At 41.0% G+C, this 72,089-nt stretch overlaps 1 protein-coding gene across 2 annotated transcripts; it reads right to left on the bottom strand.

The window, feature by feature from the left end:
• Window positions 1-12,562: 12,562 nt before the first annotated feature.
• On the bottom strand, window positions 12,563-70,653 carry si:dkey-24p1.6 (protein sel-1 homolog 3). Of its 2 annotated transcripts, none has more exons than XM_060897770.1 (23): window positions 70,396-70,653; window positions 66,132-66,624; window positions 62,552-62,678; window positions 62,345-62,466; window positions 62,154-62,269; window positions 61,991-62,055; window positions 49,993-50,125; window positions 49,768-49,903; window positions 49,535-49,678; window positions 41,929-42,128; window positions 41,675-41,854; window positions 38,022-38,141; window positions 37,778-37,918; window positions 37,553-37,615; window positions 37,114-37,287; window positions 33,702-33,829; window positions 27,049-27,132; window positions 26,843-26,933; window positions 23,959-24,046; window positions 23,743-23,852; window positions 21,533-21,660; window positions 16,999-17,101; window positions 12,563-16,807 (listed from the first exon to the last, which is right to left on the bottom strand). In XM_060897770.1, the coding sequence occupies exons 1-23, from the start codon at window positions 70,447-70,449 to the stop codon at window positions 16,655-16,657; spliced, it is 3,153 nt and encodes a 1,050-aa protein (XP_060753753.1). In that variant the 5' UTR covers window positions 70,450-70,653; the 3' UTR covers window positions 12,563-16,654. The 2 variants fall into 2 exon arrangements, with proteins under 2 accessions (XP_060753753.1, XP_060753754.1); XM_060897771.1 differs by lacking the exon at window positions 70,396-70,653 and adding an exon at window positions 70,031-70,096.
• Window positions 70,654-72,089: the final 1,436 nt, after the last annotated feature.

The raw sequence follows: 72,089 nt of genomic DNA, 5'->3' as shown, positions 1-72,089 counted from the left end.
GGGTGTCTATGACATCTATCAGCCACCTACAATGCAGCCATCAGCATTCTGATTCAGATTCTATGATGATCCATGAGAGGATAAATACTTGATACTCCCTATTAGACAGACAGAACTGAGGATGCCTTTCGGACGAGAGGCGAAATGTCTTCAAGACTTTTCAAGCAAGTCCAGTTGCTCTCTTCTACCAACCACAGATTACTATGTACCTGGATGACTGAGTATCTTCACAGATATGTTTCTACGCACTTTGGGATGAGATCCCTTCGACTAGTGCGGGAGTATGAGAGGACTTCCAGAAAACTGGCGGACATCTTAGCCAGAGAGGATCGTTCATTTTTGTCAACCTGGAACGACCATCACTGAACAGATGTGGGTGTCTATGACATCTATCAGCCACCTACAATGCAGCCATCAGCATTCTGATTCGGATTCTATGATGATCCATGAGAGGATAAATACGTGATACTCCCTATTAGACAGACAGAACTGAGGATGCCTTTCGGACGAGAGGCGAAACGTCTTCAAGACTTTTCAAGCAAGTCCAGTTGCTCTCGTCTACCAACCACAGATTACTATGTACCTGGATGACTGAGTATCTTCACAGATATCCTCAAGTTAGCTCAAATAGGTCAGGGTTTGAGAATCCCATAAGGCTAAAACCCTTCGAGAGTGGCATTAGTGCGAGTTGGTACAGCTATGGATCCCGAGTACAAGCTGAGGGTGTTTCTGTGTGTAGAATCAGTGGTAGCTTCAGTGCTTAGTGAAGAGGTGAGACTTCAGAGTCAGGGACAGCCAGGGGAAGAAGTTCATTCCACCACCTGGAAAAGTCAGGACAGGAAAAGTGTTGATGTATGTCGTCCTTGTACCTTGTACGATGGGGGGTCGAGTCAAACTGTGCTCATCGTTTCAAGGGAATGTTTCACAGAGTGTGGTTTGATTAGTGTCCTCACAGGGGATCTGGCCTGTTTTGTTTTGTTTTTTGGGTGGTGGTGTTTTACATCTGATGTGAGCAGCTTACAGGAAGCCAGTGGATTGAAGACAGCAGTGACTTGATATGAATGAATAAAAGGGATAGGACAAGATTACTAAGGACTGAATTCTTAAATGGCCCTGGAAAAGCCTGAACACTCCAACTTATAGTGGTGCTTGAAAGTTTATGAACCCTTTAGAATTTTCTATATTTCTGCATAAATATGACCTAAAACATCATCAGATTTTCACACAAGTCCTAAAAGTAGATAAAAGAGAACCCAGTTAAACAAATGAGACAAAAATATTATACTTGGCCATTTATTTATTGAGGAAAATGATCCAATATTACAGATCTGTGAGTGGCAAAAGTATGTGAACCTCTAAGATTAACAGTTAATTTGAAGGTGAAATTAGAGTCAGCTGTTTTCAATCAGTGGGATGACAATCAGGTGTGAGTGGGCACCCTGTTTTATTTAAAAAACAGGGATCTATCAAAGTCTGATCTTCACAACACATGTTTGTGGAAGTGTATCATGGCACAAACAAAGGAGATTTCTGAGGACCTCAGAAAAAGCGTTGTTGATGCTCATCAGGCTGGAAAAGGTTACAAAACCATCTCTAAAGAGTTTGGACTCCACCAATCCACAGACAGACAGATTGTGTACAAATGGAGGAAATTCAAGACCATTGTTACCCTCCCCAGGAGTGGTCGACCAACAAAGATCACTCCAAGAGCAAGGTATGTAATAGTCGGCGAGGTCACAAAGGACCCCAGGGTAACTTCTAAGCAACTGAAGGCCTCTCTCACATTGGCTAATGTTAACGTTCATGAGTCCACCATCAGGAGAACACTGAACAACAATGGTGTGCATGGCAGGGTTGCAAGGAGAAAGCCACTGCTCTCCAAAAAGAACATTGCTGCTCATCTGCAGTTTGCTAAAGATCACATGGACAAGCCAGAAGGCTATTGGAAAAATGTTTTGTGGACGGATGAGACCAAAATAGAACTTTTTGGTTTAAATGAGAAGCGTTATGTTTGGAGAAAGGAAAACACTGCATTCCAGCATAAGAACCTTATCCCATCTGTGAAACATGGTGGTGGTAGTATTGTGGTTTGGGCCCGTTTTGCCGCATCTGGGCCAGGACGGCTTGCCATCATTGATGGAACAATGAATTCTGAATTATACCAGCAAATTCTAAAGGAAAATGTCAGGACATCTGTCCATGAACTGAATCTCAACAGAAGGTGGGTCATGCAGCAAGACAACAACCCTAAGCACATAATTTGTTCTACAAAGAATGGTTAAAGAAGAATAAAGTTAATGTTTTGGAATGGACAAGTCAAAGTCCTGACCTTAATCCAATCGAAATGTTGTAGAAGGACCTGAAGCAAGGAGTCCATATGAGGAAACCCACCAACATCCCAGAGTTGAAGCTGTTCTGTACAGAGGAATGGGCTAAAATCCCTCCAAGACGGTGTGCAGGACTGATCAACAGTTAACGGAAACATTTAGTTGCAGTTATTGCTGTGCAAGGGGGTCACACCAGATACTGAAAGCAAAGGTTTACATACTTTTGCCACTCACAGATATGTAATATTGGATCATTTTCCTCAATAAATAAATGACCAAGTATAATATTTTTGTCTCATTTGTTTAACTGGGTTCTCTTTATCTACTTTTAGGACTTGTGTGAAAATCTGATGATGTTTTTGGTCATATTTACACAGAAATATAGAAAATTCTAAAGGGTTCACAAACTTTCAAGCACCACTGCAAGTCTGAAATTTTGACTAAAGTGTAATTTCACCTCGCGCTCTGAGTCTAACTCACTACACCATGGCATAATTTTGAAAAATGTTCAAAAGTGGGCAAGGGACTGAGAGGGGGCACAAGCACCTGATCAGCATATATTTGAAAATGAACACAATTTCATAGACTCCCACTCCAGAGTGAGGGCTGGTGCTGCCCACCTCTGGTTAGAGGGCATTAAAGGTGACATATTACACCCCTTTTCGACAAGTTGACAGTTCTCGGAGTTCTTAAGGAAATGACTGACATGCTTTGATCAAAATACCACAAGGATAAAAACACTACAGCTCCTTCTCCCCCTGTCTAAACAGCTCTGTTCAAAATGGCTGATTTGAGGAACAGCCTGTTCCTTTAAATGATAATGAGACACTGCTCACTCCACCCCCTCTCCTGCAAGCCAATCAGGTAGCACTTTCCTCATGAATATTCATTCACAAGCCATGAGTGGAGATTCTTGGGTTTCACGTAATGTCACATCCGCCTCATTAGTTATTCAAAACTTTAGCTGGTGGTCTGCCAAAGCTCAGTTAACAAAGCGTTTGTATGAAGAAGGTGCATTGGTTTGGAACCGTGAAACTGATAAAAGTTTCTGCAGGGTTCCCTGTGAACTAATAAAAAAGGATGAACGAACACAGGATTTCACAAAAAGACATCGAGAAAGGTGGCTTCTGAACCGCTCACTGAAATCGAAGGAAGCCGAGTCGAAGCATGCTCGGGTTTGCAGTGATCACTTTGTGAAAGGTTTGTATTTCCCTCTCAGCTCTGGCCTTAGTGTTTTCCAAGTAGTTTTCTTGCTTTGTGCATATGCATGAAGGTCATGACAAAATTCTTCCCCAGCCGTACAGTTACAATGCGCCGTGATCATGTTTCCGTCTTGTTTAACTAAAGCTGGGCATACACTGTGCGATTTTTGGCCCGATTTTTACACGATTTTCACTCGTGCGACTATTTTGGAGATCGGGCCGAGTTTTGGCTCAATCGTGCGTCTCGGATCGTGTAGTATACATGGGGTAACGACAAGCGATTAACACCTCACGACCTCCTCCCGATCGATCGGATGAAAATCAAACCTGTTTGAAATCCTGGTCGCCCATCGTGAGGCTATCGCACTGTTGAAGCAGTGTCACGAGCCGATTTACCTCAACCTGTTACACTACACATGCGCGAACACAGATACGGAAGAGAAAACAAACACTGAGCAGCACTTCTGGTCTCTTCTTCTTTTTCACGTTGCAGTTCCGGATACAAGAATCCGACGAGTCGTGTATGGTGAGCAGTCAGATCGCATCCGAGCATCGGATCGTATAGTGCGAGAACAGGAATCGTAAGCTGCGTGCTGTTTACCCCTGCGATTCACTCGTACAGTGTGAGCAGCAGCTGAATACCGCTATTGAAAAAAATTGCACAGTGTATGCCCAGCTTAAGATCCAGGTCTTTAAAGGGGTTTCTGAGAATCTTTGTGAATGATTTAGCTGAGAGATAAGAGCCAATACAAGTGAGACTCAAGCCAACTGGTGTTGTTTACACTTCAGCTTGCAGCGCTTCATTGTAAAGATGTGAACGAAAAGCTTAAAAAAACCCAACATCATACTAACACGGGCAAAAACAATCCAGGATTCATTGGGCAGCGACTTGATCCCGAGGTCCTTTACCCAACCACATACAAAAAAGTTGTAAGCCTCCATACTCTTCCACGCTTTCATCTGTTTTGCGGTGTAGAAGGACGTCTGTAACACCAGATAGTTCGAGATGTCGGGGAACTCGACTGAAGGGTAGTTTTCAAGATTGTATGACAAATCCTTCTTTCCCAGACTGTAGGGGTCGATTCCATTGCACATAGCAATCTTCTGAATATTTCTAACACGAGCAGTGGCTTCTAGATTACGAGCGTACTCTGATAACTTATCGCTAGTTGTTTGCACTACGGCAGCCATTTTGGTTTGCTTGACCACCAGCTGTTTTACCAGAAGTGAAATTGCTAAGAAAAGTCATGTGACTGAAACCCAAGAATACTCTGATGAGGGGAGCTCATCATTCTAATGAGCTCTGCTTGTGACATAGAAAGGGAAGCCAAGTATGAAAAAGTGAGGTTTTTCCCATAATATGTCCCCTGTAACATTTTTAAGTAAAAATTTCATGATGTACAGAAGTACCAAATGGTCAACTCTTCTTCAGCATCACTCTTGCAAGGTTCAGGATGATTTTAACCAATAGATGGTGTTTTGAGTCAGCCCATTAAACTGCAGATTCTTATAAAAATGGTTATTTTGTCAATATTAACACCTACATTGATGTGTTTTAATCACAGTACAGTCATACTTAGCTTCATCTCATTATCCTTCTACAGGGTCGCAGGCAAGCTGGAGCCTATCCCAGCTGACTACGGGCGAAAGGCGGGGTACACCCTGGACAAGTCGCCAGGTCATCACAGGGCCGACACATAGACACAGACAACCATTCACATTCACACCTACGGTCAATTTAGAGTCACCAGTTAACCTAACTTGCATGTCTTTGGACTGTGGGGGAAACCGGAGCACCCGGAGGAAACCCACGCGGACACGGGGAGAACATGCAAACTCCACACAGAATGGCCCTCGCCGGCCCCGGGGCTCGAACCCGGACCTTCTTGCTGTGAGGCGACAGCGCTAACCACTACACCACCGTGCCGCCCCTATACTTAGCTTACAGTTGAAAAACACAATTAAGCACATAGTATCTCTTTAAGAAGACCGCAAGTTGGCCTAGTGGTTAGCGTGTCCGTCTCTTGATCGGGAGATTATGAGTTCTACTCGTGGTTAGGTCGTACCAAAGAACATCATAAAAACAGTACCTACTGCCATCTGGCAAGGCACCGCAATACAGATGTGAGTGGGGAGTCAAACTCTGGCAGTTAGCAGAAGACTAGCCCCCCACTGTAACTCTTGCTGTATAGGCGAGAGGCCAAGGGCTACGGAAACGGAGATCGGTGCCACCCAAATGTGCCTTAAGGGCCTAGTTAGTACTGGGACGGAAGACTGCCAGGGAAGACCAGATTCTGGCATGGGAGGGACTTTGAACAATTCAAAATATATGTTCTTCCACAAATTAATTTGCATTTCAATATTTTGCATAAAAATAAACACTTATTAAATAATACTGCATGCATGCTGCTATTTGACTGTGACATCATGCCTTATGCCACAAACTGGAAATTCCATCTTATGTCCCTGTTGTGCATTTCATAATCTGAGATTTGGAGTATAATGGAACAAAGAACCGTTATATAAGCCAAGTGAGGTAATTGATGCAATTTGCTTCACAGACAGATGTCTCAGATGAATCTATTCAATACGTCACCTTAGCCAGGATAAAGTTATAAATACAAGCTTCACTTGATGCTGTAATTGAGCACAGTGAGAGTCAGGGTATGTGTTTCATTCATTTTAAGCTCTCGCTCTTCATAGCAAAGTCACAAGTATCTGTAAATCATTTGCAATCCTTTACCCTTATTGCTATTTACAGGCAGCCTAGGACCCTGTACTAAGATTCTCAAGGATTTTGAAGATTATTTGTAAAACTGTAGTGGTCAGCACAGATAAAGCACAGAATATCGGTGACTTCAACAGTGATACAGAGAATTGGAATGGTTTACGGAGATCCTGACTCAATTGTTGTTAGACTTGGTTTTGTCTAGTGTGTGGACCACTGTCTTCTCTCATACTAACCTGATAATCATCTGTTTAGCTATTTTCTATAGCAACACAAAGAAAGTATTCCAAAGCTATGTTCACGGATAAATTTCCATAACGATCCTTGGTAATACATACCCAGCCACTGAGCACAAGCCAGCATATACTTAGTGCCAGTCCGAAGCCTGGATAGATTGGGGAGGGTTGCATCAGGAAGGGCATATGGTGTAAAAATAAATAAATAATAAAATAAAAAAAACTATACCATAGTCAGGGCGGCACGGTGGTGTAGTGGTTAGCGCTGTCGCCTCACAGCAAGAAGGTCCGGGTTCGAGCCCCGTGGCTGACAAGGGCCTTTCTGTGCGGAGTTTGCATGTTCTCCCTGTGGGTTTCTTCCGGGTGCTCCGGTTTCCCCCACAGTCCAAAGACATGCAGGTTAGGTTAACTGGTGACTCTAAATTGAGCGTAGGTGTGAATGCGAGTGTGAATGGTTGTCTGTGTCTATGTGTCAGCCCTGTGATGACCTGGCGACTTGTCCAGGGTGTACCCCGCCTTTCGCCCGTAGTCAGCTGGGATAGGCTCCAGCTTGCCTGCGACCCTGTAGAACAGGATAAAGCGGCTAGAGATAATGAGATGAATGAGAACTGTACCATATCAAATATGCAGAACAGACCCGCTGTGGCGACCCCAAACAGGAGCAGCTGAAAGATGATCATCCTTGATATACATAAAGGTGTGGTGATGGATTTTCAAATCCAAGGACTTTGTAAAGTTCTCCTTACATTCCATTCAAATAATCTTCTGTATGTCAGCCATAGTTGACTGTTTACTGTAGATTTGTTAGCTAACTCAGGAAAGCTACCCAGAGTGGATGTAGAGCAGGCTCCCACCCAACCATTCACACCTATGGTCACCAGTTAACCTAACCACATGTCTTTGGACTGTGGGGGAAACCGGAGCACCCAGAAGAAACCCATAGACACAGAAAGAACGTGCATACTCCGCACAGAAAGGCCCCCATCGGCCATAAGGTTCAAGCCCAGAACCTCCTCGCTGTGAGGCGACAGCGCTAATGACTGCACCACTGTGCCACCCCTTCTATTCAAATAAAATATCTGGTCAGAGAAGGAATCCTGGACACTGTGGAACCCCAGACTCTAAATGCATTTCAAGTAAAATGCATGAGCATCCAATTATCAATGTGTGATGCATCAGCTTCAAGTAGGAACACTAATGCATTCGAATTAGACATGAACATGGCGTCCTTATGTATCAGCTGAAAAGCTTACTCTATTGCAATGCAAAGCACTTCATTTCAACTCCCACACTCTTACCCTGCCATTTCATTTAAGGGGTAATGGAGAGCCTATCCAATTATCCTTCCCTGAGGTGCTACGTAAATCAAAACATAAAGTAATTACATATAGTTAAGATGACGGTGAGGCTACTGAACCCATTCTTCAATAGAGTTATCACTAAAAATATAATTCATGGATCATACACAGGACTGACAAGTAACTGTGTTTTTTTTTTTTTTAAATCATTAATAATAATTTGCCTTCACTCAAAGCAAATATAAATTAAATCAGTGACTGCATTTACGGATGGAAATCATTGACAGGACAAACAATTTACAGCACATATAGGCTACAGTTGTGAAAAATCCACAAATAAGTGAAAATCAATAAATCCACCTGTTATAGCTGGACGCTGTGCAGCATGTTTGCACTTTAATAACTATTTCGCCATGATGGACAGTTAAACCATGCTCAGCAGAAGCACATTATAGTGAACACATGTTTCTGATATTATCAGCAGATTTATACAGTGAGTGAAACGTCCAGCCATCAGGTCCTGATGAATGGCCACTCATTAGAATTGCAAAGGCAAAGCAGTGTGGCAGCACCATATTCCAGACGGAGACCAACAGGGCCACAAAACTCCATCTGCGAAATGGATTCGCCACATTGTAAAGGACACAAAATGTACTTCTCAAAATGAAGATGATAAAATGTGCCAAAGGGTCGTCATCAATGGTTTAACAGGACAACTGATGTGTGGGAAAAACTGTGGCTTTCTGCTTTCGCTTTTTTTGCCATTGTACAAACAATTAGTCTCAAACGCTGGTCATGGACTAGCATATAAAGTGAAATTAAATGCAATAAGCTCACTGGTATAACGAGAGAGACTCCAGAGAAGCATTAGGCTCCATCTGAGTGATTAATTATTCAACATCCAAACTCTGAGTCAGTAAAAATTCCAATGGTCAATACCAGTAAACATTCACAAATACAAAAACCACCAGGGACAATCTAATAGCGTAACTCCAGGCAGGAAAAGCAGGGTCAAAACACGGGCATTTTGTGTCTGTAAAATGCTTATATAGTCCATGAACAAGAAGTGCAAACTTAACAGGAACAGGACCCTGGCTTGTTAGGGCATAGGGTTGGGTCAGGAACACTTTAAAGTCTGGCGAACCATGAGGGAAGACTACTGATAACCACAAAATATCAGACAACACAACAGCTTGGGGGACAGTGAAGAAAAGAGAAAATGTGAAAGAACATACAAACAACTCTATATAGGTGTTTACAGCCACCATAACCATAAAAGAAAAAAACAATGAAAACAGAGGAAGGAAAATGGGTGGTACTAAAGGAAAACATAAGCTCAACTGTCCTGCCCCTACATGGTAAACTATGATGGGAACAAAAGGAACGTAAAGAGAAATTATACCAACTCCATCCATCCATTATCCGTGACCGCTTATCCTGTGCAGGGTCGCGGGCAAGCTGGAGCCTATCCCAGCTGACTATGAGCGAGAGGCGGGGTACACCCTGGACAAGTCGCCAAATCATCACAGGGCTGACACAGAGACAGACAACAATTCACACTCACATTCACACCTGCAGTCAATTTAGAGCCACCAATTAACCTAACCTGCATGTCTTTGGACTGTGAGGGAAACCGGAGCACCTGGAGGAAACCCACGCAGACACGGGGAGAACATGCAAACTGCATACAGAAAGGCCCCCGTTGGCCGCTGGGCTCAAACTCAGAAGCTACTTGCTGTGAGGCGACAGGGCTGACCACTGCACCACCCACAATACCAACTCCCCTAGCCCAAAACAAAAGTACATGGGATGGCACCCACTTAGGGTGTCAAAACAGAAAAACATGCCTATGTGGTAGGGAAGTACGGGCGTGCCCTTTCTTACCTCTCCCAACCTCGGAGTACACGAACAGCTGAAAAGCAGTTCTCGCTGCTTTAGTACAGTACATCAGAGAAAAAGACAAGCCAGTAACATCTAAGACAAACTGGGCTAGCTTAAACCAGACATGAACAGAACTCAATACAACTCTCTCTGCTACACAAGCTCAGCGTGGCTTGCGTGATAACCTTATTCTTGACCTTCCTTGTTCTGCTTCTGGGTTTTTAAGCTTGTATCACCTCTCCTTGGGCACAGTGATTGGATGGGAGCACAACAAGCTGTCATCAGGTGGAGTATCAGTGAATTGGTGTCCTGCAAACAAACAAGTACAGCACAGCAAATACACATACGGGCTTTGCACGTAGCAAAGTGATTAAACAGAACTAAAACTCTGGCAAGAGCATACCTCTGTTGATAGGGAAGGGTATTGTCCTGGGCAAGTGTGACAACTAGCAGCTTAATGCTCCCAGTAGGGCCACAGCTGTTGAACAGAATTGAGGGTAGAGTTCAGACAAAGAGTCACCCCAAAGATTTTGTGATAAATGGACAAGAAAGAGAAGTGTACTCTTATTAAGGTTACCAGGACCTACTCCTGGAGTGGTGTCTCCAGGCCACCTATAGAATGGGCCATCTACGTACCCTGCCAAGTGGAACCATCTTGGGTTACTGACAAAGAAAAGATAAAGGATATGTGTCAGGTCCAATTGCTTACCAAATGGTAGGAATCTGATGGCTGGTCTTAAAAACAGACCAGACCCTTGCATTAGAAACTGGCTTTGGGAGCATAGAATGTCACTTTGCTGGCAAAGCAACAGCCAAGAGTTTTAGTGTGATGGAAATGTATGAACTAGACATCATATACGTCCATTCATAGTATGGGCTCTTGTACCAAACTTCTTGATGAAAACCAATTCTCTCCTATTCTGGAGTTCCCACTGGAGCTATGCCTCAGGTGGGTTTCGGAAAACTCACCAGTCCCACCCTGAGTATCTTGCAGTTAGAATTTTTCCAAGTGGACACAAAGGTTGCCTGTTTGACATTTCAAATCTTCATATAAAAAGCTTCAAATAGCAACTCAGATTATTCAGTATTCTTATAGATGGTGGGGCAGGACTTGAAGAGGATATTTCCTACTGATTCCACAGTGTTACTGTAGGAGTTTGCTGCTCGTGTTGGGAATCACTGAGATACTTAGAGGGGAGTGACTGGGAGGAGTAGCTTCCTGGATCTGAACCACAGCAGTAAAATATCACACTCTGATGCAATCCACAGATTGTCAGTCACAAATACTTTGCTTGAACATAAGGTTGCTTCTTAGTGTACTTGGTACCAAATGGAAGTTAAACACCTTGGGATCTTATTCACGAGTACTGGAAAAAAGTAAATGCGATGTTGACAAATGGATCCCTGTTACAGTAGCTGTACTGGTCTGCAGTGGTGAAGCACATGCTCAGGTCTCTATCCATCAATCTATATTCCTACCCTTATCTATGGTCACAAACTATAGGTCGTGACTGAAATAATAAGGTCACAAGTACAGGTGGCAGAAATGTGGTTCCTCCACAGGGCTGCTTGGCAATCCAAGAGAGCCTTGCTGTAAAGCAGCTGCTCTTCTAAACCCAGAGTTTAGAGAGAGCGGAGGTAGATAGCCCCTGGATGGCTCCCTCTAGAACTGTCCTTCTAGGCAAGCCCCACTGGAGGGAGACCCCAGGGAAGACCCAGGACCTACTGGAGAGATTAGATCACTTATAGTTGGCATGGGAATGCCCATGGATCCCCCAGAAGGAGCTGGACTCTATGGTCAGGAATGAAGAAGTCTGGACTGAACTTATCCCATTGCCACTGTGACCCATACCAGGAGACCTGGAGCAACAGCCTGAGTTAGTGAGTGAATCAATGAATGAATAAGCTTTTTGGTTCTAAAGTAATTCTGCAGAAATTGTGCCTGGAAATTCCATGAATGCCGAATGAAAGAAGTTCCTTAAAGATCGTAACTGTTTTGAACTGTTGAATTGGAACTACATGACTGCTTACACTTCTTGTTCATCAACAGATTAAACCACACTTTCCAGTGATGCAGAGAAAACTGAGGAATACAGTATCTGATCCATGGCAGAAAAATTTAACATTGCCAATATGCAAATAGCCTGACTGACAGTTGGCATCAGTGCTCAAGTGTTGTCTTTCACACTTCGAGGCTGTGATTCATCTCATCTGCTACCAAGTTTGTGTCCTTTATTTGGAGACTGCTGGCATCACTTCAAATTAAATTAACATCACTTGATTTAACTCTTCACACCATTCATGTATCTTATTTGAGGTTTTATCTAACTGGATCTTGCTATAACCTGCTTGTTCACCTTTTCTGGAAGCAGGGACACTATGGTGCTCCAAGGCCTAGATGGTGTTACACTCTGAATCTTCACAAATCAAGGGATCTATTAAAACAAACAGTGGTATTAAAAGATGGTACCAGGACTGGGCCGGCATGGTGGTGCCTCACAGCAAGAAGGTTCTGGGTTCGAGCCCAGTAGCCGACAGGGGCCTACTCACTGGTTATTACTGTTGCTTCACAGCAAGAAGGTTCTGGGCTTGAACTTTGCAGCTGACCAGGGCCTTTTAATGTAGAGTTTGCCTGTTCTCCTCATGTCTGCATGGGTTTCCTCTGGTTGCTCTGGTTTCCCCCACAGTCCAAAGACATGCAGTTAGGTTAACTGGCTACCCAAAATTGTGTGAATGTGTGTGTGCGCAGAAAGGAACTGGCCACCCTACATCTGGCCAAGTCCAGGGATGCAAACACAACCATGGTCAAAAAAGAGTGAGGTAGCGCAGCGACGTGGACCCCCCCCACCACCACCACACACACACACACAAAATATCAGTCAGACAACAGTTTCAACAAAACAGAACATTTATTAATTACTATTATTTATTAATTCAGTTCCCCACCCCAAAGTCAGTCCATCTTTACTCCTTTTTCTTCCTTTTCTTTGCCACTTCCTGAAGTTTGTGTAGTGCCTTGGATGTATGCACCACGAACTCATAACACACACATGGGTTACACATTACCATTTGATCACTCGATGTTCTACAATAGCAGCTAGTCGGGTGCTAACGATTAGCATTTTAACTAACCCAGACAGCCACAAGCTTTAATAAGGCCAATTCTTGCACGTATAGAACGGTATTACGGCACTTAAATATTATCTAGGAACAAAAAAACAATAGTCATTAACCCATGTAGACACTACGTTGAGAACATATACAGTCATCATGCAACTCCTCAAATAACATTACGTTTTTCGGGCGTTTTTTACCCCAAGGATAGGTCATGGCTAATATGGTTAGATGAAGGAGGCTAGGTTACGAGAGACAAAGTTAATATATATATATATATATATATATATATATATATATATATATGCACAATTATTTTAACACTTATGCTTTGATTGTAGACGAGTAAATGACTTCCACTTCAACGCTGATCGTTTACTCCCAGTCACCGAGGCTCCAAAGAAATACACACTAGTAGATGAAATTCAGCAAGTTGATAAATGAACAAACCTATCTGAGGAAAAGCCCGGGAGTCACGGTCCTTAGCAACCAGATTGCCCAGCCATCGGTTCCGTCCACTGACAGTGTAGCAGCTAGCAGTTTGTAACGGAACGCTGTTGAATATTATAATAGCAGCCAGCAGCTACACTGTCAATCTTACTATCTCTGCTGTCAATGGTTCCATATATCCACCAGGGGGAACCAAACGTTGTATGGTCTGCACAGTACTCAGGTCTATCATTACTACCAGAGTGGATTACCGGAGAGCAACCCCCCCCAAAAAAAAAAAACTCTTCGGATCTGCACGAATTACACAAGTTGCCCAAAATGCCAGGGAAAAAGCGGAATGCGCCGAAAAGCGCGCCGTTTGCACGCCTGCGAAGTCAACCAAACATGGCTCGCCTCAAGCCTGGATCGGGTTCGGCAGTGACGACGATGAGGAGAATAGACATTAATTATGTGTGATACTGTTTAAAATGCTTCTGTTAAAAATGTAAAGTGTTCTAATCATTTTCAGAATAGATTGCAAATCAAGGACAATTTTTATTGATCATAGACACTTTTATATTAAACAAAACAGGCATTCAACATTAAGCAGCATTAAAAAAATTATGTTTAGATGTATGTTGGGTATAAACAGAAGAGTGATAGATACATTTCTGGTAAGTACTAGAAAAAATTCTGATTCACTTTATTGTTTTGCCCTTTTTTGTTTCCATCTCTGCGGAACGAGCCATTTGTAATTTTATTATTATTATCATCATCAACGGGGCGGCACGGTGGTGTAGTGGTTAGCACTGTCGCCTCACAGCAAGAAGGTCCGGGTTCGAGCCCCGTGGCCGGCGAGGGCCTTTCTGTATGGAGTTTGCATGTTCTCCCCGTCTCCGCGTGGGTTTCCTCCGGGTGCTCCGGTTTCCCCCACAGTCCAAAGACATGCAGGTTAGGTTAACTGGTGACTCTAAATTGACCGTAGGTGTGAATGTGAGTGTGAATGGTTGTCTGTGTCTGTGTGTCAGCCCTGTGATGACCTGGCGACTTGTCCAGGGTGTACCCCGCCTTTCGCCCGTAGTCAGCTGGGATAGGCTCCAGCTTGCCTGCGACCCTGTAGAACAGGATAAAGCGGCTAGAGATAATGAGATGAGATTCTTATCAACAGTGAGAGCAATTAGTAGCTGTCAGACTGCCAGTGAAAAGCCAAAATGGTATCATTTACAAAATTTGTTTTAATTGAAAGACTCAAATTGTATAAAATGACTGCGTTTAAGTTTAAGTTTAGATTAAGGGACGGGGTTAGTGATCATATGTTTTCTATACATCATTAGCATGCAAAAAAAAAAAAACCTAAGGTACAGCCAGAGAGAGCTTTCAGACACTTCTGAAGATATATCCTGTCAAGTCACGTTCTTACGAATTTGTTCAAAGGCATCAAAAATTAGCCACAAAATAAAGAGTCTCTTTTCTGTGGACTCTTTTTTTCAGTGTGCTGAGACGTCCTGCTTGAATGTCCTTCAGTTTTCTGTTTTTTTTTTCATGTTTACTCAATGCTAGAGATTCAGCTCATATGCAGTTAATCCCACCAGCAGATCAGAAAGCACACACTCCTTAAACATTCAGTGCATGAGCAAATCTAAACCCTAATAACAAACATCAGTGAAAAATCCTCCCATCCACCTGCATGTTTACTGATGAGATGATGTGTGCAAATGGGGGTTTATATTGTGCAGGTTGTATTCATTAGGTAAAAGTGCAGCTGTGTTTATTTCTTTGCAAATCACTGTAATTAGCTCTTTTCTTTAGTAAATATGGTCTGGATGCGTGAGATTCTGTAAAATCGACCCTGCAAAAGTAGATATAGGAAAGAAGAGATTTCTTGGTGATTAAAGCTAGACGGCCTTTCGATTTCATAAAATCGGTGAAATTTAGTTCCATCTGAAATGTGGTCATTGTGATGCATGTTTATTTCTGTAATATCTGACAAAATATCAGGCCATTCTGTGGCTGGGAAGTTATTTAATTTGAGGGGATTAAAGCAAATAACATGCATGAAATCACTCGCTTTGCGCAGTCAAGCAGACAGAGGAAGCCCGTGTGCGCATGCGCAGGTTTACCTTTGAGCGTGCGCTGACAGTTACATCATTCTGTCGCTAAACAAACAGCTGATCACACCAATGTGACCGCCAATATTTATTAGTTTGGTCCTGCATTTCCTTTCCTCCATATATAACATAACGTCTTTTCTTCTTCTCGCTTTACGTTACTGTAGTCGGCCTTTCAAATTTCATTCACACACTCGCGTCCTCCATTTTTCTCTCCCGTTTCAAATTTGTATCCCATAATGCCTTGTGCGAATGGGGAAAGCCCACCATGTGATGCATGACGTAGTATCTTGAATTGGGTCATGGTGAAGCTGAAAAAGTAGCGAAGAATTTAGGGTCATGTGGCTCTAAATTCATTAATTGTTCTATTTTAAAAAAAACAACTAATAAAATTGGAAGTCTGCGATTCAAATTCAGTTGCTTTCGGTCCACTGAACAAAAATAATTGGGTGTCGGGGAAAATTCTTTTTATGACCTACACTTGAAAAATCTGAAAGGCGGTATAGCTTTAAAATACAAATCTCTTGTCAGCACCTCCTTACTTTTTTTCCCTGTTTAAATTGGAAGAATTAATTGGTTAGAATAAGAGTTTATAGCTGCTATAATGTAAGTGATAACAGGAACTACTTTGTTTAATGGACTACATCTATGAATGCAACTATTAATAGGTATAAAAACATAGCATGTCCTTAAACGTAAGAAATGTACTTGTTGGTGGACTGTTGTGGTATCAGAGGAATAAAACATTTCAGAATTTCAAAAGGAATCAGTTGAGGTGGTTCGGGCACCTTGTGATGCCTCCCAAGGGAGGTTTTCTGGGCGTGCCCCACCGGGAGGAGACCCCGGGGCAGACCCAGGACACGCTGGAGAGATTACATCTCTCGGCTGGCCTGGGAACGCCTCGGTATTCCCCCGGAAGAGCTGGTGGAGGTGGCCGGGGAGAGGGAAGTCTGGGCTGCTCTGCTTAGGCTGCTACCCCCGCGTCCCGGATCCGGATAAGCGATAGAAGATGGATAGATGGAGAATTTGCAGTTTCTGGAAGATATTCAAACTCTTTCCCCTTTTAATTTTTTCCTCCAACACCACATCCAGAAATGTTTTATGTCTGAACTTTATGACATAACATATTGGTTATGACATAAAAAAAACTATATGTTAAAACCAAAAAAAAAAAAAGTATAGATGTAAAGACGTAACAGTGAGGATTAAAAAAAAAATGATAAACTCAAACATCTTTCAAAGCATGATGAAATGGTTTTCCTCTTCTTTTTCCTCCCTCCGTGTTCGTTGGTCAGTTTCTCAAGTGGTTTATCACTAATGCTGAATGCCACTCAGACCACTGGAGTCTCATCTTGTTCTGGTGCTTCACTGCTCTCGGATGACGGCGATCTCTGCTGTCCTGGTACGGATCTCTGACGAAGGATCACAGGGACGAGTTTGATAAAGGACAGAGTAGCGACAGCAACCGCTACAGCGCTCAGGAGCTGGAACGATAAAGAGACATGTAGAAACAGGTCCGTTTTTCAGAATGAGGCTGCACGACTGTCAGAGCTGCTGTTATAGAAAAATAATCAACACCTGCTGACCAATCAGAATCGAGAATTCAGCAGGGCTGCAGTATAAAAATGGATAATGGACGTTAAAGGTTTCCTTTGTAAAAGTGTAACGTACAGACCTTCACAGTAGCAGGTCCAAGTGTTTGTATGGAGTCTAAGTGTGCAGCAAGCAGAGCCAGAGTACAGGGGAAGTACGCCTCATCACTGTTCGAGTTTCGACACCTGTAAAAGAAAAATAAGGAACAATGAACCATACATTTCGACAAGAAGTATTTACTGACCTCAAAAAAAAAAAAAAGGCAAGTGTGCATCAATGAAATGCAACACAGATGCAATTTGCACAATTGAAAAGAGCTGCATTCAAAGCCTGCCAAAAAAATGTACAGTAGAAGTCAAAAGTTTGGACACACCTTCTAATTTCATGTTTTTACTTTATTTAGTCACTTCATGTCTTAAAGCAATGATGGATGTCGTTTTTCTTTACTTAGTTGAGCAGTTCTTGACAGAATATGGATTATTACTAGCCTGGCAAGCCAGACTAAATGTGAATATTTAGTCTGGCCTCGCTCGTAGACATTTCCGAAGGGTGTGGGAGGAACAACCCGCTGTCTTTCAAACTGTCTCTGTGCGTATAGGCCAACGCTCTGACCAATCAGCGCAACAGTGACTGTGACATAGTCAGAGCGACAGAAAGCAGTGGGGGAGGCCTTGAAATAAATAATTTTTCAAAATGCGTATTAATTAATAAACAGGTTCTAGATATTAAGAAGTTTGGAGATAATGACCACAAGTTTGGAGTCTGTACCACATACTTAACATCCACTTATTTTTTTTAAGTGTTTTTCAAGGGTTTGCTTAAACTGTTTTTGAGAGTTTTTATTTAGTGGTGTTTGGTGAAATAATTTCCCTTAAATTTAAAATAACGGGAAAATAAGAAACAATCAAAAAGTAATGTTTCAAAGCTGTTTATTAATTCTTCATACTGCACAAACTAGCCCCGTCCTTTTGGCTACGAGCGGAGCCAGCTGGTAGATCAGACTTTTAACCTGTGTTTTCTTTCTCTCTCTCTCCCCCCCCAATCTGTCCCTCTGAGTTACATGTTGGTCCTGGGATTGAGATGCTGGCCCCTTCTGCCCCTCGGACCTGCTTGATCCATCCTGTGTCTGGTCAGAGTTTTATCGCACCGCTCCTGTGAAGGACGGCCCCATGAGGACAGTTGAGGGTTATACCTGTTAAAACTGTTAATATTATAGTCAGGCTGTCTGTTGTTGCCCAAATGAGGATGGGTTCCCTTTTGAGTCTGGTTCCTCTCAAGGTTTCTTCCTCATGTCGTCTGAGGGAGTTTTTCCTTGCCACCGTTGCCACAGGCTTGCTCATTGGGGATAGATTAGGGATAAAATTAGCTCATGTTTTAAGTCGCTCAAATTCTGTAAAGCTGCTTTGCGACAATGTTTATTGTTAAAAGCGCTATACAAATAAACTTGATTTGATTTTATTTTGCCATAGCCGGTCGGCAAAACAGCAAAAACGTCCTTCTTGAAAAGGAATGAGCGGAGAGCCTCTTCCTGCTCATGTTTCAACGAAAACTCCAAGTCTAATTCTTCTAAAACTGATTCCAAAGTGGAGTCAAACTAGCGCTGTTCACTAGCCCGTAGCCATCTTTCCTGCTGCGCTTTCTCCAGCGTCGCGCAGCTTTGTCGTCACTCCTGCAAAAGCCCGCCCAAAGAATCCAAACAAAAACCTTGTGTTGTGATTGGCGGGCACGATTTCATGCCCGGGGTGTTTTGTTGATATGGTGCGAGGCTAGACCCACTCGCTAGGCAAAAATATTTTTGGCCGCTAGGCGGGTGGGTCTAGTTTACTAGGCTAGATTATTACAGTTGTAGAATAGGGCAATCTTCTTTTATTCTATCCACATTCACCGGATATGAGCAATCATGCGCTCTGATTGGCTACTCTATGATGAGGCTATCAGCTCATATACTGTGAGTAGAGAAAAACAAAATGGCGGAGCGTGTTGCTGAACCAACTGAGGACAAAATAAAAACTACTTGAAAACAAAACCCCCAAAAATACAAAAAAAAAAGCAACAAAATATGGAATAAATCTTTATTTCAAGATTTATTATCGCATTTTTCACAAATTGCTCCTGTCATTTCACCGGTTTGTTTACATTCTAAGTGGAAATGATTTTGTCAGACGCTTTGTATAAAGTTTTTATTTATCGAATTTGCAAGAAATAAAAATAAAAATGCCATGTTTCTCAAAATCCAGTGAATGTGGATAGAATAAAACAGTTATTCCACTCAATCTCGTCATACGTGGCTTATAACCGACTCGGCGCTATCAGCTCATGTACGACTCGATTTAATGGGATAACTGTTAAATGGTATTATTATTTACTATTTGATCTCAAATGCATTAAGGCAGCAAGAAACTCATCCACTAACTAACTTTTGATGAGACACACCTGTTAACTGAAACACATTCCGGGTGACGACCTCATGAAGCTGGTTAAGATAACGCCAATAGTGTGCAAAGCGTCAAGGTAAACGCTGGATCGTTTTGAAGACTCTAAAATATCAAACACTTTGCTTTTTAACCCTTTTTTGTTAACGACATGATTCCATGTATGTTCCAGATGTCATTTCATAGTTCTGATGTCTTCAGTATGGTTCTACAATGTAGAAAAAGTCAAAATACAGAAAAACGTATGAACGAGTAGGGGTGTACAAACTTTTGACTGGTACTGTACACACAGGGAAAGTTATTTATATTCAGACTTGGATTATACAGCAGCTGCAGTCCATTTTATAGGTAAACCATCCAGGTTATGGAAATCCGCTGAATCTATTGGTTTAGATTTTTTTCCCCCACAAATAAATTCTCTGAATATTTAAGTCGAGTGACTAAGGCTACGTTCACACTGCAGGCTGAAGTGACTCAAATCTGATCTTTTCGCCCATATGTGACCTGTATCCGATCTTTTATTGACAATATGAACGACACAGATCCGATTTTTTCAACTCCGACCCAGGCCGTTTGGATATGTGGTCCTAATTCCGATTCCTATCTGATCTTTTCATATGCGACTTCAGTCTGAACCGCCAGGTCGCATTCATCCGACTTACACGTCATCAACAAGCCACAAACGTCACTATTCTGCGCTGAAGTAGGCGGTGGGTCTCTCAAAAAAAGTTACAACAACATGGCGCATAATCACGGGCGCAGATAGAGGGTGGGACTCGTCCCACCCAGATTTAAATTCACCTCGTTCGGTCCCCCGCACTTATAGGGAGGAAAAAACGTCTATGCTGTCTTTCTTTGCATAAGGCAAACCTCACGGAAAAATCAAAAGACTAATTACCATTCGGTTTATTGAGGTGCACAGCAGTACATACATAGTTGCAACAACTCACATAAAACAAAACAAAGACTGATATTCGGTTGGTTGAGCTGCGCAGACTGCACAGGTTGCGAGCTCGAGCTTGGTTGCTATGGTAACCCACAACAAGTTTGACAGGCATATTGGGGTTGGTTTGCTGGCAGCTTTGTCCCCCCCAGTTTTTTGTCCCCCCCCAGTTCAAAAAACGTATCTGCACCCCTGCGCATGACATCAATGCGAGGGACGCTTCGGGCTGTGAAGGTTCTGAATCTTCTCAATGGAAGGACGCAGAGGTTAGGGAGCTGATTTCCATTTGGGGGGATGCAGCTATTCAAGCCAGATTGGATGGGTCATACCGCAACCAGGCGGTTTTACTTCCGTAAACACTGGCCATGCTCACTGCGTGTGACGTCGTCGTATCCCGCAATGCGCATGCGGAACACTTTTAGGTCGCTTTTCATTCATACTGAGGATCACATACAAGTCGCATATATTTGTTAATGTGAACGACCTCACAAAAAAATCGGATTTCACAAAAAAATCGGAATTGAGCATTAAGCCTTGCAGTGTGAACGTAGCGTAAATTGTTCTCTGAAAACTGCACTGGGTCACTGGCTTCAGAAAGCACATATAGACGTAAACCCAGAGAGCCAATCAGATTTGAGATTCTGTAGGTTGTGACCAGAAAAGTGTGCAAATGATATCAGATGGTCTATAGCCCCTGGTCTGAGCTTAGTCTGGTGAACACCAGACCATATTACAAGTGAAATATGGTCTGGAATCCGCCTACTGAATTTCTCGTAGGGGACGTGTGGTTTACGATTGTCAACGGCCGTTTATTGGACGTTGCGAATGTCTATCATTTGGCGTATACGTAGCCCATGGCCAATCATGGCAGTTGTACCCGGTGACATAGTTAGAGCAACGAAGAAAGACTGTAACGCCAAACGCTGTTCTTTTTTTTAAAACAAACTTTCGCTCTAAACTATTCAGAACAGTGTCTAAAGCTTGATCGAAAGTTTGGTTCGTATCGCTCGCCGCCATGTTAAATGTGATCCGTAAACAGTCCCAAATAAACTACAAGCTTCCGTTTGTCGAGTAGTACGCGTCACCGTCTTTCCACCCCTCCCCACTCTCTGATTGGCTCCCTAACTCAGGCGAGCCTTTAGACCATAGTTTCCATGCTGTCTTTTCAGATCGGAACGATTGTGCAAAGCAGCATGGGATTTCCCAGGCTAGTCTGAGCTGAGACGAGAATATAAACCTACCTTTGGTACAGGCTGGTAAGAAGAGTGTATTTGTCTGAAAAATAATGTTGCAGCAGCTTCAGTTCAGACAGTACCAAGGCTGGTAATCTGTGATCTTCCTGAACAAGCAGCCCCAGACTGTACCAGCCCTGCAGAGAACGTGAACAAGCAAACGCACACAAATACAAACTGATAATTCAGGCACAGACGAAATGAAAACACTTCAGAACATCTGGAGGAGGTTTAGGATTCCACTACGCAGTCTTATGTCGCGTCAGTAAACCAGAGGTGGACAGTAACGAAGTACATTTGCTTGAGTACTGTACTTAAATATACTTTGAGTATCTGTACTTTACTTGAGGGTTTTTTTTGGCAACTTGTCAATTCTGAGATCGAGATGCTGACCTCTTCTGCTCCTCAGACCTGCCTGATCCATCCTGGTGCCCTGTGTCTGGTTGGAGTCTCATCGCATCGCTCCTGTAGAGGACGGCCCCATGTGGACAGTTGAAAGTCATACTTGGAGGACGCTCTGGACTCTTACAGTAATGCTTTTATGGTTGAGGACTACAGTTGACTTGCTAACTTTAGGACTGCAGTCGTCATGAACAGTTTTGCACTCAAGTTTCCATCGATGAAGAGTTTATAACAGCAACGAAACAGACTTCATGTTAAAACTGTTAATGTTATAGTCATGCTGTCTGTTGTTGCCCAAATGAGGATGGGTTCCCTTTTGAGTCTGGTTCCTCTCGAGGTTTCTTCCTCATGTCGTCTGAGGGAGTTTTTCCTTGCCACCGTCACCACAGGCTTGCTCGTTGGGGATAGATTAGGGGTAAAATTAGCTCATGTTTAAAGTCATTCAATTTCTGTAAAGCTGCTTTGCAACAATGTTTATTGTTAAAAGTGCTATACGAATAAACTTGACTTGACCTTATGACTTAAACTTCATTACATTTGAAAGACAAATATCGTACTTTTCACTCCACGACATTTCTATCAAGGTCCTCGTTACTATGAAGCAGCTTTGAAAGTGGATGTTTTTTTTTTCTTTTCTAAAATGTGATTGGTTTTTTCGCAGGTGACCCTGAGAGCCCATCAGTAATCATTCGGGTCACATCATGTCCATAGACTGGATAAAGTCAAGTTCAATGATTTCTCAGCAACATTATTTGACCACGATCAGTCGATGGCAGAATGGAAGGAGGCAGTTCTTCTGGGGAATACACACGCCCACGGTTCTATAGCTAGAACCCATATTTCAGTTTTCTGAAAGGATTAAAGATTAATTTTCTTTTAAATGTTTGCTTTGTTTGCCTAAAACGAACCACATCACGGCCTACAAAAACTCGCCATCCAACCTGCGGAAGCATATTGAGGTCTGTAAACATTTTATTCCAAGAGAAAGCTTGCAATGAAGTTGTCCGTGCTTTTAGAGCTAGCGATAATGTTGCAATAGCTATGCAGTCTGGTTAGTCAAATGACTTTCTATGGATTTTCCCGCCAAGTTGCCGTAGCCTTGTCCACGGCTAACATTTACACATAGCTAGTTAACTTGGACACTGTTAGTTAGCATGTAAAAATGGAGTTACGCTAACATGAATAATGTTAACTTATCTGAAGTCCTTTCAGAAATGCATGTTTTAGCATAATCTTGCCAAATAAACAGAATGTAGAAATCTTTCTTTTCTAGTAGCGTTAGCTACCCAATATGATTACGAGTTTGAAAAGAGTTTGCTAGCATGTCAGGTGGCGTTTCACTGACCAACTAGCTTAACATTAAACCACCATGACGGCACAGCATGCGTTCATTTTGTGAATTCACATTTCTGTCTTTGGTAACGGCATTAGGTTTTGTAAATGTTGTGGCAATAATACATGTTTGCATGTTCTCCCCGTGTCCGCGTGGGTTTCCTCCGGGTGCTCCGGTTTCCCCCACAGTCCAAAGACATGCAGGTTAGGTTAACTGGTGACTCTAAATTGACCGTAGGTGTGAATGTGAGTGTGAATGGTTGTCTGTGTCTATGTGTCAGCCCTGTGATGACCTGGCGACTTGTCCAGGGTGTACCCCGCCTTTCACCCATAGTCAGCTGGGATAGGCTCCAGCTTGCCTGCGACCCTGTAGAACAGGATAAAGCGGCTACAGATAATGAGAATGAATGAATGAATGAATGAATGAATGAATGAATCTCAACAGGACTAATACAATTTGATTGTTTTGGCCAAGTGTGCATTACCTGTGGGTCATTTTTGAGCGCCGCTTTTTTATACATCTCAGCTACATCTGAAAGATCTCTTTTGCCCAGTGCGTGCTCTTCATAGAACAGGTCTCCCATTTTAATCCAAGCTGAATCATTTGGAAAATAAAGATAACCAAATTAGCCATAACGTAATACTACAATGCAAAAGTCATAGATATCTTTGCAAATGTTAAATAAAATCTCATGAATTACCATAAGATGAAGGATCTTGGCTTTGAATGGAGAGATTGTAGTATCGTAGCATACACTGTGCCATAAATGGTGGATTCAATAATCCATGCTAATAGGGGAATATCATTTAAGAAGGAAAAAAAATACAGGTAGCACTTTTAACATAATGTTGCACAACGTGGCTCAAAAGACAATACATTGAGGATATTACAAGGTCACGTGAAGATATGAAGTTTATCTTTGGTGGACATATTCACGAGGAGATAAACTTCATATCTTCGCACCACCACGTTATGTTGTTTTTATATTATATGGACACATCTACAAAAAAAAAAAAAAACACGCAAGTTAATCAAAAATAATTTAAAAATTTGAACCAGTTCACCACTTTGACAACGCGCATCTCGTCAGCGGGAAAACACTGGGAGTTACTTCATCGGAGTGAAATATTGGGAATTATTATCCATACGGACAATTTTCCATGGAATAAAAGCACGTGTTCTATTCCCTTCTAGCGGGTTTCGTTCATTCGGTTTGATAGCATGCAATATTGTTAGCATATCGCTTATCCTGCGTGTATTACATCACTCTACCCAATGGAGAATGAGTGTTGAATATGGATTACAATACTGCATGGTTGTCAAGACAACACAACATCACACAGAGCTGATGCAAATATTAGGGTGCATCAGTTGCCCCCTAAAAATGAAAAGTTCCTCTGATCATGATGCATTTTTGTTTTTATGTTCCTTTTGGTAAGAAAACACACTGGGTGAAATATTTTGACAAAATTCAAAAGTTTAATGGTGGCACCAGGAGCTCAAAGTTATGGAAAAAGCTGCTATTTTATGACTTTTATGACAAAATTTCTATCACTTTTCATGAAACATTATGGCACCTTATAGAGTATACCAAATATCTTAGATACACATTTTTAGTCCATATTCTAAATATATTATCAAGCACAGTTTGAGTTTTAGCTGTTCATTGAATCATTGTTCAACTACTTTTAAACAATATAAATGTATTATGAATCACATTAATGCTTCTCAATCCCTTGCAAAGGTTCTTAACATGATCTCTGGGTCACAAGAAATCAATAAATGGAGTCCAGCATTGTGATTCAAACCTTACGCGGAAACATAAAATAAGCGGTTTTTGGCAAAAAAAAAAAAAAAAAGAACCTCATGGTGCCACCATTAGACTTTTGAATATGGTCAAAAAATTCTACAGGATGTCTTTATTGGTGAAAAGGAACACCCAAACAAAAATGCATCAGATTTTATGAAAGTGAGGGCAACTGATGCACCCTAGCAAATATGCAATGAGAAAGTTTTCTGCTGCGCATGTGCAGAACCATTTCTTTGTCTGCCAGGAAAGAGAAAGATGACACTAGTCCAGTGCTACTGCTAGGATTAAGCATTAAATAAACTAAAACTGAAGACACGCTGAGCACCCAAAAGGCTACCAAAACTTCATTAGATATTCTTCACGCATATTTACAAGAGAAAAACATACCAATGGTCAAAAACTGGAAGAGAGATGTAAAACTTCCACGCTAGCAAGTGACTAACAACTGGTAAACAAACATGGCTGCCAAATTTGGTTGCTCCGTTGTGCGTAGCTGTCAATATTGATTTTAAAAGTAACTCAATAAATTACACAGGGAAACGAATACTTAAGTCTGAGTGAAAAATACTGTAGCGAGCGTGCAGCGTGGAAGAAGAGTCTGGAGACAGAAGTCTTATTTTCTCGGTCGTTAGCCTGTGCTACTTGCTCTCTATAGCGCTGGCTTGACCGCTTTATTAGCATTCGCTAACACTACTGATGAACGCTACACCGGCTGGAAGGTGACTTCACTGCTGCGCTGACGGCACTGACTCGTGGGTAAACATGCGCTGGTCTTCGAGAATGCTGATATGAAGAGTGTGTGTATGGATAATAATAATAATAATAATAATAATAATAATAATAATGTTGGCTGGCTTTTTTTCATGGCCTATCAGATATATTCCATTCAGCTACTCATCTTTGACTCATTCAGTATCATGCTAGCTGAATTGAATATATCTGATAGACCACGAAAAAAAGCCAGCCAATATTATTTAAATATGTCACTCAGATCCGTGATGTATTTTGTTTGAAAAATGTGAGTTTTTCAACATGAGAAGATAAAATTCATATCTTCAAGCCAACATGTGATTTTCTTTCTCTTATCTCGACACATTCACAAGCAAAAAGTACCCAAATTTATCAAAACAATTCATTATTTTATGGGCGGCACGGTGGTGTAGTGGTCAGCGCTGTCACCTCACAGCAAGAAGGTCCGGGTCCGAGCCCCGTGGCCAGCGAGGGCCTTTCTGTGCGGAGTTTGCATGTTCTCCCCGTGGGTTTCCTCCGGGTGCTCCGGTTTCCCCCACAGTCCAAAGACATGCAGGTTAGGTTAACTGGTGACTCTAAATTGAGCGTAGGTGTGAATGTGAGTGTGAATGGTTGTCTGTGTCTATGTGTCAGCCCTGTGATGACCTGGCGACTTGTCCAGGGTGTACCCCGCCTTTCGCCCGTAGTCAGCTGGGATAGGCTCCAGCTTGCCTGCGACCCTGTAGAACAGGATAAAGCGGCTAGAGATAATGAGATGAGATGAGATGAATTCATTATTTTCCTCACGACTGATGTACAGAGATTTGTCACGGTTTTGGTTCTCCATGTCCCAGATGGAGCTCGTATGAAAAACACAGGTGGCGTATTCCCCAGTAAAACACTTGTTTCCATATAATATAACACTATGAGAACATTTTCCTACAAGACATATAAATATATTACATAAACCTAGAAACACTTTGAATTAACAAAACCTAATGCCTTTGATGTTAATGTAAATGACCCTGATGGTCGTGAGACTCACAGGACTGTGTTCACACAGGTACGCCATGTTAAACTGAGCCGCTTCAAATCCACACTCGGCACACATCAGGTAATGAACCAATGCCATGAACCTGTCAAAGACAACAAGGTGCAAAATTACATGTTCCTCTCCATGAATCTGAACATTTCAAAATGTAGAAAATAAAGCAGTACTAATATTAAGTGCACTGGTCTGTAAATGTTTACCAGTTGCCCTTAAGATAGGCATTCAGGCCTTTCCTCAAGGCTGTACCAAGATATCCATTGTGTTCAGATGCCCACTTCACCCACCTACAGATCAAGGACAAAACAACAAATTATACTTTCTCAACATTCATTCAAAAAATTGCATGACAGTAATAAACTATTTACTCCTTGCTGCTCATAAACGAAGAGTTTGGTTCCAAAATGCGATAAAGCCACTGTGATAAACTTTAGGGGGGGGGGGGTATTTTCTTTACCAAGAAATCAGTAGTATGAAAGCTGCAATTTTCTGTTTGAAACTTTAATATAAACACCATGAGGTTGTACTAACATTGAAAATGCAAATGTAGATTTTGATTTTTAAAATTTTATTTCAAAATCCAATTTATTTAAACCCACCCCCCCAAAAAAATGGGGTACATCCATCCATGACACGGGTTCCCTCCCCAAATGTGATAAACCCATTCATTACATCAATAAAAAAATATTTTGTGTGTGTGTGAACTATAACTAGAAACAAGAAGTGAAGTTGATCTACACATATGACAGCCTCTGAACTTGGACCATCTCTGATACTGGCCCACAGATTTTCCCAAATTACATTCATCTTGTCGTCGACAACAACAATCTGTTTAACTCACAAAGCTCTGAGGAATGTTAATAGGCCGAGTCAGATGTTTACATGGAAACTATTTTATTTTATTTTTTTTAAGGACAAACTTTTTTTTGATTCTAAACAATAAATTTAGAAGTTTGGACACCATGTACAGTTAAATTCATATTGGAGCTCCATACTGAAGAGAATATAGTAAAGCACTGAGCTGATTTTTGATGGCTTTTGCGATCACAGGGAACCCGATCGTAAGTGCAAGGCAACGTATCTCAAACACTTGACCACTGGACAATGAAATTTGTATCTTTATTTACATAAGATAGATGTTTTTTTTTTTTTTAATCCAGCGCTGATTTTAATTTGCCTTTTAACACATTTTACACTCATCAGGAACGCCACTTTTAGGCAGTGCCTATATCATCAGCCTCCTTCAGTCTGTGCAGACTATGGAATGCATTTAGGTCAATTTGGGGTTAAGAGTTGCAACGAGGAACGGCACGGTGGTGTAGTGGTTAGCGCTGTCGCCTCACAGCAAGAAGGTCCGGGTTCGAGCCCCGTGGCCGGCGAGGGCCTTTCTGTGCGGAGTTTGCATGTTCTCCCCGTGTCCGCGTGGGTTTCCTCTGGGTGCTCCGGTTTCCCCCACAGTCCAAAGACATGCAGGTTAGGTTAACTGGTGACTCTAAATTGACCGTAGGTGTGAATGTGAGTGTGAATGGTTGTCTGTGCCTATGTGTCAGCCTTGTGATGACCTAGCAACTTGTCCAGGGTGTACCCCGCCTTTCGCCCATAGTCAGCTGGGATAGGCTCCAGCTTGCCTGCGACCCTGTAGAACGGGATAAAGCGGCTAGAGATAATGAGATGAGTTGCAACGACGACTGTGGCTATAAAGCCCAATACAGGATGAGCAGGTTCTCCCACAGCTGGTGCAGGCAAAGCTAGGTATTGGGTCTCTTCTCTGTGTCTGGAGTTTTCTGCACCCCCTCTTTGCATCGGCCAGCTGCCTGATCTTGTTTTCTACTGCTTTGGCACCATGGTGGAGGACTGATCTCCAGACTTTCCTGTCATTAACCTTAAGATCCCATGATTGAGGATCGGTGTCGTAGGCGTTTAGGTTTTGTTTGACTACGTCCTTAAAGTGTAGAAGTGGACAGCTGGTTTTACAACTTCCAGTGGTGAGATCCCCATCGAGAATGTCTTTGGGAATTCTACCCTCTGCCATCCTATGTACTGTACGTGTCCAAGCCAGCGTAATCTGCGATGTTTTAGGATGGCAAGCATGGCAGGAACTTTGACCTTCTCTAGGAGGTCATTGTTGGTAATTTTGTCCTTCCAAGTAAGGCCCAGAATTTGACATAGGCAGCACATGTGGAAGGTGTTGAGCTTCTTCTCTTGGCAGGAGTAGGTGGTCCAAGACTCACTGCTGTACAGAAGCATGCTGAGGATGCAGGCACAATATATTTGGATTTTGGTAGAAGTTTGCTGTTGTCCCAAGCATGTTGTTTCATGTTGGACATCATCATGGCAGCTTTTCCAATCCACTTGTTGATTTCACTATCCAGGGTAAGGTTGTTGGTGATGATAAAACATAGATACAGTGGGGAAAACAAGTATTTGATCCCTTGCTGATTTTGTTGGTTTGGCCACTAATAAAGACTCGATCAGTCTGTAATATTAATGGTAGGTGTAGTCTAACATGCTGAGACAGAATATCACAAAGAAAATCAAGAAATCGACTTTAAAGAATTTGTATTAATTTATTTGCATTTTATTGAGGAAAATAAGTATTTGAACCCTCTTGCCAAAAGGACTTAGTACTTTGTGGCAAACCCCTTATTAGCAAGCACAGAGGTCAGACGTTTTTTGTAGTTGATGACCAGGTTTCTGCACATATTAGGAGGAATTTTGGTCCACTCTTCTTTGCAAATGACCTCTAAATCATCAAGATTCCGTGGCCGTCGCTTGGCAACTCTGAGCTTCAGCTCTCTCCATAGATTTTCTATAGGATTCAGGTCCGGAGACTGGCTGGGCCACTCCATGACCTTGATATGTTTCTTCTTCAGCCATTCCTTGGTTGCCTTGGCTGTATGCTTTGGGTCATTATCCTGCTGGAAGACCCATCCACGACCCATTTTAAGCTTCCTGGCAGAGGGAAGGAGGTTTTCACTTAGGATTTTACGGTACATGACTCCGTCCATCTTCCCATTGATACGGTGAAGTAGCCCTGTGCCCTGTGCAGAAAAACACCCCCAAAGCATAATGTTACCACCTCCATGCTTGACAGTGGGGATGGTGTTCTTGGGGTCATAAGCAGCATGTCTCTCCCTCCAGACACGACGGGTTGAATTGATGCCAAAGAGCTCAATTTTGGTCTCATCTGACCATAACACCTTCTCCCAGTCACTCTCCAAGTCATTCAGATGTTCACTGGCAAAGCTCAGGCGGGCCTGCACATGTGCTTTCTTAAGCAGGGGTACTTTGCGAGCACTGCAAGATGTTAGACCATTGCGGTGTAAAGTGTTACCAACTGTTTGCTTGGTGACTGTGATCCCAGCTGCTTTAAGATCATCCACTAACTCTGCCCGTGTTGTATTAGGTCTATTTCTCACCGTTCTCATGATCCTGGAAACCCCACGAGGTGAGATCTTGTTTGGAGCCCCAGACCTAGGTCTATTGATGATAATGTTGTGAGTCTTGTACTTGCGCACAATTGCACCAACAGTTGTCACCTTAACGCCCAGCTTCTTGCTAATGGTTTTGTAGCCCATACCGGTCTTGTGCAGGTCTACAATCTTCTCCCTTAAATCCACAGAAAGCTCTTTAGTCTTTCCCATGTTGGAGAGTTTGGAGTCTGACAAACTGATTGATTCTGTGGCCAGGTGGCTTTTATACAAGTCATTAGTGATATCAGGTGTCTTCAATTTAGGTGACAAGGTAATTTGGAGAGTCTAACTTGTCTGTATTAACAAGAACTCTTGATGGTTACTAGGGGATCAAATACTTCTTTTTCTCAATAAAATGCAAATAAATTAATATAGATATTTACAAGTTATTTTCTGGATTTTCTTTTTGATATTCTGTCTCCACATGTTAGAATACACCTACCATTAAAATTACAGACTGATCAAGTCTTTCTTAGTGGGTAAACCAACAAAATCAGCAAGGGATCAAATACTTGTTTTCCCCACTGTACATAAAATGGGATCATCGATTTTTATTTGTGGCTTGTCTGTGCTTCCTTGGGTGACAACTTGGGTCTTTTTAGGCTGATTGTAAGCCGAAAAGCAATACAGGCCTGGTGGAATTGGCTTACTAGAGTCTGGAGGCCACCAGCAGTATGAGAGATCAGGGCTGCATCATCATTATGTTCACTTGTGCAAATCGACACGGCTGGACACACATACTCCCTACTCTGCACATGGATTGGGGACACCCCAGAGGGGCCCAAGACAACATTTCTGATTTTCCAAACCATGCAATTAGTGCTAATCCAATACACTATTCATTTCCCGTAGGCCACATGTTCACGCTAACACACTGTGCTAATCCAAGATACTATTCATTTCCTGTAGGCTACATGCTCATGCTAACACACTGTGCATAGCCTTGGCGGAGAATCCTCTCCCCGACTCACCTGAAAGTTTTGATTGTATGGGACCACACAATCAGCGCTCCTCACAGGAGACTTCCGCTCGGGCTGAGTCAACATCACTGAGGAGACGCGGTGAGTCATTTACGTCATTTTGACAAAACACAGTGAAAATATATATACAGTGGGGCAAAAAAGTATTTAGTCAGCCACCAATTGTGCAAGTTCTCCCACTTAAAAAGATGAGAGAGGCCTGTAATTTTCATCAGAGGTACACTTCAACTATGAGAGACAGAATGGGGGGAAAGAATCCAGGAAATCACATTGTAGGATTTTTAATGAATTAATTGGTAAATTCCTCGGTAAAATAAGTATTTGGTCACCTACAATCAAGCAAGATTTCTGGCTCTCACAGACCTGTAACAACTTCTTTAAGAGGCTCCTCTGTCCTCCACTCGTTACCTGTATTAATGGCACCTGTTTGAACTCGTTATCAGTATAAAAGACACCTGTCCACAACCTCAAACAGTCACACTCCAAACTCCACTATGGCCAAGACCAAAGAGCTGTCAAAGGACACCAGAAACAAAATTGTAGACCTGCACCAGGCTGGGAAGACTGAATCTGCAATAGGTAAGCAGCTTTGTGTGAAGAAATCAACTGTGGGAGCAATTATTAGAAAATGGAAGACATACAAGACCACTGATAATCTCCCTCGATCTGGGGTTTCACGCAAGATCTCACCCCGTGGGGTCAAAATGATCACAAGAACGGTGAGCAAAAATCCCAGAACCACACGGGGGGACCTAGTGAATGACCTGCAGAGAGCTGGGACCAAAGTAACAAAGGCTACTATCAGTAACACACTACGCCGCCAGGGACTCAAATCCTGCAGTGCCAGACGTGTCCCCCTGCTTAAGCCAGTACATGTCCAGGCCCGTCTGAAGTTTGCTAGAGAGCATTTGGATGATCCAGAAGAGGATTGGGAGAATGTCATATGGTCAGATGAAACCAAAATAGAACTTTTTGGTAAAAACTCAACTTGTCGTGTTTGGAGGAGAAAGAATGCCGAGTTGCATCCAAAGAACACCATACCTACTGTGAAGCATGGGGGTGGAAACATCATGCTTTGGGGCTGTTTTTCTGCAAAGGGACCAGGACGACTGATCCGTGTAAAGGAAAGAATGAATGGGGCCATGTATCGTGAGATTTTGAGTGAAAACCTCCTTCCATCAGCAAGGGCATTGAAGATGAAACGTGGCTGGGTCTTTCAGCATGACAATGATCCCAAACACACCGCCCGGGCAACGAAGGAGTGGCTTCGTAAGAAGCATTTCAAGGTCCTGGAGTGGCCTAGCCAGTCTCCAGATCTCAACCCCATAGAAAATCTTTGGAGGGAGTTGAAAGTCCGTGTTGCCCAGCGACAGCCCCAAAACATCACTGCTCTAGAGGAGATCTGCATGGAGGAATGGGCCAAAATACCAGCAACAGTGTGTGAAAACCTTGTGAAGACTTGCAGAAAACGTTTGACCTCTGTCATTGCCAACAAAGGGTATATAACAAAGTATTGAGATTAACTTTTGTTATTGACCAAATACTTATTTTCCACCATAATTTGCAAATAAATTCTTTAAAAATCAGACAATGTGATTTTCTGGATTTTTTTTCTCATTCTGTCTCTCATAGTTGAAGTGTACCTATGATGAAAATTACAGGCCTCTCTCATCTTTTTAAGTGGGAGAACTTGCACAATTGGTGACTGACTAAATACTTTTTTGCCCCACTGTATGTATGTACAGTATATATATCACATGCGATATCTGACCAAACCCTAGGACCAATAAAGCCCCTGTGAAGAGCACCATTCAGAGGAAGTCAGGTTCACAGGCAATAACTAATATTATATATAAAGTGGCATATCTAGATCCCAGGAGGAACCAGATGGCTCAAAGTAGAAAATAACCCTGGACCACATTCCTTACTGGAAGAATAATATAAAATGTTAAGATAAAAATGTTTGATTCCATCAGAGTTATTCATTTATTTTGTTCAACATCTCACGAAAAGACGGTAATTCTTCGCAATTTTGACAGTCAGTGGGAACGGCTGTTATTGATTCTGTATTTGAATGGTGCGCTGTGATTGGTTGAGCGGAGATAACACATTCTGTGGAAAATAAGGTAGTGGCATGTGTCGGGTTTTGGAAAGAAAGGGGATATACCATGCAGAGAAATGTGGCGGATATCGTGTTTTGCATAAAATTGATGATAGAACTATGCATCGCAATCAAATGCCAAACTTCTTTTGGTGCGACCTTGATTTTATTCTTTGAAAATGACACTTATTGCATTCCGGAACCACTCTCTTCATATGTAGAAACACTTATTTGTATTATTTTAAAGGTATCTTGGCTTCCTGGTAATCAGAATACTTTGTCCAGGTTGCCCTTCAACTTACAGAACAGCATCTGATGGCTGTCGCACCACATAGCCAGGAATACCTCGACTCCAAATCTCAGCCAGCTCAATGCCTCCATCGATGTGGCCTCTCTGGGCTGATTTCAGAAAGTACTGATATGCCTTAACCTGAAGACAAAGCAAAGCAATAACATGTTTACCCACTGCTTTTGTTGTTGTTCTTGTTTGTGTACTCATGTGTAGCGTACACCATTCGTGCTCTCTGTGCTGTCCCTGTGTCCCCAAGTCCAAGTCATTTGTTACAATATTTCTGTGTGAAAGAGCTTATTCAAGCAGAAAATAATAAATAGATGGACTTTGGTTTAATCCATCAGTATTTAATTTGAGACATGGTAATTTCAAAGCAAGCTTTTGCTGTATAACAGTATAATTGGTTGATGTTTTAAATCAGAAGTTTTCGATGCATTGCATTTTCAGCCTAAGATTACAGGAACACAATTTCATCTTTTATTAGAACATTTTATTTTAGATAGTCTGATTTAGATGCTCAAAATATAGACTGCCATGAAAGACTGTCAACTGATTATCAAAATATCAAATAATATTGCAGCACATCAGAAAATACAGGGTGTCTGGAACCAATGAGAATAAAACTACATGTATGTAATTTTGTATTTATTATTTAAGCATATGCTGTACGTGTTCACCTTTACGCACTATGCATTAATTAATTCACCCGTTGTATTTTTTTTTCCAGATTTTGCTCAACATATTCTCCATTTGTTTCTGACTTTTTGGACACCCTGTCAATCGTCAGAATCCATATGGAGTGGAAATGAGTGATGGCAGTAGGGACACGTTGATGGTTTGTGGATGATCTACTAATCATCTAGAGCCATAATGTTGACTGTTCAAACAAAGAGAAAGTAAAAAGGATAAGTTGATAGTCTACAGACTGTGTGCTAAAATGTAATAATTATAAGCCATTCACATATTTTTGGGAATTAGCTAGTAAACTTCTTTATGATAGTGATCAGACAGGTTGTCTATACTGTAGATGGTTTGCTTACAGTTTGTACAGTGCCTAAAATAGACTATCCAAAAAATAAAGTACTATCAAAAACTTTCATACAAATCATATGCTCATTTCTGCAAATTCAGTTTGAAAGCAGGACTTGCCAGGAGACACTGGGATAGTTACAATTCAAACTGTAAATCACTTAATAACACAACCAGCCAACCAATTAACCAACCATTCACTCAATCAACCAACCGACTGAATGAAAAACCAAACAACTGAACATTCACCCAACTAACCAATTAACCAACCAATCAATTAACAAAACACTCACCTACCTAAGCAATTAGCCAATCAATTAACATTCACTCAACCAACCAATTAATCAACCAATCACTCACCCAAGAAGCCTTTGTCACATGTACACTCAATCACAGACTGAAGCACACAGTGAAATTTAACCTCCGCATTTAACCCATCTGAAGCAGTGAAAAAACACACACACACACACACACACACAGGGCGGCACGGTGGTGTAGTGGTTAGCGCTGTCGCCTCGCAGCAAGAAGGTCCTGGGTTCGAGCCCCGGGGCCGGCGAGGGCCTTTCTGTGCAGAGTTTGCATGTTCTCCCCGTGTCCGCGTGGGTTTCCTCCGGGTGCTCCGGTTTCCCCCACAGTCCAAAGACATGCAGGTTAGGTTAACTGGTGACTCTAAATTGACCGTAGGTGTGAATGTGAGTGTGAATGGTTGTCTGTGTCTATGTGTCAGCCCTGTGATGACCTGGCGACTTGTCCAGGGTGTACCCCGCCTTTCACCCGTAGTCAGCTGGGATAGGCTCCAGCTTGCCTGCAACCCTGTAGAACAGGATAAAGCGGCTACAGATAATGAGATGAGATGAGACACACACACACACACACATATATACAAGGGCAATGAGCACACACACATACCCAGAGCAGTGGGCAGCTATGCTACAGTGCCTGGGGAGCAGGTAGGGGTTACATGCCTTGCTCAAGGGCACTTCAGCCCAACCTCAGCCCAAGGCTGCCCCATGTTAACCCTTTGGTGACTGACCCCTTGAAAATGGTTCCTCCAGGAACTATGATGTTTTAGTTGTCAAGACAATGGAAAACTAAAATACAAAAACAGAAAGATACGTCACAATGCTCTTGTGCACAAAACAAAATGCTCTTGTATTTTAGTTTTTCCATTGTCTTGACAACTGAAACGTCATCGTTCCTGGAGGAACCATTTTCAAGGGGTCAGTCACCAAAGGGTTTTAACCTAACCGCATGTCTTTGAACTGTGTGGGGGGGAAACCAGAGCACCCAGAGGAAGCCCACGCAGACACAGGGAGAACATACAAACTCCACACAGAAAAGCCCCCATTGGCCACTAGGCTCAAACCCAGAACCTTCTTGTTTCGAGACGACAGTGTTAACTACTACACCACCATGCAGCCCAATCAATCAATGAACCAACCAACCCACTAAATAAAAAAAAAAAAACAACCAATTAAACAATCACTCACTCAACTAACCAATTAACCAACCAATCAACCAAACATTCACTCAACCAACCAATTAACCAAACTACTAATGAAACAATCACTCACCTGCCTAAGCAATTAGCCAACCAATCAACCAAACATTCACTCAACCAACCAATTAGTCAATCACTCACCCAACCAAACAATTAGCCAAACACCTAATTAAAGCAAATCAACAAAAGTATTGTTTTAATTAGTTGTTTGGTTAATTGTTTGGTACAGTTTATATAGTGTATCAAATGGACAATTAACAAAACAATCGATCAACAAAACAAGAATTCGGGTGGTACAGTGGTGTAGCGATTAGCGCCATTGCCTCACAGCAAGAAGGTTCTGGGTTTGAACCTCACAGCCTTTCTGTGTGGGAGTTTCCATGTTCTCCCCATGTCTGTGTGGGTTTCCTCCGGGTGTTCCGGTTTCCTCCACAGTTCATAGACATGCAGATTAGGTGAAATACCCAGCTACTGGCGTTCCAAAAGCCAGTACATACTTAGTGCCAGTCCCAAGCCCAAATAGATTGGGGAGGGTTGTATCAGGAAGAGCATCTGGTGTATAAATAAAAAATTAAAAATAAAAAAAAAATATGCCAAATCAAATATGTGGAACAAATTTGCTGTGGTGACCCTTAACAGGCACACCCAAAAGAAGAAAAACAACAAAACAAGTATTCAGTTACCCACTCAAACAACCAACCAACCAATTATCCAACCACCCTGGCCACCCAGCAATCAACCAACCAATTAATGAACCAATCACTCAGCCAACCTGCCAAGCAACCAACCAAGTAATCAGTCAAGCAACCAATTAACAAAACATCACTAAACCAACCCACTAATTAACCAGTCAGTTTATCCAGTAGATCAGTAAATGTTTGCATAAACAGACTTTGTCAGGTGGTTGTCCAGGATAAAGGCCTTGTGAGTGAAGGACCCCGAGATTCATTGCAGCATCTGGATTCTCCAGCTGATCAGCCAGTTCCCAGAGCTCCACTGCTTGCTCATAGTTCTTCTCAAACTGCTCGTAGTACCAACCCAAAGCTGTGATGGCTGGAGCATAGCCCTGTGGTGCACAGCAAAGCACATTTATCAACCATTCAACACATACTTTACATACTTCATAACCAGATAAGAAGGGAACGGGGCTTGGTTTAACACTGAGCCAAAAATTCAGCAATGAGGAAATGACAAATGTTATCTGTTCTTCTGGTCAGGCTCGCTAATAACCCAGAATCGGGAAAAATTATTGAATGACCGTTAGCTCTTTATATTATCAGACAATATATGGAACGGAGAAGTATTGATTGTGACTTGTTTACAGTTTGTACCTGTTTCATTGCTTTTTCCAGGAAAGTGACAGCTTTTGGCACGTCTTTTGGAACTCCTTGGCCCTGGAAAGCATATGGAAATGAGTAGAATTTACCTCTCACCCTTTTTCCACACAGTCCATTAAAACTCTGTACTCATATTCTTAAGTATATCTGAAGGTTCACAGTCATGCAGCAGTGTCACAGATTGTAATGACTTATAATTGACACATAATTAGGACTGACCATGAGCAGAACAATGGCGTAGTCGTACATGGACACAGGGTCCTGCAGCCTGGTGGCTCCTCTCTCATAGTGTCTCACTGCCGTCTGGATATCTGAACTTACGCCTTGCTGACCCCAGAACAACATCCGAGCTACTGCCCGCTGGACAGTCAAACACACGTGTTCATACACACGTACACTTCAAGGAAAACTTACTGTACATTCCGGGAGTAAATTTACTGTGGACAGTCTTGATGTTCATTACCTCCGCATCTGCGACACCATTGCGTGCCTGGAGTTTGAGCCACTGAAAGATGTCATCATTCTCATTGGTTTGGGCTTTCAGTTGTTCCTCGTCATTGAGGTGTATTGACTCGACAAACGTCTACATGATGTCCAAAAAATATTTAATCAGTTTATTTTAATGCTGTTTGGGATACATGTCTTGGCTCCGCACCCAATTTTATGTAATGTAAAGCCCAGACCATTATGAATTTGTCCATTTGAAGTCAACAAACAAATGGTACCTTAATATATCCTTTGGCCAAAAATAATTCTGAATAAATTATACATAGTATAATTTATATAAATAAGTAAAAATATTGGGCGGCACGGTGGTGTAGTGGTTAGCGCTGTCGCCTCACAGCAAGAAGGTCCTGGGTTCGAGCCCCGGGGCCGGCGAGGGCCTTTCTGTGTGGAGTTTGCATGTTCTCCCCGTGTCCGCGTGGGTTTCCTCCGGGTGCTCCGGTTTCCCCCACAGTCCAAAGACATGCAGGTTAGGTTAACTGGTGACTCTAAATTGAGCGTAGGTGTGAATGTGAGTGTGAATGATTGTCTGTGTCTATGTGTCAGCCCTGTAATGACCTGGCGACTTGTCCAGGGTGTACCCCGCCTTTCGCCCGTAGTCAGCTGGGATAGGCTCCAGCTTGCCTGCGACCCTGCAGAAGGATAAAGCAGCTAGAGATAATGAGATGAGAAGTAAAAATATTCATTTAATAAATTATACATATCTGAATAAATTCATTCTGATCATATATTTTGGATAATCTGTTTATTGATATCCAAAACTGCCCAATCTGTAGGCAATCTCCATTTATATGCACCCGAGATGTAATCCAATCTAAAAGTTATGCAAATGTGAGGAGAAGGGTTTAGTGTCCTCTGTAACAAGGAGCACGCGAGTCCAATCAAAGAGCTCAGCCCTTTACCCAAGTGTCTTACACAGGGACATGTGGCCTCATGATCTACGTACTCTAAGACTAATGCACTGCAATAAATAAACGGATAGATAGATAGACAGATAAACAAAAAAAAACTTGGCAAGTGAAAAGCCTACTGCGAGACATTTTTTACTAGAGCAGCGGCTACAATTATCGACACCTTAACGATCTTTTGGCCGTTGCAAAAGTAGAAAAGACTTTCAATATGTGAATTGTGCATGAATAATTACTCAAACTTCCACTGGAAAAAAAAAAAAAGTTGATTCCCAATTACTTAACCTATCAGATCACGTGACACCATTCCACAAGTATTGACACATATGTCCACAGTTATCGACACCATTCCATAATTATCGACATCCAGATGATTAGTTATAAAAAATAATAAATCAGTATGTGGTATTAACAAAACAGTTTTTATTTAAAATTTGTTTTACACAGACTTATATTTAGTACAAAATATATTTTATATAAATATCGGTGTTTACGTAAATGAGGAAGTAATTCTAATGTTTGTAAACAAATGAACTGATAATATTTAACCTGCATCAGAAAATCTTTTTGTTCCACTTTCTACCCACTTTCTAAGTATTTTCGTAGATCACATTTTGTTCATCATTCGTTGTTGTTTGTATTAATTTCTAGTTTTGTAGTTTACCAATAAATGTCAACAGGCAACTGACATTATAACCACATGAACATCCAGGTCAAAAGTCGCATATCATTCCTCGAACCAAAATATAATGTCTACTGATATTGTAATATGTGGTCGATATTTACAACAAACTAAAAAAAAAAAAAAATCTGAATGGAATAGAAAAATCTGAATATTTCAAGCATGTAATTTTTTTTTTATATGCTAGGAATTTAATTCTGGTTTAATTCTATTTATTGCAATCGGATTCCAAATACTCTATAAACATTCCATTCTGCTATGAATCAGGAAAAAAAAAAATCATTTAAAAAAAAATTGTCATTTTAAATTTTATATATATATATATATATATATATATATATATATATATATATATATAAATAAATCACAGCACTTTTTTTTTTTAAAGTACTTCATCTACTACAACAATGTTACATAAAGATGGATCCATAACAGTTGTAAAATGTCCCTTAATTCCACAGCGTGTCGATAACGGTGGACACCGGTGAAAGTGATCACTATTATCGACACCTCACGTGACTTCTCAAATGCGCGTTTAGATACAAAATGGCGACTGTCAAATGAAAGAGTCAGAAACAAAGTAGGTTTCGACAAGGAGATCATGAAATATTGGTGAATTTGATCAGTAAAAACATGTCCATGATCTTTCCACCATGCTCACCTGCGATGAGAACGTCCGGGTTTTCATCAACTTGCTGATCGTGCTAAAAAAATTCCATCTCCGGTAACAAGCTGCGTCATCAGGCAACAAGATCAAAGGGTGAGGCGGGTCTTCTGGTTGATTAATTAACCAATAATAATAACTGTTGTAACTGAAACTCAGCTTTGTAAAATTGTTTTTTATTGGTAAATCTGAAAAGGTGTCGATAATTATGGACTGTCGATAATTGTAGTCGCTGCTCTAATTTCATTTTAAATTTTCTTATTCTATTGGCAGATCATTTTCATGATTTTAAGTATTTATTTTTAGAAAGAAGCAAAATTATTAGCGGATGCCATGGCCTAATGGTTAGTGAAGCAGCTTTGGGACCAAAAGGTCACTGGCTTGATTCCCTGGACCAGCAGGAATGTCTGAAGTGCCCTTGAGCAAGGCACTTAACCCCCTACTGTTCCCCAGGCTGCTCTGGGTATGTTGTACGTCGCTCTGGATAAGAGCGTCTGCTAAATACCTGGAATGTAAATGTTGTAATGAAATGTAATTTGCCAACAAAGAAAATTAAAACTTAAAATTATCTTAATCTTATATCTGGTTTATTGTAATCTTATTACAGGAAACACTAGATCAATTTGATTAAAGATGTTTTCACTTGCTAGGATTTTATATTTTTTCTTCAGTGTAGCGGTGATGCAGGGAAATTTTCTCAAAGGTGACACGTTTAATATTTATTTCTTACTAAGTTTCCTGACTTTTTTTAAAATTAACTTTAAGAGAGCGAGAGAAAAAAAACGAGCGGTAGTGAAGGAACAATTTTATATCTGTAACAACGTAAGTGATAAAGGGAACTGACTTATTTTGCAGATATTCCACAACAGGTAAATTTTATGACGTCATAATTTAATGAGTAAAAAATTTAACCAAACGCAAAATGTCGTGATATCAGCGTAATATAATATAGGGCTACCATAGATCACACTACTCCGTCATTGATTATGTTTCTGAAGTTATTTTAATTCCACATATTAAAAAGCCAGTAAAAAGAAGAGTTTTTATTTGATATTTGCCTGACATTTGAAAGGATAACCAAAAAAACCAAACAATAATATCAAAAATGCACACATTAGCCATTGTTAAAGCAGATATTTTGCCTTTCTTATCTTCTAGTGTTCCTCAAGAACATTAAAATCCAGTATCTGGGAATAACAGTGGAAGAAATATCCATGCCCATGAGTATTACATATAATTTACTGCATATTAGAAATGACAAAAAGCAGAAGGTCCAGTAATATACACACTGAGATAATGTAGGATAATGGAGTAAGGAACAATACCTCGAGTGTTAGATGCTAGATTAAATGCTGTACCTGCTGTGAGGAAGGTTTGAGACGGTCAGCTGAGGTTTGCTTGGCGATGTTGGAATAGTAGGCATAGGAGAGGTCTGGGTCTGCTGCCACGCCCTGATCACCTACATGGTGCAGGTGCCCCAGCCGGAGAAGAGCCAGTCTCGAGTCCTTCTGAGCTCCCAACGCTGATAGCAGCCAGGCCTGAGACAAGACGACACAATTTTTATTTTGTATTTTTTTTTTAATGTACTATATCTTTTCTACATAGAACACACCTTGTAGGGCTGTTTCTTCACACCGAGCCCACTGCTGTATAGAACAGACGCGAGATGGAGAGCCCAGTTGTCTCCTAAACACCCTGCTTGTAATAGAGAAGGCATCAGCCTTCTTACTGCCTTCACACTTTTTTCTGCCTCCATCATACGCACCACGGACGCATACAAAGCTCGGCCAATGGCTGCTGGACTCACAGAGCCTGAGGAACAACCAAGATGGTATTCATAACTCTCTGGTTGTATACTGATAAGAAAATGTGAAATAAGACACTATATTGTGTGCCGGAATTATGGATACTAACCTGAAGTTGATTATTTTCCTCTAATAGCAATGGTTTATTCCTTTTATACCACAGCTATTTGTCGACTAGTACAGTTTTCATTGTGTTGAAGTACAACAACGTTGTGGAACATCTGCAGAACTAGTTAGTTCAGGTTCTCACTGACATTACAGCTATGAATTAGTTGTTCCTTCACCCACCTTCGTTTTACTCTCTTGAAGTTGTTAATAATAATAATAATAATAATAATAATAATAATAATAATAATAATAATGATTCTCCCGAAGACTTTCCAATATTGAAAAAGTAAGTTAGAGATTTACATCTGACTGATACAAAACTGACACCGGAGACTCCTTCCACAAATGTTAAATAAAACTTGATTATATGATTGGGTTTTTTTTGTTTGTTTGTTTTTTTAATTGTTACTTCTGCCAGCTTTGTGAGAGGTTATGTTTTCAGCTCCATTTGTTTTTTTTTTTTTCCTCAACGTAACTCAAAACGTAGTGAACGGATTTGGATTAAATTTGGTGGAAAGGTGAGCCATGGGCCAAGGAACTATTGATTAGATTTTGATGCAAATCTGAATATGTATGTGGATCCAGAATCCAGATCCAGGATTTTTCAGTCTGTTCCCAAGGTTACTCAAAAAGTAGTGAACGGATTTGGATGAAATTTGGTAGAAAGGAGAGCCATGGGCCAAAGAACAATCGATGAGATTTTGTGCAGATCTGAATATATATGTGGATCCAGAATCCAGGTATATGTATTCAGATCCAGGATTTTTCAGTCTGTTCCCAACGCAACTCAAAAAGTAGTGAACGGATTTGGATGAAATTTGGTGGAAGGGAGAGCTATGGGCCAAGAAACAATTGATTAGATTTTGATGCAAATCCGAATACGTTTGTTGATCCAGAATCTAGATATGTATGTGAATTCAGGATTTTTTTTTTTTTTTTGCCTGTTCCCAATGTAACTCAAAAAGTTGCGAACATATTTGGATGAAATTTGGTAGACAGCTTTAGTATTATCCTAGGTTCAAGTGATTTGATTTTGATGTTGATAACATGTGGCTTGGTGGAGTTGCCCTTCTAGTTAAATTTGTTATTAGGTGAGCATTCACAATACAAGTCCTTGTGCAAGCTGTTAGTGCAGAAACAGAAATGTAACAGAAAGAGTGCATTAAAATAAATCTGTAATTTGTAGCTTTACTACTATTAGAGCTGATCTTATAGAAAATTAACCAATAGCTTCTGACCAATCAGAATTAACAATTTGGCAGCACTATTGTACTGTATGATGCTATTCTGGATGAAAGTGCTTCCCTTTGGGAGATTATACACCAGGTGGCTTACCTCAACATTTAATTATTTTAAAGAGCTGACAAACATTAGTTGAGTAATAAATCAGTGATTAAACCTAATAAAATCTTAAACTGGGATTAATTCTGAGAGTCCTGCATTATGAAAAACTAAACAGCAACAATGTTTGTTTTGAGATCAATCCTTATAGCAATACTTAACAGAAAAGCTGTTATTTAAAAGAAAATCACCTGCTGCCATTTTGGAAATGTAAACCACTTCAAATGTAAAATTAAATTAACCCCGACTGAAATTGAATTCAGGATTAAACACGGTTATTAAACACGGTTATTGATAAGCTAAAGCCTGATTATTGTTTCTACTGAATGAATCAATAAACTTTTATCCATGTTAAAGCGTATTGCTTGCTGATGTAATCCCAAAATAAAGAAGTAAGCAAGTAAATTAATCAAATTAATAATTAATTCCAAATATTGTATTGCGATTAATTTTTAAAAGTAAATTTCTACTGAAGGCCAAGCACAATCCTCTTTTTTATATATATATATATATATATATATATATATATATATATATATATATATATACACACACACACACACACAACCATTCAAAAGTTTGGGGTCACCCAGACAATTTTGTGTTTTCCATGAAAAGTCACACTTTTATTTACCACCATAAGTTGTAAAATGAATAGAAAATATAGTCAAGACATTTTTCTGGCCATTTTGAGCATTTAATCGACCCCACAAATGTGATGCTCCAGAAACTCAATCTGCTCAAAGGAAGGTCAGTTTTATAGCTTCTCTAAAGAGCTCAACTGTTTTCAGCTGTGCTAACATGATTGTACAAGGGTTTTCTAATCATCCATTAGCCTTCTGAGGCAATGAGCAAACACATTGTACCATTAGAACACTGGAGTGAGAGTTGCTGGAAATGGGCCTCTATACACCTATGGAGATATTGCACCAAAAACCAGACATTTGCAGCTAGAATAGTCATTTAGCACATTAGCAATGTATAGAGTGGATTTCTGATTAGTTTAAAGTGATCTTCATTGAAAAGAACAGTGCTTTTCTTTCAAAAATAAGGACATTTCAAAGGAATGGTAGTGTGTGTGTGTATATATATATATATATAATATATATATATATATATATATATATATATATATATATATATATATAGGTAGTTCTTCCGTAAAGGAATTACATTCACAGCAAAATGTGGTAACTTTTTTTTTTTTTAGTTCCAGTACTCAAGAAAATGGTATTAAATAAAAAGTTCACACTATGTGTGGAGTATCTTTTGACCCTTAAAAAGCATAGAAAAATTGGTTATGTTTAACTCTGAACACAAAACATTTTATGAGGAAAGAAAAGTCAGGAACGGAATGACGTCAGAAAAAACTCGTTTCATTTCTTAAAATTCACACCAAGATTTCCCTGAAGCGGCATTGCTATAGTGGGGGTGATGATTTTTAAATATGGTTTTCAGTACATTTTGCCTTGGATTCCATACTTTAGCAACATCACTGAGCTGACAACTTAAGGCAGTTTTAATAATTTTGGCCTCTCTGCTGAAGAACTGCCCATATTTTTTTGTGTGTGTTTATTTATTTAGGAATTCATACAATCATATGACATGTAAAGTCATTCACTTAGATAAGCTAATGGAAAGTTTTTCTGTTGCAACTGGAGTTAAACAGGGCTGTCTGCTATCCCCCTTCCTATTCCTGTTGGCAATTGATTGGATCATGAGGGAAACAGAAGGAAAGAGGAATGGAATACCATGGACCCTTTGGCATCAATTGGATGACTTGGACTACGCAGACGACATAGTTTTAATTTCTAGTAACAGGGCAATTCCATGTAAATGTCAACCTCACCATGCAAAAATAAAGCAACATGTAATACATCAAAACCACTCCCAGAGATCTCACCTAGGCCTGTATTTTACAGGTGTGAATAAGTTGAACCAATTTGTAACCAACCTAATATGTCACTGTCAGTCTTTCTTTCTTATAATGTAAACCCCAAGCTAAAATCAACTTTGATCATGTACAATTCTATATTATTGCCACAAGCCACAGAAATGTATGCTAAAATCCACAAAACAGCAAAACAATAGCCATCCTAAATATGATTTAAGAACTTTGATAGTTTTAGCTGATATTTAGTTTTTTTCAAAGGGTTATGGTGGTTAAATTGCTGATTTTCTAAACATACGCCATGTCTATTTCAGACGCGTCACATCCATAACGGAATTTCGTCACATCCATAACGCTGACTTTTCCTTCCGAAACTCTGCATGAAATACAAAATATTTTAAACAAAGATTTTTTAATATTCACCTTGGACCCCTCTATCAAATGGATATCTCCATTTCGACATGAGGTTACAATTTCACAGAGTTTGATAAAAATGTACAGTCACCCAAGAAAAGTGATACTTTTTCTGTCACATCCATAACGCATCTTTTATTGGCATTTTCTGGCATGCCCTAGATGTACTATGGGAATTGTTCTTGTTCTATCACTTCTCCAGTATGGTACAGCCTTAAAATATGCAACACCTGTTTAAATACTGGGAGACAATAAAACATGCACTGGCTCATTTGTTGCCATTTTGAGTTCAAGTGTCACGTCCATAACGCTGGAATTGCTCAACAACAAATAAATGCAGGGCAAGTCATCTCTCCTGTTGACCACGTCAATGAAACTTGGCCAAAAGCCAAACACAGTAAAAATTAAACTGATGAAGGTAAATTGGAAGGACAGACAGCCAATAACAATGATGGATGACATCATGGAAGAAGTGAACTCCTTTATGTATCTTGGAAGTGTCGTAAAATTTAGATGGAGGAACGGATGAGGATGTTAAAAGAAGGATTAGCAAAGCCAGAATAGTCTTCAACAATCTGAGGAACATCTGGGCAGCAAAGGTGCTCTCTCTAAAAATTACCAAGTTAAAGATTTTTGAATCGAAATGTTAAATCCGTCCTCTTGTATGGAGCAGAGACTTGGAGAATGACCAAAGCTATGCTTGGGAAAATTTTAAAAAAAAATCATTAATTATTGTCTGAGGAGAATAATGAATGTTAGATGGTCAGATAGAACGAAGAACTATGGGAATTAACCAATCAGCAACCAGTAGAGATGCAAATCCAGAAGAAAAAGTGGAGCTGGATAGGACGTATACTCAGGAAGTCGCCAAAGAACACCAGTAAGCAAGTTTTAAAATGGAATCCACAAGGAAAAGAGGTTGTTCTAAAAACACCTGGAGGAGAGGCACTGAAGGCGAAATGAAAGCCAGGGATTATTCATGGTCAACATGAGAGAAAACAGCACAGAATAGAACGAGATGGAAAGTTCTTGTTGGTGGCCTATGCTCCTAGGGAGCAAATGGCTTAAATAAAAGGTATATACATATATACACAGTTCTGTGCAAAAGTCTTAGGCACATGTAAAGAAATGCTGTCGACCAAAAATAGCTTAAAAATAATGAAATGAAATGTTTCAACATTAAAAAAATACAATTAACAGTCAGCAGTAAACCATAAGAAATGAAACGAAGTCAATATTTGGTGTGAGACGACCTTTTGCTTTAAAAAATTAAATAAAATAGTAGTCTCAGGTCCAGTGAGTGCAGTTTTATGCGGAAATGAGCTGTAGGTTTTACTGAGCATCTTACAGAACCAGCTACGGTTCTGGGCGTCAAGGTGGTGTAGTGGTTAGCATGGTCGCCTCACAACAAGAAAGTTCTGGGTTCAAACCCAACGGCCGGCAAGGGCCTTTCTGTGTGGAGTTTGCGTGTTCTCCCCGTGTCTGCGTGGGTTTCCTCTGGGTGCTCCGGTTTCCTCCACAGTCCAAAGACATGCGGTTAGGTTAATATGGGACGGCTTTGGGCTGAGGTGCCCTTGAGTGAGGCACCGAACTCCCAACTGCTCCCCGGGTGCTGTTAGCATGGCTGCCCACTGCTCTGGGTATGTGTGTGTGCTCACTGCTTCAGATGGGTTAAATGCAGAGAGGAAATTTCACAAGTTGTGCTTTCTTTCTTTCTTTAGTTCTTCTGGACCCTTTGACTCTCACACTTGCTTCTTCATTTTGTCCCAAAACCCAGTAGCCTTCATGATGTTTTCTTTTTTCATCTGAAAAGTGCTCTCTTATGAAATATGCTGCTCAGATACAAACTTTTTTTTTTCCTGTAACATTAAAGCTAGACTGCCTTTCAGATTTAAGTGTAGGTAGGTCATAAAAATAATTTTCCCCGACACCCAATTATTTTTGTTTAGTGGACTGAAAGCTACTGAATTCAAATCACAGACTTCCAATTTTATTCTTTTTTTAAATAGAACAATTAATGAATTTAGGGCCACATGGCCCTAAACAGGAGAGAAAAATGGAGGACGTGAGTGTGCGAATGAAACATGAAAGACCAACTACAGTAACAGAAAGCGAGAAGAAAAGACGTTATGTTATATACGAAGGAAAGGAAACGCAGACCCAAACTAATAAATATGGGCGCTCAGCGAGCACCTCGGTGTGATCAGCTGTTCGTTTAGCGACAGAATGATGGAACTGTCAGTGCACGCTCAAAGGGAAACCTGTAGATGGCAGTAATGCAACACTGTGGATGCCAGCTGCTGTAAAACCCAAAAGAAGAAGAAGGTGGTAAACCTGCGCATGCGCACACGGACTTCCTCTGTCTGCTTGACTGCGCAAAGCGAGCGATTTCATGCACGTTATTAGCTTTAATCCCCTCAAATTAAATAACTTCCCAGCCACAGAACAGAACGGCCTGATATTTTGTGAGATATTACAGAAAATGACCACATTTCTGAGGGAACTAAATTTCACCGACTTTATGAAATCAAAAGGCCGTCTAGCTTTAATTTTGTGTTGGGAAATGAACGTTTGGAACTCTAAAATGTTTTTGGACTGACTCGATAATGTCGAAGTCATAAAATAGAAATCAATAACAAAGTTTGTATGGAAGAAAAAAAAAAAAAAAAAAAGCAGGGTGCCTAAGACTTTTGCACAGTGATGTATAATGTTTTAAGAGGATTGTGCCTGGGCTTTAGCAGAAACTTACTTTTAAAAAGTATAAAAAGTCTGATAATCACAGACTGTTCTGTTATTATACCATAAATTTTCCCCCACTAATGAATTATCTCCTGTTATATTTTAAATAGTGCTGTCAAGCGATTAAAATATTTAATCGCGATTAATGTCGCGACTGTCATAGTTAACTCGTGATTAATCGCAATTTAATCGCACATTTTTGTCACATGAAAAACCATCGTAATTCTCTTATCAGCATGAAAAAGTAAATGGGCTTGCTCACCGTTCGAACTACGGGGGTACTCGGGGGATCCGAGATCCCCTGAAACAGACATGAGATCCCTTGAAAACATGATTTGGGAAATGTTGGGGGGTCTCTAAAATATTGGCAAAATGATGTTTATTGACATAGCAATCGTGTGTCGGAAGCATTTGCATATCCGAAGTGAGCGCGCGATGGAGATCCGCGCTCTGAGACAAGTGCAAGCACCCCAACCCCCCCCCAAGGGAAAAAAGGGACCCCCCGAAAATATTGGCATAGTTCGAACACTGGTTGTACCAATGTTTTTTTTTATTTTTTTATTGCAGAGCATAACACGTCTTGTCACAGCCACTGCAAAGTGGGGCTGGAGCCACCGATGGGAAAACGAAACCTAAGCCAAGCACCGTGGCTCTTCGGGGGAGGGCAGAGGACTCTGGCTGTGCGGGGCGTGGCATTACAGTCTAGCTGCTATCGTTTTTCTAAGCAAAGTCTCTGTTCCAAGTTCCTGGCAGTTTCAAAAGCTTATGAAAAACCTACATCATGTCACAGAGCGTTAATCTCGCGATAAAAAAATTATCGCCGTTAAAATCGAGTCAAGTTAACGCGTTAATAACGCGACATTTTTGACAGCACTAGTTTTAAATAACTTGAATGTTGAATTAGTGTTTGTCATTCTCACCATATCTGCTGAATATTTTTTCAACCAGCCGAGCCACCGGTCGTCTCCGAGGGCTGTGTAGTGCTTCATCAGAGCTGCACTGTGTCCTTGAGGATGCTGGATTGGTTTTCAGTGTCAGCTCTGTGTACATATCCACACATCTCTCTGGAAAGAAATATGGCAATCACTCAGAATGAGGAAAAAGGATACAGTTTTGTAGGAAAACACGCCGCCTTGTGGACAGAGTGACGCACCTCCCTGTGTCTTTGCAGCAATTTCACGTGAATACTCAGATATTTTGTGTTCAAGTTCAGTTTGAAATTGCTGACAGGATTGTAACCATCCAGATATATTCACCATCCGGACCGTCTCAGGAAGCTGGAGCTCGGACTGGGAAGGAAATCAGAAATCAGCCAGTGTTTATTTTATTCAAATATATTAAAACCAAAGTGCCTATTCGGAGTAAAGGTAAACCTTACCATGTTAAAAGATGGAGCTCTTGTTCTGTAATACATCACAGGACCATAAAATCCTTCAATGCCTCGAATAAATTCACCTCCACCAACTACAAAATATCCGTCTGTATCATCCATCTTTACTGTCGTATTAAACCTGGTCAAACAAAAACAGAAAATTTATTCACATGTTCAGTCACAAGATTTAAATAAACAACAGAATATATGTCCAAAAAGAGGCGTTATCAACTAAAATATCTATATTTCACCATGTTTTAATATTTTATATATGACACAGACCATGTGGATCTCTGCCGTGGAGCATTTTCGGTGTTGCATGATAAACAACCAAACAAATAAATACTACAACTAGAACGGCGGCTACAATTATTGACACCTTAACGATCTTTTGGCTGTTGCAAAAGCAGAAAAGACTTTCAATACATAAATTGTGCATGAATAATTACTCAAACTTCCACTGGGGGGGGAAAAAAAAAAAAAAAAAGGAGTTGATTCCCGATTACTTGGCGTACCAGATCATGTGACACCGTTCCACAATTATCGACATCCAGATGATTATTTATTCAAAAAATAAAAAAATAAAAATAGGTATGTGGTATTAAGTTAACAAAACAGTTTTTATTTAAAATTTGTTTTACACAGACTTATACAGTATTTAGTTCAAAATATCTCATCTCATCTCATTATCTCTAGCCGCTTTATCCTGTTCTACAGGGTCGCAGGCAAGCTGGAGCCTATCCCAGCTGACTACGGGCGAAAGGCGGGGTACACCCTGGACAAGTCGCCAGGTCATCACAGGGCTGACACATAGACACAGACAACCATTCACACTCACATTCACACCTACGCTCAATTTAGAGTCACCAGTTAACCTAACCTGCATGTCTTTGGACTGTGGGGGAAACCGGAGCACCCGGAGGAAACCCACGCGGACACGGGGAGAACATGCAAACTCCACACAGAAAGCCCTCGCCGGCCCCGGGGCTCGAACCCGGACCTTCTTGCTGTGAGGCGACAGCGTTAACCACTACACCACCGTGCCGCCGCAGTTCAAAATATATTTTATATAAATTTACGTAAATGAGGAAGCAATTGTAATGTTTGTAAACAAATGAACTGATAATGTTTAACCTGCGTCAGAAAATCTTTTTGTTCCACTTTCTAAGTATTTTTGTAGGTCACATTTTGTTCATCATTCGTTGTTCTTTGTATTAATTTCTAGTTTTGTCGTTTACCAATAAATATCAACAAGCAATTGACCTTGTAACCACATGAACATCCAGGTCAAAGGTCGCATATCATTCCTCGAATCAAAATATAAAATGTCTGCTGATATTGTAATATGTGGTCGATATTTACAACAAACTGCACAAAAAATATTTTCTGAATGGAATCGAAAAATCTGAATAGTTCAAACATGTAACTTTATATCTGCTCAGAATTTAATTCTGGTTTAATTTTATTTATTGCAATCGGATTCCAAATACTCGATAAACATTCCATTCTGTTATGAATCAGAAAAAAATATATTATAAATCAGAGCACTTTTATTTTTTTAAAGTACTTCATCTACTTCAACAATGTTACACAAAGATGGATCCATAACAGTTGTAAATGTCACTTAATTCCACAGCGTGTCGATAACGGTGGACACCGGTGAAAGTGATCACTATTATCGACACCTCACGTGACTTCTCAAATGCGCGTTTAGATACAAAATGGCGCCTGTCAAATGAAAGAGTCAGAAACAAAGTAGGTTTCGACGAGGAGATCATGAAATATCAGCGAATTTGATCAGTAAAAACATGTCCATGATCTTTCCACCATGCTCACCTGCGATGATAACGTCTGGGTTTTCATCAAATTGCTGATCGTGCTAAAAAAAATTCCATCTCAGGTAACGAGCTGCGTCATCAGACGACAAGATCAAAGGGCGAGGCGGGTCTTCAGGTTGATTAATTAACCAATAATAACTGTTGGAACTGGAACTCAGCTTTGTAAAATTGTTTTTTTATTGGTAAATCTGAAAATTTGTCGATAATTATGGACTGTCGATAATTGTAGCCGCCGCTCCACTAAGAAGAATACATTTTAAGAATGCAATGTAACCACTCATATATCATCTATCCATCCATCATCTATTCTTCGTGTGCATGCGACGTCATGCTTATTTTCCAAACCGGAAGTCCGCCATGTTGGATGATAACAATCCAATTGAAGTGTGAGCTGCTTCAACGCTTTGTGATTTTCTTTTGATTTCATTGCCTTTGAAGAAAGACAATGCCTACTTTGTGTGCGGGATATAATCGTGGTAATAATGCTACTCGTGACAAAGAGAAATGGTTCTTCAGAAAGAAATCCCAAAATAATTAAAAACGGTGACAAAACAGATGAAGAACTGTCCTGAGAATGCCGGCGCTGTGGTTGAAACAAGCATACTGTACATACATCGTAAGGACTTGACTGAGGAAAAAGCTAATTATACCCGCGTGTGCGCGCGTTGACCACATTCTATCTGGTAGGAGTTAATTGCTAATTAAAGCGATGTTTTCTACTGATTAAATTGAACTTTTGAGCTTTAACTTGAACACGCTTTTATCTGCTTTTCACCTTGCAGGAGCACCAGCAAACCTACGAGATAAAACAAATCCAGATTGGGCACCGACACTCAAATTAAGACACGATGAGATCAAGATGAAAAATCATCTCGCGGGATCAAGAAGCAACAGGATTAACAAGATCAACTGTGAGCTACTGCTCACTTACAGTATGTATCCCCCCATTCTCGCTTATATCAGAACGCAAGCGATTGAAGGAATAAGACACTTATTATGAATGTTGACGTCAACAAATAATGAACCCTGAAACGAGTAAGTAAAGAGCAGTGTCTATCCCCAGGGATTTCAAACAGTAGAGTAGAGTGGGGGGGGGGAAAGCCCCCCTTAAGGAAAATTCAGTTTTTCTCCAAGTTGAAATGAACCATGTGTTTAGTTTTATCATAGTTTTTGACAACAGTGACATGAACAATAATGCCACCTAAAGTTTGCCTAAAGTTGATACTTATTTTTTTTTTTTTTTAACAAAAACAAACATTGTGCCAAGGGGGCCTTTTACCCCCCCCCCAGTGGGGTAAAAGGCCCCCTGATAGTGGAGCAGATAACTAAAAAAAATCCTTCAAATGGTGACACAAGCATGAAATTTTGCACAGATACCCTCCTGGATATACTCTTTCAGATTAGGATCCTGTCCACGTGAAAATTCAAGATGGCGACCTTTTTTCAAGATGGCCGCCATCAGTATCTGGCAATCTCACACCGAGACCATATATCTGTTGAAATAAACATGCTTTTTCCATTTAAATGAACTTTAAATCATGGGATTGTGATCATGAACTGTTTCCCACAATCTACCATGTCATTCAAGATTTAAACAAAGAAGACCTCCAAGTCCAACCTAAACTATTGGAGCTAGGACAGCCCAGCTCTGCCTGCTCCGTATCCAGCCACAGACCAGCAGTGGCACTGGGCACAGCCCAGTTATCATGGGGCCACCAAACCAGGTGAACCTGGCTCCAACCCCAGAGAAAATAAAGAAGAGAAGAAAATGTTGTTCTATTATGCGCAATCAGCGAAGATATCCAACAAAAAAAAAATTAATTGCATTGAACTGCATTGAAAAGAAAGCAACAGGATTCAATTTGTTTTACTTACAGTGACATCTATAACTTCTATGTTATCTTATCTCGTATCTGTTACTGCCCTCTAGTGTTATCTTAATATCTACATTAGGAATACTGTTACACAATCTTATACATATAACTATAAAACACTTATGACTCTCTAAATGGTACAGGGCCCAATTACCTCTCTGATATGTTGCAGCGGCCTAACCCAATCAGATCTACCAGATCGCAACAGAAAAATTTACTATTAAAACCAGTTGTTAAAACAAAGTGTGGTGAAGCAGCTTTTAGCTACTATGCAGTGCAGCTATGGAACCAACTGCCAGAGGACATTAAAAATGCTCCTGCTGTTGGCAGCTTCAAATCTAGGTTAAAGACCAAGTTGTTCTCAGATGCTTTCTGTTAAATAATTAATATTTTTTACATTTTTTATAATCTTTACTTTCTCTGTATGTTTTAAATTTACTTTAATTTTATTCTATTTTATTCCGATGGTTTCTTTTTCTTTTTCTCCTTTTTTCTTTTTGGCATTTTATTATTTTATTTCTACTATTGTTTAATTCTTATTATTTTCTTTTAATTCTTTTAATTAATTGTTTTAGATTAAAAATAAAATTATTTTATGTAATTTTATTTCTCTATTGTTTACTGTTTTTGTTTCTGTAAAGCACATTGAACTGCCATTGTGTATGAAATGTGCTATATAAATAAACTTGCCTTGCCTTATGACTAACTTAACTCTAACACTTAACTCTAACACTTAACTCTAACACTTAACTCTAACACTTAACTCTAAACACTTAACTCTAAACACTTATGACTAACTTAACTCTAACTTATTTGCAACTATATAAAAAACCTTTAGGCTGTAGGAAGTCACAATAATCCCAAAAGTGATGGTCTGACAACGCATGCCATCCACCAAAAGACAAACAAAATCAATGCGCAAAATTTATCTACAGTTCACATTTGCAGGAGCAGAGTGCTGTGCACACAAGGCCCAGCCTGAAGCACTTGCATCTACCACGCCAGCTGGTTTTGCAACCACATTTGGTCAGTTGCTCACAGCTCTTGGCTATGGGAGCATTGGCCGTCCAGAAAACGTGCCACTGTTCACCAGACTTCTGCCATCCCCAGTCAGCAGGACTCTCAGGTTCAGGCTGACACAGGGTTGCCTGGCCCCACACACAACCAGCCTGGTAGGCAGCACGCTTGGTATGTTGGAGAAGAGCGGCTTTGGTTGGCGGGATGGCCTCATAAGGTCGTTGTTTCCTGGCAAATAATTCGAGCCATTTTGGGCACCACATTGAAGGCTAACCTTCTTAAATTTATATCAGAGACAATAAAATCTGTAAAATTAGCATATAAGAGCATAAACATGGTTCACTTGGAAAATTAAATTAAGAAAAGAGGGAAAATCACAAAAAATTGTCACATTCGGGCAGCCATCTTGGAAAATGGCAGCCATCTTGAATTTTTGGCGTGGCCAGGACCCTTTTCTAAAAGAGAGGCCATTAAAGCATATTTGTGGAGAATTTCATGCTTGTGTCACCATTTGAAGGATTCTTATGAAATATGCAATTAACCGCTGCACTATGAGGTGGGGCAATAGGCCCCCTCACTCAAAAAAAGCTGTTTGGATAGCAAAAGTGTTTACTTAAGCCTATAATGTGAAAGAAACAAGAAAATATCCCTGAATTAATGAATAGATGCATTATTTTATTATATTTCTCATTTTAATTTCAATATAATTTTGTGTGGATTGAACATGAATTAACAAAGAACAAGTGCATCAATAAATAATGCTAATATTATTATTTTTTTAATATTAAGTTCAAATTACTTGCTTTACTCAATCAGGTAAGTGAGATGTTATTAAAAACTATGTATCTGCTATTCAGAAATGTATGAAATACAGTAATTATGATAAAAGGAAACGATGCCCCCTGGGGGCCATTTACCCCGCCATTAAGGGGGCGTTTTACCCCACAGACTACACTTTTACAAAAAAGGGTCTTACTTTCAAAATGTGATTCAACTTTTTATACCTAATGTATTTTTTTTTTAAACGTACTGACTTGTCTACTCATACCACATACACAGCTGTGATATCTGACGAAATAGCAGCTATCTAAATACAGTTTTACTGATATCTGAAAATTATATCACTGACCATGAAATTTGATCTCTCTCCCCTGCGTTGCTGATATGCGATCCACAGTGGATATTTGTATATCCCCGGTGTCAAGCCAGTCCATATCAACAATAGAAATGTAACTTTGCGCCATCTGGTGGTTATTTTGGGTAAAACAGGCCGGGGCGTATTACCCCACGGGGGCTTTTTCCCCCACTCTACTCTATCCAGGTAAACTGTCATTTTGAAATAGCATTTTGCTTCTTGAAATAGCGTCAAAGTCCACCCTATAGGTTTCGTGAATACATTCACTTGGTAAACAGGAAGTCAATGTGCGACAGACCTGAAAACAGTATACACGGTATAGAACCCCAAGCTGAAGCTCGGTACCAAATATCAAGCAGTTGTGATTTGTAGTTGCTGAGAAAAATGTTACAGAATTTTTTAAGTCCACGTTATACCGTATGTTTCGTAAATACTGGTATATCAAGTCGGTAAACGGGAAGTTGATGTGGGACAGACCTGATAAAGGTATACACGGTATAGAACCCCAAGCTGAAGTTTGGTACCAAGTGGCTATGGTTTGTGGTTGCTGAGAAAAAGGGTGTTTTGGATGGATGGAGATATGGACGGACAGAGGTAAACCAGTATACGCCCCCTCCTTTGGAGCAGGGATATAAAAATAATGAAAGATCTGCCGAGAAAGCCAGATTAGAAGCAGCGCAAACCTTAGAGAGTTTGGATACATAAGGAGAACAATGTGGGTCAACTTTTTTTTTGGTAGAATGAGATCGTTCACGCTGATATCAGGGTATTCAGTCACTGGTAATGAGTCTAAATCCTCTTTATAATCAGACGGCTTTAACATATACGGGTCAAAGCCACAAATTTAAACTTTTTCTCTGAATCTTGACTTGGCAGAGGACTCCAGAGAATCATAATATTTCGAGAAAGTCAGAGATGTGTCACAGTTATTGTTCGCACGAGACAGCATTTTGGATTTGTACATCATACAAATCCAAAATTTGTTTTGTCACGTGGTTGCACACAAAGAATACCACTTATCTGCCAGGATCATGGGGGAAGCTGGAACCAATCCCAGCTGACTTTGGGCAAGAGGCGGTGTTCACCCAGGGCAGGTCTCCCATCTATTACAGGGCTAACATGGAGATGAACAACCATCACACTCACATTCACCTATGGGCAATTTCAAGCTGACCTAATCTGCATGTCTTTGGACTGTAGGAGGAAACCGGAGCACCAGGAGGAAACCCATACAGAAACAAGGAGAACATGCAAACTCCACACAGCAAGACCCCAGTCGATCACAAGGTTCAAACCCAGACCCTTCTTGCCGTGAGGTAACAATGCTAACCACTACACCACCATGCCACAATATACCAACTATAAAACAGCAGATTAGACAAAATGTGCACCATGATATGCCTTCACTGGAGTTCTTCTTCTTTTGGCTGTTCCCATTAGGGGTCTCCACAGCAGATAATGTCCCTCCATCTCCTCCTGTAGCACCAACCATCCTCATGTCCTCCTTCACCACATCCATAAATAAATCTCATCTTTGCTCTTCCGCTTTTCCTTCTACCTGGCAACTTCATCTCCAAGATTTGTGTCCAAACCATCTCAATCTCGCCTCTCCTCTCTCACTTTGTCTCCAATGCCCTGTCCCTCTAATATTCTCATTTCTAATCCTGTCCAACGTTATCCCTCCCAATGAAAATCTCAGCATCTTCAGCTCCATTATCTCCAGTTCACTTCACCTCCTGTCTTCTTGCCTCCAAACCATACAACATCGCTTCTCTTACTACTGTCTTCTACACTTTCCCTTTCTCTCTCGCTGGCAACCTTCTGTCCCAAATCCCTCCTGACCTCCTCCTCTTCTCCATCCATTCCAACCTGCTTGCGCACTCTTCACTTCTCTTCCATACTCACCATTACTTTGTACAGTTAACCCAGATATTTGAACTCATCTGCTTTGACCACCTCTATTTCTATGCCTTCACTGGAGTTATTCGCGCTTTTTATTACTTAACTATCTGCACAAAGATATTTAGTTAAAACACAAGCAAGACCTTTTGTGGTTTTATTTCAATTTCATGTACATTGAAATTGACATTACTTGTCTGTAGATTAACCCCATACAATTCAGTTAACAGTCAATGACGCACCTAACAATAATAGCAACTATGGCTTTAAAAGTCATAGCTCACATTAAAGTACAACTGTGAGCACCGTGAATACAGATAATTAATATATATTACAGCATGACATCCTAAAAAATTAACTTCACGAAGGCAAAAAATAGGGAAGAATACAACATTGTTGTTGTTGTGATGATAAAATGGTTACTAAAGATGAATGTGGTGGTGTTTTGTCTTGACTTGCAAACTCAGAGACACAGTGTTCGCCTGAAAGGGTAATAATTGTATACAAAACACTGTATAGAACAACTGTAGCGAGTTCTCCAAGCATCCTGGAAGACCTTTGCAGCCAACCTACCAACATTCACTATGGTTTGCCCACTAGAGGGCAACAAAACAATGAAATGGAGCCCATGATCCAGAAAACAAACCTTCCTGAAGAAAACCCTCATTAGACACTAGAGTGCTAACTGTAAGAACATCTTGGTGGTGGTCTTCATTGGGTTGTCAGTAAAATAAATACTAAAGGTGATGATACACAGGGCAACTTTTTGGGCAGTGTTGCCAGGCAATTGCGCTTCAACATTTTCCCATTGAGATTGGGCAACATAATTTCTACCCGAACGATTTTGATCATTTTGGGCGACTTTTTAAGATCATCCAATCAGAGGGCTAGCAGTGAATCACATGACCACCTGGGAGCTTCTGAAATTTTCAGCAAAGATAGATGGCGACATCTCCAGCAGTGGAGCGAAGAAAAAGAGAGAGAGACAACTTGTATCTTTTTATGCTAGCAAGTTGTTCTGCATAAACCCAAAGTGGTGAATTAACCTCATCAAACACTTAGAAAACCAACAGACATCTATTTTTATGCTCAGGTTGTAATTAAGAAATCTTTTTTTTTTCAGCAAAGTGTAAACCACCGTTAGCTAACCACCACTCCATAGAGACTGAATGAGATTTAGCTAACTAGCAGTGGTTTTTGCTAATATAGTTAGCTGAAAGTTATCACTCGCGATTTATTCAGTTTTGTTCCAGAACTGATACTTGAGTGAAATAAAGGCTGAAGCCAAGACAAAAATGTTTCAGTGTCCGTCTTTGCAGTGAAGGTCTCCCTGGCAATAGATTTGCTCTTATCTGATTGGTTGTTACCCCAATTAGTTGCCGTGTTTCTCGCCTGGTTGCCCGTTGCCAGTAGCATTGCCCAAAAAGTTGCCTCGTGTATCATCACTGTCAGTAAAAGAGTTTAAACCAGCAGCACTAACCAAACTACAAACATGGCCACTCAGAACTACAATAACCAAGGTTCACAGCGTCCTGTCACCGGCGTATTGAACTCAGCTGTTGCTCATCTCTCAATCAACCACCACGCTATTTAAACCTCTCCTTCACACAGTTTCACTGCGAAGTATTGCTCCGAGTTCCTAGTCCATACTGAGCCTTTATATCTCTGTCCGTCTCTTGTTCTTTGACTCTCGCTACCTTTTTACCGTTTACGCCTCCTGTTTTGCCTATTGCCGCTTTTCCACTACAAACGCGGCTGAGCCGTGCTGTGCTGAGTTGGGCTGAGTCGAGCTGAGCGGGGCTGTTGGAGTTGCATTTCGACTACAACCGCGCTGAACTGTGCTGGCTGGAAGTGGGTGGACACATTGGGTGGAGTTAGCGAAAGTGGGTGGATGTCAGGTGATGTCGTTAAGCAGCGCAAACAGTGACATCAGTGAGCTTTTAAGCGGTAGTTTCACGACCCGAATAGTAAACAATAAACATGAAGTCGTTAGTGTTGCTGGTCTTGGTTCTGTGGCTTGTTGTCACCGACAATGCCAACAGATACTGGCAAGAGCATATAGATGAGGCGAGGCGCATAAGGCTTCAGAAATTCTCGTAATTCGTAATTCTTCTCCTTCCGGGTTTGCGGTGTTTACAAATCCCAGCGTGCTCGCGGGGCGTGTGTGGGCATGTGAGGACACTCCTCCTCACCAATCAGTGCACAGGGGAGTGTCTGCTCACGCCCCTAGCCTCACTCGGATCGCTTTGGCTTGCTTCAGCCCTACTCCAAAACCGTGCGAGTTTTAGGGGCTAAGCAGGGCTGAAACGAGCTGAGTCGTGCTGTTTTTTGGTAGTCAAAACGCGAGCCGTGTCGGGCTGAAATGAGCTGAAGCGAGCTGAAGTGAGCTGAAAAAGGGTAGTGGAAAAGGGCCATATGTTACCCTGTTTGCCGATAGACCGACCCTTGCCTGCCTTCTGACTACGATTATAGCTCTATGATTCAGCTTTGTACCGTTTGCTCCCCACTTTCTCCAGTAATTACATCTGTAAGTGCCTGCATCCTGACAATCACCCTAACACCAAGCTGAAATGAAAACTCTGTCCTGAACCACTTGCATGTTAATCTTTATACACTGGCCGGCCAAAAAACAACAACAAAAAAAGTTGCCATTTAGATTTAAATGAGCAAATAATTTCGAGCCTTTGATTAGATAATTACTGCAGTGATTAACGTGTTTCAGCCGGCAGCAATTCTTTTAATCCGAACTGATGCAGTGAGTAGCTTCTCATTTCTTAAACAAACATGTCGGAAGATGTATCCTGTGCTCACGGAACTGATGTTACTGTGTTTCAGAAGGTCAAATTACAGGCCTGGATCAAGCAAAGAAAACACCTAAGGAGATTTGAGCTGAAATGACTGGAATCGGGTTCAGAACTGTCGAACGCATTATTAAAACCTGGGAGGATAGTGACGAACCATCAACGTCACTGGAAAAAATGTGTCTGGAAAAAGATTCTGACTGACTATGATCAGAGATTGTTGAAATGCTTGGTGAATCATCTCATCTCATCTCATTATCTCTAGCCACTTTATCCTTCTACAGGGTCGCAGGCAAGCTGGAGCCTATCCCAGCTGACTACGGGCGAAAGGCGGGGTACACCCTGGACAAGTCGCCAGGTCATCACAGGGCTGACACATAGACACAGACAACCATTCACACTCACATTCACACCTACGCTCAATTTAGAGTCACCAGTTAACCTAACCTGCATGTCTTTGGACTGTGGGGGAAACCGGAGCACCCGGAGGAAACCCACGCGGACACGGGGAGAACATGCAAACTCCGCACAGAAAGGCCCTCGCCGGCCACGGGGCTCGAGCCCAGGACCTTCTTGCTGTGAGGCGACAGCGCTAACCACTACACCACCGTGCCGCCCTTGGTGAATCATATTAAATAAATAAATAAATAAATAAAAATCGACAGTAGAGCTCACGGCTATGTTTAAAATGAAATTAAGATAATTTCCTAGGGAGCATAAAGATTGGACTCTGGAGCAATGGAAAAAGGGTCATGTGGTCTGATGAGTCCAGATTGATCCTATTCCTGAGTGATGGGCATGTCAGGGTAAGAAGGGAAGCTCAGGAAGTGATGCATAGCATCCACTGTACAAGTCTCTGGAGGCAGTGTGATGATTTGGGGTTGAGTCAGTTGGTCAGGTCGAGTCTCCGAAACATTATGGGGCAATAAAATGAAGTCAGATGATGATCTGAATGTACTGAATGACCAGGTCATCACCACATCAATTGATTTTTTTTTTCTTCCCTGTGTCTTCTTGGGCTGAAACCATTCTACCTTTCACACCTCATCTCATCTCATTATCTCTAGCCACTTTAATCTGTTCTACAGGGTCGCTGGCAAGCTGGAGCCTATCCCAGCTGACTACGGGCGAAAGGCGGGGTACACCCTGGACAAGTCACCAGGTCATCACAGGGCTGACACATAGACACAGACAACCATTCACACTCACATTCACACCTACGCTCAATTTAGAGTCACCAGTTAACCTAACCTGCATGTCTTTGGACTGTGGGGGAAACCGGAGCACCCGGAGGAAACCCACGCGGACACGGGGAGAACATGCAAACTCCGCACAGAAAGGCCCTCGCCGGCCACGGGGCTCGAACCCAGGACCTTCTTGCTGTGAGGCGACAGCGCTAACCACTACACCACTGTGCCACCCCCTTTCACACCTACTTACATGAATTCTGATGAGTCGACATCCGGTTGTTCACGTTCCTCAAAACACGCGACCGTGATTTTCCCCTATAGTCACAATCATTAATATCAGGTTAGACGTCACGTTGATGGTGAGCATCATCTACAACTTTTTTCTAGCAGTAAGTAATCGCTAAAATTCTGACCATTCTTCCTGTCAGCTCCAGATTCAGAAGGCACCACTGGTGCAAAGGAAGTGTGAAGGAAGACAGAACCGCTGATGGTGAACCGTTCTCTAATTCCAGCTGCACATGGAGGTGACCTACAGAAAAAAAAATGCAATTGTATCTCCTGTATGTGCTGCGGGTGACTGAAGAGTGATGAAACATTTCCTCACCTGTACGTGTGAGAAACAAAGATGGACTGACAAAATTCTGCTTTGTGTCTATGTGGTGTAAAATCCCACACAGTTTTTGTTTACATGGTCTGTCTAATAAAACCCAAAGAGAGAAGGCACACCTAGGGAGAAAAGCAGGAAGATTTCAATTCCCATATCGTTTTTAGATCACCAGAATAAATCTCTCTTTTGTTTAAAATAAATTACCATGGATATATAATGGCTTTGAGGCGTTGGCGTTCCAGCAATCTGTTCGTGTACGGATGGAGGGTTCTGGTGATGCCAAAGTTCTCCCCAGTGGACCCATAGAGTGAGGACAGCAAACTGGCGACTTCTAGATATCAAAATCAACATCACTGATGAAACAGCAAAACATCTTAGCATGCTTTCACACCAATTAGTCAGAATATTAGAGAGAATTTTAAACATTTTAGTCTGTTTGCGATTTGGATGGTCTTGCTTTCACACTGCAAAGAATTATATGAACCAAAAATATCCTCAATGAGGCTGTAGCTCATACCTGCCACCGTTGCTGTGTGAGAGTTTGAAATCCGATCACTCCTGTAGGAGGAGTAGCAATTTTTGTGAAATTGTATATGACCCCTGTGTAGCCTCATCCACGGTAGGTGGCGCCATCTGGTGAACAATTCTTGTTGGAATTATGTCTTTAGTCTCTTCTGGGTTTGTTTCAGTGAAAACATCCCAGCAGTTTATGAAAAGTAGCATTTAATGTGACGAGTCACCCAAAAATTTCAGACGCCCATAAAATCGTAAATATGACAGGTGGTGCCGCCGTCTCGGCAACTTTTATGCACACCCACCTGGGGAACATTCCATGAGTGTGACCAAAATCTGATCACTCCTGTAGGAGGAGGAGTGATTTTCGAGAAATTGCACGTGACCCCTCTGTGGCCTCATCTATGGTAGATGGCGCCACCTGGTGAACAATTCTTGTTGGAACATGTCTTTAGAGTCTTCTGGGTGAGTTTCAGTGAAAATGTCCCAACGATTTATGGAGAATAGCATTTAAATGTGACAAGCCACCCAAAAATTTCAGACACCCATAAAATCGCAAATATGTGACACCTCACCGAATCCAGGGACGCATGTCGGCCAAAACGAATCCAAGATAATCGCAAAAGAAGCATTTTTTTTTCAAAATTTATTTTCATTTTTTTCCATCATGTTGAGATCTTGAAGAATGCAATCAGTATTTCAGATAATAGATTGTTTTGTTGGAAAAGCATACATTTTTTGCTGCAAATTGTCTCGTTTTTGTCAGGACTGTAGCCTGCTGGGGGGTGTGGGTAAATTACCATATGGGCCATTCACATGATGATTTAAGTCTTTTGTTGTTTTTTTTCGCGAATCAGCTGTATGATACGAGCTGAGCTCGTGGCTACTTAAGCTGCATACAGACATGTAATTTCACGATGGAATGAGCAAGCTAAACAGAGAGCAGAGGAGCTGAAACACCGCGAAGCAGACACACACACGGTATTTACATCGGAGATAACCATTTCTAGCAAAAAAAAACGCAACCAAAAGGAAGTGTTCTAGGACTACACATTCCATCGGAGGCATTGGTGTGTGCAAGGCAACGTTTCTCTTTCTGATGGGGTAAGTTTATTAATCTAAGGCTGTGTGGTTATTTTTGCATGTAACGGAGAGTGTTGTGATTTGGTTACATGAAACTAGCATTGTGTTAGTTGTCTCATCATCGTGCTATCTTTCTTTCTAACGGTGTGAGTAATTTTTCAACCACAAAATGTTAAAGTATACTTTAGGACTTATTTTTGTACTTCATAATTGTGTTGGGCATACTTTGCATGGAAGGAAAACTGACGTGGCGATCTTTGTTTACATGAAAGTAGTATCGTGCTAGCTAGTAGGGGTGGGGCTTTCCTTAATGTCATGCAAATGAGCAGCATTATGTGCCCGCCCTACACCCAGAGTAGCTGAGATGGAAAACTTTGAGGGCGATTTTCTCCCTTTCCTGTTTTAAGAAGTATACACTTTCAAAAGGCCACACATTCTTCAAATATTGTCAGATCTCCACATGGAAGGCATCATTGGAAAGCTTAGAAACTGTACTTTCTGAATCTGTCAATAACTCAAAATGCCCCCAGGCCGACATTTGTCCCTGAATAACGTTATCTGACACATATGATAGGCGGCACCACTGTCTTGACAACTTTTATGCACACCCACCTGGGGAACATTGTATGCGAGTTTGATCGAAATCCGATCAATCCTGTAGGAGTAGTAGTGATTTTTGTAAATTGTGGACGGACGACGGACAGCACGTGATCGCATATGCGCATCTGGCCTGGCCTATGGCCGGATGAGCTAAAAATCACCCCAACATGGAGAACACCAAGCAGGTCCTGATGAAGTGATATAATTATCAATCGCTACTTCAAATATGTAATGTGTTTGTCACGGAAGAGAGGCAGAAATAGATGGGAATGCAAATGTGGAAATTTAATCAAAGCGGACACAAACAACGAGCGCAAAATCAACAAGAAGCAAGAACGCGTAGAGTCAGCAGGGAATAATGAACGATAAGGACAGCCTCATAGTCATGGCTTAAATAATGGTGCTAATCATGCATAAACATTGTTCAGGTGCTTGTGGTCATGTGACTGGTTGTGTGCAGTGGCTTCTGAAATCTCCAGAACTCATGGTGTTTATGCAGTGCTACAGCTCTGTCCTTTGGATCCGTTTAGCGATCAGTTTATAGAGGATATTACACGTTGGCATGAAGATATGAAGTTTGAGTGGTGAATGTATATTTCACGAGTGAGCAAAGTGAACGAGATAAACTTCATATCTTCGCACCACCGTGTAATGTTCTTCATGTTATACGAATATGGTTTACGATATTGCACGGTTGTCAAGACAACATGACGTCACATGTCGGAGATGTAAAACTTCCACGCTAGTGAGCGACTGGGACAACCTGTAAACAAACATGGGCGCCAGGTTTGCTTCAGTAAATACGGAAGATTTTGAGAGAATTTTGAAAGAGAAAGACGTGTTGAACACCCAAAAGCAATGTGTATGTATAATAATAATGGCTTTTTTTCATGGTCTATCAGATATATTCCACTCAGCTACTCGTCTTTGACTTGTTCAGTATCATGCTAGCTGAATGGAATAAATCTGATAGACCACTCAACACCAGCCAATATTATTTAAATATAGTACATTAAAATATTGATAGGGCGGCACGGTGGTGTAGTGGTTAGCGCTGTCGCCTCACAGCAAGAAGGTCCTGGGTTCGAGCCCCGTGGCCGGCGAGGGCCTTTCTGTGTGGAGTTTGCATGTTCTCCCCGTGTCCGCGTGGGTTTCCTCCGGGTGCTCCGGTTTCCCCCACAGTTCAAAGACATGCAGGTTAGGTTAACTGGTGACTCTAAATTGACCGTAGGTGTGAATGTGAGTGTGAATGGTTGTCTGTGTCTATGTGTCAGCCCTGTGATGACCTGGCGACTTGTCCAGGGTGTACCCCGCCTTTCGCCCGTAGTCAGCTGGGATAGGCTCCAGCTTGCCTGCGACCCTGTAGAAGGATAAAGCGGCTAGAGATAATGAGATGAGATGAGAAAATATTGATATCATAATAAATTCTCTCAAAATGTATGTTTCTGAGATACTGTGGGTCCCACTATATATAAAATGTTCCTTTTAAATCATAGACATTATGTCTCTGTCTGCTTCCAAATGAACCCTACGTAATTTGGCCTGATAAGTGTGAAAGCACTCTGAAAGTGAAACCTGACAGTCGCACCGTTTTCCACTGCACACTCAGATTTCCATCTGCGAGCTTTCCAAATCATCTCCGTCTCCCAGCTCGGACACAGCAGATGCTCTTTAAATGTCCGACTCAGAGGATTGAGGACGGTGAAAGTTCCCACTGCACTAGCCAGAGACTCCCGGCTTGGCTCAGAAGACACACTGCTGCTCATCCAGACACGGACAAAACAGCTAAGCACCCAGTCAGACATCGGTGTCCTCCAGTCAGGCCGATACACCAACCAGTCGGGGAGATGCATCTTCACAACACGGGTTTGGGGGGCACCAGGAGAGCACTCCCACAGTCTCTGGAAGATCATAGATGTAGTTCCAGTATCGAAAGAGACCAAAACCTGCAGGTGGACCATTGATGACTCACTGCAGGAGTAGTGGACCCACAGTGGGTGGACTGGGACTGGAGAGTCATGAGGGTTCACGAGTGTGATGGAATCTGGGCTGCTTTGGCTGAGACTTGAACAGGAAATTATCTGAGAGAGAGAGAGAGATGCCAGAATTATTGGCACCCTCATGAAAATGAGTTTCAGCTTAAACCATATTTAAAAAAAAAAGTAGTTTTACACAGAGATAATGATCAGCACCTACACAACTAATATTTAGTGAATCATCCAAATGGACAGAATACTGACATGTCCTGTTGTCATGTCTAACAAAACTGGATAAACTCGGACCCTCCTTTATGTTAAACATTCTAATCTCCTCGGGTTATTTGTACATGTGGATGCCATGTCTTTATATAACCCTAATCCAGAGATTGAAATGACTGGAGCAATGGGAAAACAACAACAACCACCACCACCACCACCACCACACAACAGTAATGCCAGTGAGTAAAAATGTAATGAAATGTCACTTTGGCAAAGATGGCAAAAATGTTTTCATTAGGATTACACTGGAAACACTCAAATATTTGCAAAGGCACAAAATCGCCCTGAATAGAACACCATGAATGAACCACTGAATTGTGTCGTATCGTGTTTGTCACCTCAATAAATCACTGCATAGTCTTGTGATGGTGAGACCAATAACAAGACACGCATCGCAATTATGATGCATATTTATTCCTTCCTTTGACGCCACGCGCCAGAAACACCACCACAACATTTATTATGGTGTGACTCTGCTGGTTGCCTGGTGGACAGCAGTGAACCAGCGTTTTCACTTTACACCATTACTGTAGAGTTACCATCCGATATCACACTTGATATATCAAACAGCTGTCTGGTTACATCTCTCCCATCCACGCACAGCACCAGTCGGACTAATCACTATGCACCTGTTCCTGATTAGAGCTCAATCGCAGCGCAGAGATTTATATGGTATAAGGACTCTGAGTAACACACAGACTTTGCAACAGCATTATATTCTGTGTCACTTTTCTGGTTTTGGACTGTCAGTATTGTATTCCCTCTGATATCCTGTCTGTGCCTCACTCCACCACTGCCTGTTTTTTTGACTCCACCTCCATTTGTCTCTGTTTTGGATGTGTTTGTGAACATGTTTACAATAAAACTCTTCCTGCAATTACATCCGTCTATTGCCCTTACATGACACAAACGATCAACTGTCCAACAAGCTAATGGATTAATAAAACTGTTTTAACTTGCATGAAATTGTCATGAATATTTTCCTTAAAATGTGTTTGTAAAATAATAATCCTACATTATTAAAAAAAAAAAGCCAATTAAAAAGAAGTGCTGGATAAAAACCCATCCATCTTATGGAAATAAAGATAGAAATGTTGTTGTCTGGTGGTCAAGTGTTGATGAGATACGTTGCCTTGCACTTACGTTCGGGCTCCCTGTGGTGGAGCTCTACATAAAATCTGGAGAGCTCATAGGCTCGGTAGAGTGACGCCATCTGGCCACTCACATCGCATGTATTTGGTTTAATGTGTTAAACCGTCGTATCCGATCAAACTCACCCCAAGAAAAGTATCTCCTGACTTTTTTCCCCACCTTCCATTGCTCCTTTTATTTTCTCCACGTTACCCCCCATTCCTTACATATCTTTATTGTGCTCCCCTTCATGGTTAGGTTTTTTTTTCCCCTTTTCCAGTCTCTGATCATTTTTTTTCCCTGAACAGCTCTTTTACTACTGTAATTATTTTTTTGGGAGATTATTTCAGTTTTTCTCTTATACACTATATCGTTCTCTTTTGTATAGCTCTTCTTCCTATCTATCTATCTATCTATCTATCTATCTATCTATCTATCTATTATTATTATACCAACACAAAGGCTGTACAATACTTCCTTTCTGTTTAGGACAGTTGTTGAAACAGGATTATTTTCTCATGTTTGCCATTTTCACTTCATTCTCACAGTCATGTCTTAACAGTATTTATTAATCACAAGCTGCATGAATATTGTGACAGTGGATTATATGACCAAAAAATACTGTTAAGACATGACTGTGAGAATGAAGTGAAAATGGCAAACATGAGAAAATAATCCTGTTTCAACAACTGTCCTAAACAGAAAGGAAGTACTGTACAGCCTTTGTGTTGGGATGGATGGATGGATGGATGGATGGATGGATGGATGGATGGATGGATGGATGGATGGATGGATGGATGGATGGATGGATGGATGGATGGATGGATGGATGGATGGATGGATGGATGGATGGATGGATGGATGGATGGAGCTATACAAAAGAGAAAGATACACTGTATAAGAGAAAAACTCATACATGTCAACCTATACGGAATGTCCGTATTTTATACGGATTTGATTCAATAAACGTAGTATACGGGCGTACAAATAAAGTTATACGGATTCTTTAAAAAAAACTTCAATATTTATTTAGAGCTATAATCAATTCCCATGATGATAAAAGAGCGCATAACATTTACAAACTTACTGTACACCACAGAAAGCACAAACAGCCAGTAAAGAGTCTTATGAAATTGCGCGTTATCTTGTGGTAGCGAGACTTCGCTCCACTTTTGATCATGCGCACACCGCATTGCGAGAATCCCGCCAACCGGGAAGTAACATTTTGTTTGAAACGCGTATTTCCACCCGAGCGACTTTCAGTAGCGACTGAAAAGATTCTGAATGGGCACTCCGGCAAGATCAACACAGACACTTGCTGTGACATGCAGCCTAGTGAGGTATTGGTGCAGAGCGCTAAAAAAGCTGTCATGGAGTACAATTCAGAACATTAGAGTGACACTTTGTGTTTTTGTCGAACATTGGAGCTTTGTATTCATTCTGAAGGTTTATTGTTATTAATATTGAATAAAAAGTAACTTGGATACATCATTGTTAATTATCATTCAAATTTTAGGTAAATTATTTTAAATTTGCATCTTATAAGGGAAATACGGATTTTGGAGGTTGGTTATACAGGTTTGATTGACCAAAGGTTGACATGTATGAAAACTGAAATAATCTCCGTTGAAATAATTATAGTAGTAAGAGTCGTTAAAAGAAACCTGACTGGAAAAAAAAAAAAACAGTGAAGGAGAGCGCTATAAAGATATATAAGGAATGGAGGTACAGTAAATTGGAGAAAATAAGATAGAAAAAGGCAGGAGATACTTTTCTTGGGGCAAATTTAAACCAAATACACGCGATGAGAGTGGTGAGATGGTGGCCAGATGGCATCACTCTGACGAACCTATGAGCTCTCCAAATTTTAAATAGACCTCAGTGGGTAGTAACCTTCGCCATACTGTCGCCCAAGCCACCAAGAATCAAGGCGGAGCTCCCAGTTCTCTCGAGCATCACAAGACATGTCCTCCACTTCAGAAAGAACTGGCCAGTGTGTCTATATCTCCACATAACTGAAGCCTAATAATGCACTATAAAACACTGTAAAACTGTAATGACTTTTCATAAATAATTTTAAAAATCATCCATATATTACCTTATGAATGCGTTATAACAGGTTATAAGTCATTATGGTCATTACACAATAGCCAATTTCTAACAACTGATTCATTTAGTCATATATAAACAAACAAACAAACAAACAAACAAACAAACAAACAAACAAACAAACAAACAAACAAACAATGATTAAGAAGGGAAAGTAAGATTTTATAAGGAATAAGGATTTTTAAAGGTTTACTTCATTGTAATGTGTAATGTTTATTTTATTCTATCATATTTAGGATTTAAAATGCTGCAAATATTTTTGGACTTGGTTTTTAAAAAAATGATGAATGTTTAAAAGTTTTAATTATTTAATGCTATCCATTTAACCCTATATTTCACTTGTAAGTTACTCACAAGAACACAGAGATGAAGTGACAGTCTCCAGCAGGTCCTCTGTAAATCTCCCATTTTCACAAAAGGGGTTTAAAAAAAAAAAGTTGTCAGATTAATCAAGAATTAAATTTAATCATGACTAATTAGAGTCACATCTTTCACATCAAGTTTGTTTTTAATCACGTCTCCTGTCCAAACTGCAGCACTTCCCTGTGAGCAGCAAGACAGCGTCGTTCACACGAGTCACTTTACTGATTCGAATCTTTTCATGGTTCGAACTATACAAGGTTTGATTCTTTTCCATTCATCACTCAGAGTGTGGTGAAGGTTAAAATTTCCTCTCCTCCAGTCTCTCTCTCTCTCTCTCACACACACACACACACACACACACACACACACACACACACACACACACACACACACACACACACTCTGTATTTCCATATGATCTCATTGTATTCCACATTTAGTATCTTAACTGCATGGATAACAAATTAATGATATATTTTACATGAAATTGTTTGAATAAATGTAAGCTTTCTGTATGCCAGAAGACAGTTTCAAGATTAACACATTAGCACTGAAAATAAAGCAAGCATTTGATCAAATAAAATAAAATAAAATAAATTCATTTCTGCTTCCAAATCATTTCCTCAACTGACTCACTTGAACGAGTCGTTTAAAAGAACCAATTCATTTCAAGAACTCTTATCAGTACTATTTATACGAGGAGGAATTTCTCATGTGGAAGAACATCCTGTTAGGTTCAGGTGTAGGTAAACACACGGCTGCAGCTCCACCCAGACATGCAAACGCAAAGTTAAAGGCTGAGTAAGCTAAAATATACACTCTCAGATTGATTAAAAAAAAATTTTTAAATGACCTGCACCTGGCTGAAATTTGGACTGATTTTCTGAAAAGGAGCCAGCGAAGATGGCTTTAAATTCTTACTGTGCAACAATTCCAAACTGGTTTAACCTCAACGAAACAAGCCATATATCAATTTGACTAACTTTAAGATACCTGCTCTTGAATTTTGATTATTTGATTGGAGTGACGGCTACAATTAATTATCGACACCTTAACGATCTTTTGGCCGTTGCAAAAATAGAAAAGACTTTCAATACATAACTTGTGTATTAACAATTACTCAAACTTCCACTGGAAAAAAATGAGTTGATTCCCGATTACGTACTTGGCGTATCAGATCACGTAACACGGTTCCACAATTATCGACACCTTTGTCCACGGTTATCGACACCCAGATGACTATTTATAAAAAATAATAATCAGTATGTGGTATTAAGTTAACAAAACAGTTTTTCATTGAAAATTTGTTTTCCATAGACTTATATTTAGTATAAAATATCTTTTATATAAGCATATGGTTGTCGGGGGCATTACGCCCCTGTTAGGGTCTCCCAAGGCAAATAGGTCCTAGGTGACAGGCCAGACCAAGAGCAGTTCACCAAAACCCTTAGGGATAAAAGATTAAGGACCATGACGCCGCCCGGTATGGCGCAGCCAGGGCCCCACCCTGGAGCCAGGCCTGGGGTTGGGGCTCGTATGCGAGTGCTTGGTGGCCGGGCCTTTGCCCACGGGGCCCGGCCAAGCTCAGCCCGAAGCGGTGACGTGGGCCCGACCTCCTGTGGGTTCACCAGCCACAGAGGTAGCTGTAGGGGGCCGGTGCAGTGTGGATTGGGCGGCAGTCAAAG

This window comes from Neoarius graeffei, chromosome 17 (genome assembly GCF_027579695.1).
Source record: "Neoarius graeffei isolate fNeoGra1 chromosome 17, fNeoGra1.pri, whole genome shotgun sequence".
NCBI lineage: Eukaryota > Metazoa > Chordata > Actinopteri > Siluriformes > Ariidae > Neoarius > Neoarius graeffei.
The sequence above is the reverse complement of the archived record's forward strand: the minus strand, read 5'-3'. Positions and strand labels throughout refer to the sequence as shown.

Coding starts and splice junctions, on each gene's coding strand:
- si:dkey-24p1.6 (XM_060897770.1), bottom strand. CDS start 70,449: ATGGGAGATTTACAGAGGACCTGCTGGAGACTGTCACTTCATCTCTGT. Junction 37,919..38,021: donor ATGGTGTCGCAGATGCGGAG/GTAATGAACATC, acceptor TTGACTGTCCAG/CGGGCAGTAGCTCGGATGTT. Junction 37,616..37,777: donor ACGCCATTGTTCTGCTCATG/GTCAGTCCTAAT, acceptor TATGCTTTCCAG/GGCCAAGGAGTTCCAAAAGA.